General features: G+C 31.4%; 1 long non-coding RNA gene across 1 annotated transcript; it reads right to left on the bottom strand.

Moving 5' to 3' along the window:
- Positions 1 to 20033: 20033 nt before the first annotated feature.
- Positions 20034 to 44113, bottom strand: LOC139485449 (uncharacterized). The gene is made up of 3 exons (XR_011655324.1): positions 43752 to 44113; positions 24168 to 24354; positions 20034 to 21205 (listed from the first exon to the last, which is right to left on the bottom strand). It is a non-coding gene; the product is annotated as an uncharacterized lncRNA (long non-coding RNA).
- Positions 44114 to 72089: the final 27976 nt, after the last annotated feature.

Below are 72089 nucleotides of genomic sequence, written 5' to 3'. Positions count from 1 at the left end.
GTATGTATAACATAAGTATTTTATATCAAACATTATCAATTGTTAATAGCTTTTAATCACTGATCATACGGCATACAACAGTAAACTTTACAATACAAGTATGTATCATTTCTCGAAGATAGAATCGGTTTAATGTATGCATATCATAATACACAAATTATTAACATCTTTAAAATGCATGTCATTTAATTTCTAAGACCAAGCTAATTTATCACAGTTCACTCATGTCACTTATCTTAAATTTTCTTTTTTAAATTGTTAAAATATTGAAGCTAGACTATATCCTACTATAATCTATTAAGAAACGTCTTTTTCAGAGGAATTTTACCAACCCTCATTTCTCTATCTAAATAGAATCTAAATAGAAAAGAATATTTCTTAGAATAGAAAATCCTTATCAAGTATATAAGTTTCCATAGTCTGTTTGAAGAATATTGAATTCTTCCTCTTTCTGATACATTTTTATTTCGATTTATTTTTGGTTTTAGGTGGGGTGCGTGGAATAAAGTCTTTTATTTTTTTTTTGTGGTGGTATGAGGACTGTTATGTGATTTTTTCATTTAAGGAATGACTGTAATATTTTTTCTGTCTATGAAGAAATAACATAAAAAATTTGGTGCATTCTAAATAACGCGGGTTATTTAACAGTGTGCACCACATTTTTAATGTTATTTCGAATAGACAGAAAAAATATTACAGTCATTTCTTATAGTTTAATTCTAAATTCCATTTTAAACCGAAAAAAACACATGAAAAAATGTTGATGACGTCACGGTCACATGACTAAATTATGTCTATGGGCTGATAACAAAATAACGTCAGCCAATCAGAAGACGCGTTACATCCAAAATTTAATTATTGTTCTGTGGGTTTATCTTCTACTTGTCATTTTTTATTATCCCTGTGTGTTCTCTGCCTCTGTTTTAAACAGCAAGCAATAAGTGTATCCTCTTTTCTAAGTATTAAAGGCTATTCAGTTGTCTCCATGGCTTTTGCATAGACATCCTAAAATTAAATTCAGAAAAAAAAACCAGATCATTTTCGAACATGTTCATTTTTAATAACCTTTCAAAATTATCATATTTGGTAATGCCCCTAAACCACGACATTTAGAAATTCTCGCTTTTTTATTTGGTTTTTTTTCTTCAGTGACATTGCAGAACGAAAAATAATCCCAAATAATACATTTTTGAAGAAGTATTGTAAGTTGTTGAAAGTTATTCTTTTGTTTTCTCTTTTTAACTTCAAAATCTTGCAATTACCTCTTACTCAGTTTATTTCCAATCTATGAGTCCCTCTGGTATCTTTTATCTCTCTTTCATTTCCTCTTGCGACTTTGACATTTCAAACATTCTTCCTGAAATAACAAAAGTTTACTTTGATATGAATGATAACTTCTTTTATATGGAATCAAAATGCATTAATAAATAGCATGTCAAGTTCAAATGATAAAACTTAAAGTTATATTTGCACAACTGTTGAATAGAATATTAAGATTAAATCAAATGTATGAACAATGCGACTTGGTGATTATTGCAATACTACGAACTCGCACCTGATATATCTGAAACATATACATTGTGTACCTATATTCAAACTCTCTCCTTTGTGGCCATTATGTAGAAATGTCGTAATCAATGAACGAATAATTTCTGAATTTGCAGTAGTTTAACAGGTGTATTATAGCCAGCATTGTTGAAGGCCGTACGGTGACCTATAGTGGACAATTGTCTCATTGACAATCATACCTCTTTTTTATATTTTGTATCGACAACGTATTGATACAGATACAGAGTTTCAAAGATGATCGGAAGACAACTATGCCACAAGGTATGGAACTCAATTTCTTAATTCATCAACGGAATATTAACAAAATGTATGCAATATTTATGTCTATACCGAAGCACTGTAACAATGTAGTCAATAAAACAATGTAATTCTACGAAAAGAAACACCTACTAGCCATTAAGACTAGACGACAAAGACGTGAAAAAATTACAGATCAACGTATGGTATTCAACAATTACCAAAAAAAATGTATAATAAGCTTTTAACTGTCCCGGGGGTGTCAAACTTTTATATAACTAACCGAAAAATTTATAACACACAACAACAGTATACGAAAAATGACTAATTATAGACAGCATCAAAAGACAGCCACCTGATTACACATTGCTGCCTTAGGATATGCGCATAAAGAATGAAACCCAACCTTTGACAGTTGTGTAAGAACACAAAAAACAAAAACAAAGTGTAAATTTAGTTAGAAATGTTTTGACTAATCAGATCAGTTCTAATTAAAAAAAAATCTAGGAGTACTCACAGTAACTGGAAGCAATTTATATATACGTAGTTCAAAGCGTAATATCTTAACGGTAAAACATCATAATTTGTTTTTTGTAAATTGTTTAGTTATAATTCAATCAGTTTCAGTTGAGTTGTTACATATTTGTCTTGGCAGTGTCTTTTATAGTCGACAATACGGCTTTTTTCATTGTTGAAGGCCATACGCTTGTCCATAATTCTTGGATAAAGGTTACACAAGAAAAACGCTTTGAAAGCATTCATTTCATGGAGTTATTCGTGTATTGAAATATGAGATATTACCTTGGAGGTCGTACATGCCTGCTTAGACCGTACATTTTTTTTTTAGCATAAAACGTGCACGATAAAGGCAACAGTAGTATACCGCGGTTCGAAAGGCATAAATCGATTGAGACAAAAACAAATCCGGGTTACAAACTAAAACCGAGGGAACACATAAACTATAGAGGAAAACAACAAAACAGCAGAAACACTGAAGGGAATAAAAAACAAACGACAATACAACACACACAGAAACGAATTATAAAACCATCATTTTCTTTCTTTTTTTATATATATAAGATAACAACTGTCATGATATAGTTGACATGCAAATCCGTACATAACCACAATTAAATGTCTTGAGTAAAAACACATACATATTCCTTGTTTTAGATGTATTGCGGCATATTTTGCCACAATACTCTTTTTCGTCGTTTAGATGAAATGTATTAGTAAAATATAATATGGGTATCCATGTTGAAGGCCGTAGCTTGACTTATAATGGTTTACTTTTATAAATTGTTACTTGGAAGGAGGATTGTCTCATTGGCACTCATACCACATCTTCCAATATTTATATACATATAAATGACGGAGCACCTTATGTTTTGTGAAATTGAAATTTCCTTCCGTGAAATAAATCAACAATAAAACTGAGAATGGAAATGGAGAAATGTGTCAAATAGACAAAACCCTATCATAGAGCAGACAACAGCCGAAGGCCACCAATGGGTCTTCAACGCAGCGAGAAACTCCCGCTCCCGAAGGAGTCCTTTAGGTGGCCCCAAACAAATAAGAACACTGGTTCAGTAACAATGGACATTATACCAAAATCCTGTTTTAATTTTTTAAAAGTTTTCTATCTGTCAATTGCAAGGATCTATATATAAGGTAGAGAGTTAAAGAATTGCTATCGTCTTCATATCAAATGTTTATGGCGCCATCTTACTCATCGTATTTGTCTTAATCAATATACACAGAACGTGCTTATAATAAAGCTTCCAAAGTATCATATACTAGTATATATTCTTGAATAACCATATTTTTTCAATAGTGTATATTGATCTCATTTAGTTTCGTCTGATAAAAAAAAAAATAATAAACTACTTTCAAGATGTTTGTTCCATGTAATGCGCAACTTCCAAACAAGAAACAAATCGTACGAACCGATAAACACAGAAGAACTGTTAATTTTGCATCGAGATGTATACATTTTCTTTTTAAAAAATCGAAAGAATGAATTTACAATAATTATACATAAAACGCAAAGCATATCTGTAGGTGAACTCATGTTTGACTTTAATCAAAAATCAAAACAGCAAGCTTTTAAAATACATTAAAAGTAATTTGACAGAAGATAGAGTATTAATTTTGATCTGGTAGATCACATAAGGAAATTTGCATACCAAGTCAGGAATATGACAATTGTTTTCCATTAGTTTGATGTGTTTGAGCTTTTCATCATGCCATAAAGGACTTTTCTATTTGAATTTTCCTTGAAGTTTGGCATTTTTGTTATCTTACTTTTTGATAGCTTTTGACAAAGCAGCATATAAGACGTATGACCTGTACTACTTGATGAAGGTCACCATAAGTTAATCATTCTTATGTATACGAATAGAAGTTTAAATTAATATTCAACTTCATGTGGTACTCAGTATAAACTTGAGATTTAATTGAACTAAATTTCCGGAATAGTGTTTACTCACCTTTTTATACGTTTCTGTAAGTTTCTGTAAGTAATGGAAATATCAAATAAATGTTTGATGGATTGATTGGTAATTTGCAGTACCGAAGGACATTTTATATCCCTTGTTTCATTTTGTGCCAAGTCATTGTCTGAAGTCCGACAAGTAATTCTGGAATATAGTTCTTGTCAAGTACAAGTATGCTTTGATGAAGAAAAAAAGGTTTTGAACACCAGGTCAGCTGGTGGAATGAACGTGGAAGAGTCTAGTATAAGTCTATAAGTCACTTATCCTAAAACACATAATGTAGCTTTCGAGTTAAGTTGTCTTCACAATAAGCGCAAATTAGCCCAGTAGTCAGCACTTCTGTGCTGACATGAATTATCATTGATATGGTCATATTTATATTTATAAATTAAACATTTACAAAACTTTTGACATTGAAATACTAAGGCTTTTCTACCTCAGTGATAGATTAGTACCTTAGCTGTATTCGATAAAACTCGTAGGAATTTTGGTCCTCAATGCTCTTTTTTATTCGAGCGTCACTGATGAGTCTTTTGTAGACGACACGCGCGTCTGGTGTAAATACAAAATTTAATCATGGTATCTATGATGAGTTTATTAAGCTAAAAATATCACGTAAACCATATTGAAATACTGATTTACATGACACATTTACATGACACATTTCATGCATAAACAAATGAGGTTGTGCTGAAACTATCTGTGTTTGTTCATATAATGATAACAAGGACAAAACTAAAATAACATGTAAAGTCAGATTGTCTAAAACCTAACTTTAGTATTCTAACATAATTCATAAATGATAATATATCAAAATTCTGAAGTACTTCATAGCATTGTCTATCACGAGTTTTATTTGTTTTACTTTGACACAGTGGCTTCGGGTTTCAAACTCGGGATTTTTTGGAGTTCACAATGCTCTTCAACTTTGTACTTTTTTGCCTTTAGAACTATTTTGATCTGATCGTCACTAATGAGTCGTATGTAGAAGAAACGCGCGTCTGGCGTATAAAATTATAAGGCTGGTACCTTTGATAACTATTTATAGCTTGACCGTAAGCATTGTATGCAATTTTAAGTACAGATCGCTTGTGTTGTGCACTGTCGTAAATCAATTTCAGATGTGCGTTGTTACTCTATGGTTTGCATGTTGACAGGTACTATGATATTATTCATATATGCATGTTTCTGTCATGAGTGTTCTTGAATTTATTTGGACAGTATTCCTGTCCCGTAATGTTGTAATTTTAATGGAATTTTTAACATTGCCATATCAGCCAGCTGTTTTGCTAGCCACACAACTAGTTTCAATCCATCATTTTTTTTAAATGTCTTGTACCAAGTCAGGTATATGGCAGCTGTTCTCAAAAGGTCCGTTTCTAGGTATTTTGGCGTTTGTTTTTGTGGCGTTAACTGTTTTTGTTGTTCCATGGTTTCCTCTTATAGCTGATCTTTTGCCCTCGGTTTTGGTTTGAGACCTTGATTTTCTGTTGTTAGATAGATTTATTACTATTGAACAGCGGTATACTATTAATGTCTCTATGCATGTGTTTCGTCTACAAGCGACTCGTCAGTGACGCTCTTATCGAAAAGTATTAAAAGGCTTTTCTGTTAAACCATGTGCGTATCGTTTTTTTTCAGCTCTATAAATGAAGAAACTGAATTTCATTTGAACGTCAATGGATTTCACAGCATCGAATACCGTTGTGCAACTTCCGCATTATTCTAATTTTGTCATAATTCGTCTCAAAATGAACGAATTTGATATGTCTTTTGTCTTTATTAAAAATATTTATGAAGACAATCCTTTCCAAAACCAGACGTTATATTGAATTTCAATAAATTTTAAAAGAGAATATACATATCTAAATGGAAATACGTAATACCTATTTAATTTTATCACTATTATCTTTTACATAGATAAAATGTACTGATGTTATGTCTCACTTCTCATAGCAAATAATTAGTTACAAAGTTAGGAAATGGAAATCATTAGTCTTTACCTGTCAAGAAAATTGCGAGATGGCCATTGGGGTGCTATCGTTATTTAAAAAGTCATTTATGTTCTAAGCTTAAAATCTAGTATGCCAGACTCGCGTTTCATCTACATAAGAGAAGCGGAAGAAAACAAAAGATATTCAAACTAAAAAGTTAAAGACAAGCTGACAACGCAATAGCAAATATACGAAAAGCGACTTATAATCTTTAAAAAAAGAGAAGAAAAAACTAATGACTGAGCAACACACACCCCATCAACGGTGGTGATCAAATCAAAACAGCTGAAAGAACAAATCGTTAACGAAGTTGAAGAGCGTGTATATCAAATCTTAAACGTAATATGTGTTCATACTTTCGAAATAAATAAACTGCTTAATATTCACGCAATATGAAACAACTTAAAAACTTTATCAACAAAGAATTGTAAATTCATAAGCAGATTAAATTGCATTTTTGTAAAATAATTAAATACATCAAACATGCATTAACTTAAAGGGTTAAAAGCAGTATTCAAATATGTTTATTTTGTATCCTCTCATTTGCTAGTAAAACCATACTAAAGATTGGAACACATTTGGCTGTGAGGGATTCATAAATACTTAGCCATTAACGACTCTATAGTTGGTATGCCGAAATACATTATTTGTGTTCCTTTTCTATTTACTCTATTATCAATGGCAGCTTAAAAATTATTCCCCTCCAATTTTCAATCTGGAAGATCCTACCTATCATTTTATTGTTGAATAGTGCCCCTCATAAATATGTATGATACAGTATATGTGTAGCTGGACGTTTAAAAACAACCATTAATCAGTCAAATGGACATACATAAGCAAATAGGAACTAATTTGCTAGATTCTGTGAAAAAAAAGCATATCTCAAACTGAAAGAGATATAGTTTTACTAATACTTTATAATATATCAAGTTTTAAGTATCTAAAGATGTGTCATTTTTTCTCAGAGATGTTAACATATGCACTTTCAACTTGTTACTTTCTTTGAATAAGTCAAGAATAATTGGATGTATGATTATTCTGCTACATAATGTGCATATGATTGCGAGTAACAACATAGAACGTGTATCCGCCTAGTCACAGAAAAAAAACCCAGCTCGAAACTGTTCAATAGCATCGTTTACGTAAAAGCGTACAAGTCGGTTAACTGTTCCGTTCAGAGACAAAAGAGAGGGGAAAGGTACCAAAGGGTTGGTATGGGCTTTGCTAATTGTTGACGGCCGTACGGTGACCTATAGTTGTTAATTTCTGTCATTTGGGCTGTGGTTGAGAGATGTCTCATTGGCAATTATACCACATCTTTTTTCTTATATATAAGATAACAACTGCCTTTTTCCTGACTTGGTACAGGACATTTTAAGACAACATGATGGGTTGGGCCTGGATTTGTGGCTAGCCAAACCTGACGCTTTTATGGCAATATTAAATATAGCACTAAACTAACAACATTATATGACAGGAATACAGTAAATAAAAATGCAAGAACATTCAGGACAGAGACACAAATAAAAATAACAATAGTTCATTTCGACATGCTGATCAAAGAATAAATACGAACACGTAAAACAACAGAACAGAACCACGAACTCTCCGTCACACGATTGTATCAACGCCACAGAAGTGACTTCACAGGTACATTTCTATAAATCAAGGTTCTTAATTATGTAATTTGATGTATTTCTTAACAATTACAAGAATATTAATACAGAATTGTGTTAGTAATAAGTTAATTAATTGTATTAAATAGCTATGTTGGTATTTGTTCTAAATCAAATTGTAAAACCGTGTACATACAGTTGATTTAAATTAAAACTATATAAATGAACTGGGTGATCACACCATAGAAACACGAGGGTGGTTTAAACGACATTAAACATGCTTGAAGAATATACATATGTGGTAGGCTCTGTAGTATTACTACTTTTCAATAGTAGGCGCCAATGATGCTTTGTATCATTTGTTTGGTAGACATGTTTATCCGTTTCATAAGACGGTTAAATAAATATACTACTGCAACTTATCTAACACGAGACATGTTTTATTTCTGTCTACATTATAAATGTATTGCATCCATAAAAGGTAGTATTGCCACGATCTTATTTATGTATTGCAGACAAGTAGGACAGCAGACCGGAATATTTGCAGGTCATACAAGTCCACCCATTATATATTGATTTCATGTAAAAACTCATCAAACATACCAGGCTTTTTTCTTAAAGTATTTTAAACGCTAGTTTCATCTTCTTAATTAAGAATCGTCACTGGCACTCGAATACAAAAAAATTAACACAAAAAAGGGGGTTTTAAAGAAATAAAACACAAACATTCCAGAAGGTTCACGTTGTGTCAAAGTTGGTGGTTGCAGTCTTTGTTTGCCATTTTGTTACTCTAACGATATTTCACTTGCGTCACATTATATATTTAAAAAGTAACAAAAATTATTGCTTTAGAATAAGGAATTATTGGGCAAGGGAGTTTTTCAATTAACTCAAGATACGCCCAAAGGATCCAAGGAATTCTGAAAACGATACAAACGAATCACTTGCGCAATTGCATTAGCGGACAAGAATTTAAAGCATTTTATGTGAATAACCTCCAATCTGGTTCAGGATATCTTTGCATCGGATTAGAGACACTTTGGCGTGTTGAATGATTTTATGAAAAAAAAATCTAAAGAAAGTGTAAAGGGGAAGAATTACAGGACCGGAATATTTTTCACCATTACCCATGCAATTTCCTGTCTGAAGCAGGTTAAGCAGCTGCACTATACTGTATACAAGGTATGCTACAAGACGCTGATACTTTCCATCTGAGGTCGGTTAAACAGTCGATATATATTTTCCTTCACAGGCAGATAAAATAACCCTGATATCTTCTTTTGGTGGCAAGTAAAAGAGCCCTGATATATTCTAAACAAAATAGGTTAAAATAATTGTTTAATATTCTAGACGAATGTTAAGCAAAATAAACAGCCGTGATAAATCTTAAACAAAGAAGAGGCGCGAAAGATACCAGAGGGACATTCAAACTCATAGATAAAAAATAAAATGACAACGCCATGGTTTAAAACGAAAAAGACTAACAGACATTACACAAAACACAACATAGAAAACTAAAGACTACGCAACACGAACCCCACCAAAAACTGAGGATGATTACACAGTCGTAATTAATATTTTCATCTAAATCAAGTTAAACAGCTTTGATTTATATCATCCAATGAGGGCTGTACATTCGTGATATATCATATTCAATGCAGGTTATGCAATCGTAAACATTTATATCTTAGACAGTATAAACAACCATGAAATATCCTTTGGAGGCATGTTTTACAGCCATGGTACTTTCCATCTGAGTACGGTTCCACATTCCATTTACATTCCACGAGCGGCAGGTAATGCAGTCATGGTATTTTCAAACTCCAAAATGTCGATATATATTGCATCCAATACTGGAACTACAGCCAGGACACTATTTATTTGAAGGAGGTTACTCAGCAGTGATATATCCTATCTAAGGCAGGTTTCGACGACAACGAACAACCTTAATAAGTTAATGTTCATAAATCGCGAAACCCGTCAAAATAGTACTGTATCTTCTTCAATCCATGAGACTAGAAACGTTCTTCTTCCTTTCAATAGCAAAGTCCTATGTTAGTCATTGAAGAAATCAACTGCGTCTTCTATATGTTGGAAAGCAACATAAGCGATAATCCTTTGCAATGAGATTTTTCAAAAATATGTAGGAACTTTGTGTTGTTCTCTATGGTACACAAGGCCCATTTATTAACCATGTACTTTTTTGTTGCTTTTTTGTATAAATTTTCTCTTTTTTCTTTTTTGTTCACTTTCCTGTAAGGATAGATAATAATACTCTTATTCAATGCGTTAATAAAGGGATACACTTTTTGCAATTGACAATCACCTAATAAATATTTCAAAATTTGAAGCCAATTTAAATCGATGTCTAATCATTCAAGAATACAGTGACACTTAATCTGCCATGCTGAAAAACACTGACAACTTTTCAAATTAAAGACACAATAAAAAAAAAAAGAAAGCAACGAATCAACAAATCTCCAATGTTTAATGGATTATTCTAATTCAATAGCAAGTTTTGTAGAAAAACGGATATCTGATAACAGAAATCCGGCACAATAGTTAAGGTAATTACAAGCCATAAACGTATGGTACATATTAAGTTCGATGTTCTAGATGGTCGATTTTTAACATTTGTGTTCTAGAAACATTTTCACAATCTGGTGCTACGTTTAATATCACGGAATATAGACTACACGCAATCAGATTTATTTCATCTATTATTCTGTCCACGAGTAAAACAGTTGATGTGCCAAAGCACGTATTTCCGATTCATTCAACGTGTTTAATTTGTTGTGGAGTTTAAATGTTTTATCATCGATTTCAATTCAAAATTCAAAGGCGAATCGATAGACAGTAATGTCCCTTTTGTAGTATATTAATAACTTCCAAATATTAATTATCGTTATAATGTAATCGATATATTTCCACTGGTAAATCAGTTTGATATTTAAGACGGTAAATTAACATCAAAAGCATCGATTCGATATTGACATCGTTAAGTTAAAGACCGTTTTCAAGGAAGCCTGAATTGGATATTAAATTTTCCACTTAATTGGGTATAGAATGTTATCAATAAGCTTATAACGTTTGACATTTTGTGTTTCAAAAATAGTATTGCAGAATTATGCTATAAACGATTTTAAATGGCTTTATCGGCATTCAACCATTTATAGAGTGAAAATATTCAAAAGAACATTTTATGTCTAGAGCTGATTCGTCTTAATTTTTAATTGGAAATATGAGACAAATTCATACATTTCATTGATCTTTTATGGAGCAGTCTTTCAAACAAAATTTGCCTTATATCAGTTAGCTTCCTTCTTCGTTGATGAAAGAAAACAGATCTGTTAAACATGTGAAGAAATAAAATAAACTAACAATGCAATAAGACGAAAATAGGTATTGAACAAAGAAGACTTTTGACCTCCGATAATTGAGGTGTTTTCTCTTGATGGCCACTCAAATGGTTAAATTGAAATATTACATAACTATGCCAAATCATATATATAAAGCAGATCAAGTTTAAAGATAAAATTGAGAATTGAAATGGGGAATGAATCAAAGAGACAACAGCCCGACCAAAAAGAAGAAAACATCCCAAGTCCACAAATGGGTTTTCAACACAACACAAAATATCAAGTTTATAGAAACCATAAGGTCGAGTACAAACATACAGTTATGCGTCAAAGCAGTGTAAGACATCATGAACTCGATACAGGGGAAGAAAATGTGCTCAAAGTTTAGTATAACAAAGTTATCAGTGTTGATATGACGTTTGAGTTTCCACACTTCCCACTGTTCAAGTTCCCACATATTCTTATGTATCTGAACATAAACGCAAGCGAAATTTAGTGACTTTGACATATTTCTAATATATCAATTGCTTTAATTGAAACACTTACAGAACCTCCCAATGTATTTCTTTCTGAAATCCTGAATGATGTATACAAAATTATTCTTTGTCTTTACGTGGTATGTCAAAGTAAATATATTCAAAGAGTTCTTTGCAACCGAAAATTGTTTGTACGTCGACATCATCAGAGATTCTCATTATCGGTAAATGTGTCCGCCTCTCAACTGAAAATAAAAGCAGACTATGAGGTTAGAGCCCAAAATAATGTCCAACCTCAGCATTTGAAGAGTAAACAAGAATGTGTCCATAGTACACGGATGCCCCACTCGCACTATCATTTTCTATGTTCAGTGGACCGTGAAAATTGGGGTTAAACCTTTAATTTGGAATAAAAATTAGAAAAATCATATCATAGGGAACATGTGTACTAAATTTCAAGTTGATGTAACTTTAACTTCATCAAAAACTACCTTGACCAAAAACTTTAACCTGAACTTCGCACTATCATTTTCTATGTTCAGTGGTCCACGAAATTGGGGTGAAAAACTATAATTTGGCATTTAAATTAGAAAGATCATATCATGGGGAACATGTGTACTAAGTTTCAAGTTGATTGGACTTCAACTTCTTCAAAAACTACCTTGACCAAAAACTTTAACCTGAAACGAACGGACGCACAGACGGACGCACAGACGGACGGACGAACGAACGGAGGCACAGACCAGAAAACATAATGCCCCTCTACTATCGTAGGTGGGGCATAAAAACCAGCCGTTATTAACTTTTAAGAGGACATTCCTACTTGATATATTTATGTTTCTAATAATTTTATGCTACGATTAGCAAGTAGCACTTTGTACGGATGTGTAGTTTCACTTTGTTAAGGTATAGTTACTAAACAAGAATGACTTGTGTGTTTACAAAGGGCACCAACAAATATGGCATGTTTAGAGTATGTGTGTAATTTTCTTCCAGCTTTAATGCAAAGTTTTGAAAACGTGTCTTGACGCACAATAAATGAAAAGACTGACGCGGTTTTCTTATGACATGGTCTCAAAACGAATTCAATTATAGCCATTTAGGTTTCGTTTGAACCAATTTTTATATAAATTATTTAGCAACTACAATAACGACTAAATTGGATTTGTTAAAATTCACTAAATCTGATACTAAAACATGAATATGTAAAAACAGTATAATGCGTTTTACATGAACAATTATTTTAGGATTGTATAAGTATCAATATTCCAACATTGTCTCACAATTTCTAGCATGCCAGAAGAGTATAGAAAGGATTTTGACGATCGAAATGATTTTAACGAAATGAAGCATTGTTTGCAGGCCGTTACACAAGAACCAAAAATAGAAAATAAAGCACAGCAAGAAGTTTTTTTTAGACCTCACGGTAACAAGTGTTTTTATTTTCAGCAAATCATTTCTATTTAATTGACTTTGAAATCATTATTTATATCATATACTTAACAGTAATGGAGTGGTTTAAACACTAAATATGTGCGCTCTGTGTTGACTATTTTACGACAAGTCTTGAACGTTGTGCACTAATACATAATTGAAACAAACACTCTTTCATTATTGATTTGCCTTACTTGTGTTCTATAAAAGAGAATGAAAAGATATAAATTTATATATTCTCATTTTTATACTACAGTGCTAAGGTGGTTAGGGTGATTTGTATGTTGTTAATTATAGTATGATCCTTCGGCAGCATCTAATGACGTAACATATATGAGGTTGCAATGCGTAATTATAATATAAAAAGAAAAGTTGGTATGATTGCCAATGAGACAACTCTCTACAAAAGACCAAAAAGACCAAATTACATAAACATTTAAAATAACTAATTGTCACCGCAAGGTCTTCAATAATATTTTTGGGATTCACCTTCTATACATCTGTCTTTTTGTCAGTCCCTTTAGGTGTCAGACTACCAATTCACTCACTCTTATTTAGAACATCTGCACGGCCGACACTCGGCTAACCGAGAGTTTGGTCGGTTAATCTATATTGAGTATGCGGCTATATCGGCGGTTGGTCTGTTAATCGGGTTGGCTAAAGTCTGTTAATCAGGTGTTATCGAGAAAATCATTGAAAGTTCAGCATGTTTCACTGTATAACTTTTTAAATATATGTTTATCATAAAAGATATTCATGTCTAACAAAACAATTCAATAAACTGAATCCAGTGGCGTAATTATTATTTTTCTAGCTTCAATGTACGATCTATAACATGAAAAGGCGGGTTACTCATCAATAAATTTATACACATTTTACACACACAAACTGTACACAAAATGACACGTTGGTTGAATTTACGTGCATGCAGTATTTTAAACATCGAAAAAAGACAGGTATTATGTTTGTTAACCATACTGAAATCATTGTGTGAAAAATCTTCACGAAAATCTGTAATTTGGTGACATAAATCAATCTTTAATTAAAACCTGGTCTGTTAATGGGTCGGATGTATAAAACCCGGTCTGTTAATTGGTCTGTTAAGAGTTATGAATGGCAATAAAAGTATAATTTTATTGCTATATGGGGTGTTATCGGATCAAATGGGTAGGCTCAAAAGGAGCAGGTAAAATATACGGAAACAACACATGAGAAATGAAACATAAAATATACGGAAACAACACATGAACCAGTGGCGGATCCAGGGGGGGGGGGGGTTCCGGGGGTTGGAACCCCACCTTTTTTTGCCGATCAATGCATTTGAATGGGAGCATATAGTTGGAACCCCCCTTTTACTCTGGGTTGGGAACCCCCCTTTTAAAATGGCTGGATCCGCCACTGTGAACAATGAACAATTTAAACAATGGAAATAGAAAATTGATAAAAACGGTTTCAAAAAGTGTAATATTAAAGTAATGTTAATTTAATCCAAGAATGGTCGCATATGTCATGTGGATTCTGTTTAATTGTCATGCATGACACCAACTTGTCATCTATATTGGTAACCAGTATATAAATCAGAGATAAACGTCGTAATGTAACTAAACATCAGTAAGTAAAATATATTGGGATGCTAAAATATAAAGAATAGAGAAAGAATAATGAGTAAGATAAGTAAAAGGTAAAGGGAAAAAACGTCACGGAAGAAACGTGACACAACAATTTAAAGAATACAGAAATAAACAACACCCCCAATCCGAACCCTCATGGTATACACGATAATCTGGATGGAGTAGCAGAATATAGAATAATAGATAAGGACAGTAGAGAGTGATGCATTGCTAAAAAAGAGAGAAAAAATAATAATTGTTTAAGAATACACACATGAAACACCCCTGGGTGTTGAAACAGTAACGGATTGCGATGTACTCATATTGGTGAAAAATGCTAGAAGTTTACATGCGGACAACTGCCGTTCTCACTTATGAAGAAAGGAACTAAACGGAATAAAATGTATTAAAACTTAAGATGACCAAACGTAGCTGCATTCGCTCCTTTCCATATACTTCTTGAGAATGACTAACATTGCCTATGTAAAATCTTAAAATCGTTTGTATGCACATTGAACGACAAATTAATGTGATGTATAAAATTTTCTGATGTCAGACACTCAAATCAATGAATGTGTTCGTAGATAGTAGATGTTTTTTGTGTTCTGTTAAATTGTTCTTTTTAAAATTGTCATACGATGATCATGATGATGACTGATGTACCCATATTTTGACTATTTTATTTATTGTGTCTGTTTATTTAACGCCATCAATGTAAATATAACGGAATTTTATGAGACTGTCATTAAAGTGAGAGGGTTAGCGCTATAGAACCAGGTTTAATCCACCATTTTCTACATTTGAAAATGCCTGTACCAAGTCAGGAATATGACAGTTCTTGTCCATTCGTTTTTGATACGTTTTGTTATTTGATTTTGCCATGTGGTTATGGACTTTCCGAATTGTTTTTCCTCTAAGTTCAGTATTTTTGTGATTTTACTTTTTTTTGTAAACAACATATGATTAAGTAATAGAAATAAAGAACCAATTGGAGGATGCTTACGAATTAGGGTTTTTCGTCCAGTGACAAATATCATGTGCATATGAGAATGAAAACACATTATATGCACTGGACAGATGTACAGTTTATATTTATTTTACCGGTACCCTGTGTTGTATTAGAAAGACACTTTCAGTCAGATTTGAGAACGTGCTACTTTGAACAGACACAAAAATTGAGGCTGATAATAAATTCATGCATATTCCAGCGGCCAATTTATATCACGCTATATTGAAGTGACACCCTTCAATAAAATGCAAAGAAAGTCAAAATAAAAATGCTCTTACTAGTAAATCACAACCGAAATGAATGACAGACGGACATTTTTTTACAAAACTCAATGAACAATTGCAATCAAGATATTTGAGGTTTTCGTTATAACGCAAATATAGGAAGAAAAATTAAAAAAAAAATGTGTGGCGCTAATTCGCTTCCGTAGGATACTGTTGCACCGTATTATCATTTTTTTTTATTACTTAGGAACATCTCATTCTTAACTTTTTCTATGGGAAAATATAAAGGTAGCAAAAATAACTGTGGCTAAATAACTCTTAACTGACACAATTTCAATTGTCCAACCCATTAACAGACTTTATTCCCATAATTTTCACTAAAACGTGGTAATATTCACGTTATATTACAATTATGAAATATTCACCAATGCAAATTTATTTTTTAGACCCAAAGTACTATTTTGTGACCTTTAAATGATATCTAAAATTGTTTGTTTCGACTTTTATTAAAAAATTCCTATGCGTATAAGCATAAATACTACATAAAGTTTGCGAGACGCCTTTTAATTTTACTGAAAACTGCGTAGACTATGAAATGTTTTTACAAGTGGAAAATGTTCTATGATAGATATCATTTTGTCAGACACTTTTCTTTTTTTTATTTGGTTCTTATAATATGCCAAAAATCTGTATAATTGATACAGTTTAACAATAAATTGTGCGTTTTACTCTTAACAGACGTATAACCAACCCGATTAACAGACCAATCTCCTATATAGCCGCATACTCAATATAGATTAACCGACCAATCTCTCGGTTAGCCGAGTGTCGGCCGTGATCTGTTAAAATGGCTCTTACTTGACAAGTAATTATAGTGGTTTTTTGTGCCATTGTTACTACAACTAACCAACAAATTTGCAGAAATGAAACTTTGAGTGAAAGAGAAATATATTTAGATAATTTTGAGCCAAGATTTACTTGTTCGTGTGCTGGCATTAAAAAATTAGGATTCATACGCTTCATAGTATACTTTTTTAAGATTTCCAGAAACCAAGAGGTTTTGTTTAGTAGTAGTTAGCTATTGAACGATCGTGATTTACTACTATAGACTTTAGACATTGGTTAAAATTTGAATGCGGAAAGGTGTATGTACTTGATTTCTGTGAAATTAAATTTCAGACAGAAAAAAAGAGGGACTATTTTGGAAGCTGTGACCATTAGGATAAATTTAAATCAAATCATATGATAGGAATAACATGTTGTTTTGACGCTTATTCAAACTTATGTCATTAACTTTGATTTTTTTGAATTTTTAATATTTCAGTATTTTAACAAGTTGCGTAATCCAATAATCAGACGTTAAAACATGAAACCAAATGATTGCGCAAAAAGTTCAAAAGAAGAAATAATACCAACAGGGAATATCGGTCTAATCAGCTGAAAGAAAAGTACGAAATTAGAAATTCGATTGAACTAAAGTACTCTTAAATTGAATATGATGTAAATACTGCCACAACTGTAAAATCGTCAGACTACTTCGCATGATGAATACATGTATCAAAGACAATCAAATCACTGAAGTACATGTCGAATTATTTTATGTAAATACTCAATTTATTGATATGCAGTAGAGTCCTATAGAAAGATTTTAATTTCCTTATTTGAACTGTTGCTTCTGATAAGATTCATAACTATGGATTCCTTCTGTATATTAAAGCCCTTTGTTACAACTTTTCGCAATCACTATTATCAGTTGATAAATCATTGTATGAACAGTCTGCTTTACATATAAATAGGCTAACATATTTAAAATTTTGAATTGTTGATTTGTTTTACCACTTTTGTAATAGCATTCCTTTCTTCTATTACAAAGCGTGTTCGTCCATGATAACGGTCTTTGATTTCAACTAAGTGTATTTATATCACCATCATTCAAGAAAAACTCACATTGGAATTAAAAAAATGTAGGACATTGATTAATTTGTCCATACTGTTTTATTTCATCATACATATACATGTACATTACCAATCAAATCAGCATGTGAAAACATATTTACTTTAGGCTTTTACGTTTTGGAATCAATTTTCTGTATTATGAATATTATGTGCATGTCAAAATGCTGCACGTTTATTTGAGTAGCATTTCCACTCTTACAAATGTACACATTTTTAGAATATTCTTGTTAAAGCATTAATTTTTCTGAATTTAAAAAAAAAATATGCCATAAATAGAAATTTATAGTACTTAACTGTTTAAAGTGTTTTTTCCCTTCTTCACCTTTTAACACTGAAAGGCCATGATTTTAAAAACTTACTCTTTTGAACTTGTACCCAAAGATAATTTCCTGAACTGTTAATCAAAAATAATTATTATAAAATCTGGCATTCTTTTCTGTAAAAATAAAATAAAAAGTTAAGAGTTACATTTTTTACCTAGTTTTGTCAGGAACTGAATTCCTCATCAGCATGCGAAGAACATAATAACTATTACACAAATGGCAACTGGTAATAGAAAATTGTCACATATGGGAAGTCATTTCCCATTTACAGATGAAACACCCGCTGATTTACAACATCTAGTTATGAAAATAGTCGTTTCAAGAACATCCCTGATGTCGTGCGTCATCAAAGATAAAAAAAAAATTGAGTCAGCAAGATCATACCGTCTTCCTGATATTGAATTTATTGGAAAACATATTGATATGAATTTTAAAGTATTAAAAGTACTTAAGAATTCTTTGTTCCTTGATAGATTACTTTATTTTTAATGCAACAAGTATTTAAGTTCTGTTTTAGTTAAACCGTACGAGGTATTGAAATCAAGCATGCATTCCACCTACGGAATAACTTTATTTAGTACAAAAATAAGAAGATGTCATATGATTGGGTATACAGTATCTATCTACCAGAGACCAAATGATGTGGATGTAAGCCACTAAAGGTCATATTACGTTAAACAGTGTTTGATTTTGAATAAGTAATAAATGATGTCATTTTTCTTGTAATTTCAGTGATTAAGACTGTCGAAGATAGAGGTGAAGTTGTTATTTTTGAAGATGCTTTCCATCAAAGACAATCTCTGTGTGTTTGTGTATGTTTGTATGTATTCATTACAAGCTAACAACAATTGTATGACTAATTTACACTCTTTTATAATTTTGAATCATTCATATTTCTATTTTACACTTAAAAAAATTAAAAAGCGCCAAATTTTTATTTGCTACTTCTGAATCATGAATGTATCAACGCAATAAAAACGAGTGCATCCCCTCGGATGAATATTCAATGTGAATATTGGTATCCTGTATCATTAAAAAGAATTTATGACGAGTAATGTTGTCGTTTTGATTAGAAAATAACCGAGTTAGTTAGATTGCATGAATTTATAGCATTTGTTTTATAGTTACAGCATCGATTTCCCCATTTATCTTTGTGCAGTTCTATACAAGATTAGTAGGGATAATTAAGACTCGCAACAGTTGTCAAAACTTTATCGTTAAATTGCAGGCTGATTTTCTGAATTCAGTATAATATAAGAGGAATTAAATTTCAAAAACGACAGCAAAGTTAATTGTTACTATTTCCGTTTAATTGTTTTCAGTATACATGTCGCGTTGCGGTACAATTATTCGATTGTATTGGATTAAAAATAAATGATATAACTATGACTAGGCTTGTAATCAAATATACCGAATGGATTTTTATATGAATAGCAGCAATAAAACTGTATCTTCCTTATTCTTTTTTTCCTATAATTTATTCGACGTTATTTCATATGTTTTTAATTGTTTGTTTAGATAAAAAAAAGATCGGATAACTCGACGGGTGCCACATGTCAAGCAAGATCTACTCACCCTTTCGCCTGTGATCACCCTTAGTTTTGATGGGGTTCGTGTTACTCAGTCTTTGGGTTTCTTTGTGTTCTATGTACCGTCTGTCAGTTGGTTTGGCTCTTTTGTGCCCTGGCTTTGTCAGTTTTTTTTTTCGACTTATGAGTTTGAACGTCCCACATCTCATTTACCGCAATAAATTTAAATGTCTATATTCATAATTTGACATTCAGCTTGTCTTCAAGAGGAAGAACTACAATACAACTTTAATGATGAATTTCAGAGTTTTTCTCATATCTGGACGTAATATATTTCTTGTAAAAGAGAAGCGAAGATACCAATCACCAATTTGACAACGCCATGGAAAAAAAAAGAAAACAAGAAAAAAGAAAGAGGTCATAAGCGGATATATCAATCTAGAGGAACATTATCTTCCAAAGTTTAATTTTACAAATATACATTACTCCACTCCTCTTACGGTCCACATTGTTGTTCAGATCATCACTGTCACAAACTCCGAAGCCGAACCGATTGTAAATACATATCTGTCTTCTAGTTCAATAATAGCTCGTAGAAAACAGAATGTACGTAAATTCATATCAGCCATCTTCTATACTTGGTCGTACATTGAACCTTAAACTAAATGAAATAATGTTTTTTTTCTTAATTGTCCTGTGAAAACTTTATGACTTCATACATGTTTCGTGACTATGGAAACCATTCGTAATATTCCTTATTTGAAACTGTCGGATAAATATAAAAAAATGAATTTTAAACATAACCGTTTTAGGAGTGTTAATGTTCTAAAATCAGAATTTCCAATAAAAGTCGTGGGGTCTGACATTTTGGATCGGATGCAACATCTGCATGTCGGAAACATATTCCGTACTAAATGTCACAATGCATCTTGATTGGTTAATATCAGGACACCTTCGGTAAGTTGACACAAGAATAAACAAGCTTAACTGTCGAACGTTAATTAGCCTTTATGTAAATTTAACATTGTTTGCTTTAGACGTTGATAAAATGTTCAATTACTGATTTTTCATCTACTCAAAGGCAAATATAGTCCTGGAACTGAATTAGTCATAATGAAACACGGGTTTTAAATTAGGATCTTATCTGCTTATCTAAGGCAACTGGATACATGTTCATGTAAAACAAATAAAGATTCATAACGATTATAACATGCGCATTAAAACAAATACTGAAGATCACATGCAATACAGGAATACAATAAAAATGTGCCCCACTATACATAAATTTGCATTGAAAGAAATATTTACGCTTGAGATCATTTATCAGCATGATCTTCGTGTGAATAGGTCAAGTGATTTCAATATGGCATAAATCTGTATTTAAAGAAAAATAAATCTAGTTAGACTGTGTGCTTTAATGACGTTTTCATACACGTGCATATCAATCCCCGATTTATTTTTAATGCGACAGAGGTCACTGTGCTTAAACGGCTGTGGGTAACTTAAGTTACCCACAGCCAAAGATGGCGGACTCTAAACTCGTTGATATTTAATTTATACAAAATGTACCTTTTGCGACGTATTTCATGCAGAATGTAAATATTTATAGGATTATTGAATAAAGAAATGACTAACAATTACCATAAATTTGTTAATATAGAGTTCACTAAAACGCAAGGTCAACTTTAAAAAATGCATAAGATGTCCGTAACTTTTTGATCGAAACTAAGCAGACTGTCCGTAACTTTATTTTTAGATGTGGGTAACTTTTGATTTAAAATTTTAAGAATTATAATTTCAACAATTAGAAGACAATTAACATCATATTTGTAACCTTCGCGGCCGTTTATACTACTCATTCACCAAATGTGATTTTATTAACGCATCATACTTACACCACAGAAGTTTTATGTGGGGTTTGTGGTACTCCATCCTGGTTATGGTTTGAACTTTTATTTACTGATGTGCGTCTTATCGACGTTTTTCGCTTGTCAGACCAAGGCTTTTCCATACTCTTTAATGTTTTAAGTTTAATTATATGTTTGCGGTTTACCTTCACCTCTGTTTCTTTCTATGTGTATTTTGATAAATACTCTTTGACGCGGCTCGGTATTTATACATCCCACCAGTTAGTTATAGTGTTATGATTTTTTGAATATGTTTCCTAGTATGTTTTTTTTTCTCTCTTTGTATGTTATCAAGGGTTGTTAGACTATTAAATTACCCTGTTGTCCTACGTAGTTATTTATATACTATGTCGAATTGTTACACTATGTTGACTGCTCTTTTCCTTTTATTGTCACTGACTATTACCTATTGTGTCTTTTAGTTTTATTCAGTTTAATGAGATTTAATGCAACTTGCATACAAATGAAATATGCAGCTGCTGTAAAACTAGGTTTATTCATTTATACAAAATGTCCTTTTTTTAAGTTTTCCCTTTTACTGTAAATCTTGGTTTTTGTGAGGATGAGAGAAAAGTGTTTTTGGCTTTTTCAAAAAGACGGAAAAAGTTTGTGCACTTAAGTCTCGTATAGTCTATCCACTGCATGCCTGGGCAATTAGGGTTCCCTTCCAAAATCCAAAATCCCGGATTCACGCTACCCTTGTCGTTGCTGGCAGAAAATCTGTAAGTGTATACATGCTACATGTATGTGTAAAACATACTTGTGTAGTCTACTTGTTCAAAATTAAAAACGAATAATGATATGTTTCAACAGTTTATCATACTGCTATGATCGGAAACAACCCTCCGAACTTGGCGATTCGGATACCCTGACGTTATACAAAATGAGACCCGAGTTTTGAGGATTTATCGTGATTTTTTTCATATTTTTCCCAATTTTGTCTTCCATCGATACAATGAATTATATCATACTAGACATCTACTTCGTTTTGTGAATACGTATTCGATGCAATCTCTATCATCAGTTTAAACATTACATCAGCGTATGTCGATTCTTTGAAAGTTACGGACATCTCTATTGGTATGATGAAAAAAGTTACGGACAAGTTGTTTTGAAGTTACGGACAGCCTAAGTGTTTTTTAAAATCGTGCTGTGATCGTTTATTTTGTAGAATTTAATCACCTTTCCAGTTTAGGGGTTTCCCTAAATGATTTATACAACTTTTAAATTCAGTTGTTTAATTGATGCATTCGTGGTATTGTTATTCTATAGAAGAAAAGTATCTAACCGACGCAAGGCGGCTCCATCTTGGGCTGTGGGTAACTTAAGTTACCCACAGCCGTTTAAGCACAGTGAGAGGTTAATACTACAATATACTTAGAATGTGATATGCATATAAGAAAAAAAACTCGGAGTTTTTAGTTGGATACTATTTTAATTCACTAAATCAATTTCTTAATATACAAATGCAATTAACAAAAAATATAATAGATACATTGCAAGTGGTATTAGTTTTTGAAACATGCTTGTCTCACTGATAATTATTTTTAGATTAAAAAGAAAGTAAAGTGACTTTTTTACAAAGATTTGAAAAAAAACCAGCAAATTTTCATGGGAATTTTGAAAAAGCCCAGACAAAAAAACAAACCCAAAAAAACAGACAAACCTTTTATGACCAATTTCGGTTACAAACACTTACATATACATATAACTGGGCATAATTCTTTACATGTATCGATGCAAAGTGCATCAGACACTCGGCACCGTAATCTTGTATTGTATCCATGTGATTATTTATAAAAACTGATTACTTGAAGAAATTGATCGATTGAATTTGTATAAAATGTGATTATGACAGAGTAACGTACTGTCGAATTACAAGATGGATTATTCTTAAACAACATCATTCTTCTATTTCTCAAACCCAACATCTAACATTACTGATGCACAGAAGAAATAAATAAAAAAATATCTTTTGTTATCGTTTCCATGAACTAGATTCTACTATAAATCAAATTTAATCAAAACTTCTGTTTCTCAAATCTAACATTTAAAATAACTGGTGCACTGTGAAAAATTACTTAAATACAAAAATTGGAACTCTCCATGAAATAGATTCTACTATAAAAAATCAAAATTATATAATCAAAGCTAAAGATGTGTTTAGATTTGCTACTGAAATTTTCTGTAAACCTAACAATTGCCAAGGAAAATCAAACATCACGATAAAGGTAATATAATTTTAAGAACTAAGTCTTCTGAATTTCTACATTCATTGGCGAAACTACAGATTTTAACTACAGATTTAAAAAATCTGTTTTAATTAGAAAGATTTAAATAGATTTCACTTGGGTATGAATGATATTATCAACTAAAACAGAGCTCACATCAATTATCGACAAGATATTAAAATGAAAAATAAAACGTACCTTTAGAAATAGAATATCCAAGGCACGTGTCTCTATTAGTTACGTATTGGAAGAGTCTTTGTCCCACACACAAGTTTTAACAATGTCATTTCATAGTCCTTCTAGGCTTGATTAGTAGACAAGACTTCCATCATCAGCAACGACCGACAAATGAATTGACAATCAACATATGGTTCAATCTGAAAAACTGAAAAATTGATTCTGAAATTAACATCTCAGGTGCGACATTGTCACGAGGTTATGACGTCACAATAATCATTTAAAGATGCTTCCATTTATGAGAAACTTAATGAAGAGACGTCCTGCACTTTACACGGTAGAACTATACGCTGGTAAAATGTTGATAAATATTGAATAAACGGTATTGATTTTTGTTTTATGAGATTTTATTGTTGTTTTGATGTATATAATGGAATCACTTTCTATTGCCTGCGGTGTAGCAATCTGTAGACGAAACTAACATAAAAACGTCAAATGAATAAAATCAAATAGTACTGAATTGCAAATGAAACGGATACTCACTGACTTACATAAGCCTGAAATTGAACGTTTCTCCTTTCTATAGATTCCTTTTAAATATAGTTTCCAGTAATATGTTTAAGGAGACAAAAGTTATAATTTGGTTTCAATTTCCATCTTGATAAGTTTCAGGCTTTCATTATAAAGTAAACGGAATACTCTCATCTGGAATTAAAATGAAAAAAAGCAACTAAAGATTAGTGGGCCCGAGGCGCTTTATTGGATTTAGTTTCATCATGAACGATTTAGTTGAATTTTTTTTATAGCCATGGATGAACAAAAATTACTTAAAGAGCCATATGACAAACAGAAATTGATAGAACAGATTTAATGGATTGATTTCAAACCTGTCTTTAAAAGCTTAGTGATTTGTGAAAAAAACCCATATATTGATATAAAATTTATTACCGGTAATCATTTATATAAAGCCATACTATTCAAATCATACAAGTCAGCCCGAAATAGCTGTCTATGTAAAGCTAAAAATAAAATCCGAAACAGCTCTTCAATATTCAGTTAATGATAATGCGTTATAGCCTAACGTACTGGAGACGTACATCAAATAAATTACAGCAACCAGGTTTTCTCTGTAAATACCATCGTATTGACTGTCAGACCAATGTCCTATCAATAGAATTCAATTGTATTGACAAGTAAATTGTGAAGCTGGAAATGACTTTTCCAGTGGAGGATGGCACATAAATAAAATGCTCAAGAACGTTAAATTCAAAGGGTCGCTCAACTCTTCTGTTACAATCAAATCTTGTTTGTTAATTGGACTTCCAGTTTGAGGAAATATATATATGTTTTAATTATAAGTTAGTTGTCAAATTCTAAAATATGTAATGGAAATTTAAGCTTTCTTCTTCAAAAGATGATACATTTTCCTGATTTTTTTGTGTTCTGTTTTGTATTTATTCGAAAACAGTTTTATTACTTGATAAATTCGAAGTATTTGAAATGCAGTTTTTATGAGGCAATGATGAAATTATTAATCTAATAACACTGAGTTTGTATAAAAATTGAGATCGGGTTTAAGTTACTTAATTTAAATGTTTCTCTAGTTCTGTTGCTATTTTACTGTTTGTTTTTGTTCTTTTATTTAAGGTCTTTGTGGTGTGATGTCTGTCATCTCTGACTTACAGTTTTTGGTCAAATATTGTTTTTGTTGCTTAATATATCTCATATGGACTCGAATTATCTGCTCAAAAATATTTTGTAGCTCACTTACTACAATCAAGGATTTTACAGTCTTACTATAAAAATCCTTGTTTCAAGACGGTGTACACACATTGAGTCTTGTTCGTCGCGTAATTTAGTTATTGAAATGAAGACTTAAAAAGTGTGAATAACTCTCTTATGCAAATGATGTACCTAAGCAGACATTAAAAAAACTGAAAGAAGTCATTACATACGATTGGAAAATAACGAAACTCTTTAAGTAACTATTAAGCCTAATGTATTTTATGTATCCAAGACTGTCAAAGGGAGATATTAATCGATTTCTCATTTCTTAAAATTCCTTTAGGAATTTGAGATAAATTAATGATAACGATGAACCGTGCGTGTTTTGTATTTAACATTGTAATTGATCATATAACTAGTTTTCTTAAAAAAAGACGAATGAAAAGAAAATATATATGTCAAATAATTCATAAGATAGTTTGTCTGAACAAGCAATTGATTTTTTTTTAAATAAGAAGAAACCATAAGTAAACTGCTCGCGGAATCAATACCCTATTTAGATTTACAAAAAATGTAATCGCAATGAGATTAAAGATTTGTACCACTAAGTAGATTTGATACATTTATGTGAACAAGCTTAAGAATCAGGAAGAACAAATGTTTTATCATTATACATTGTAATTGTATAATCTTGCTAAATCTAATAATTCCCGTCCGTTGTTCTATTTTTTTTTAAAAGGAAAACAACATCATTAGGGCGCAGATGACTGTGTCAAAGACATTAAAAACTGATTTCTTACTTCTTTCAATTTTTAATGTCACAGTCAGATCCTTATGAATGTTTCATTTATATAATGCGCATAAGTTTCACTCGATTCAAAACTGTTGAAAATTGTCTAACCAATGACAAATTAAAGAGCAGTGAAAAAACAAATCCATAAACATTACACTGGGTTGCTAAACGCAGCAAGATTACAACACTACCTTCAGGTTACAATACACCATTAGATTTTATGGGCGCAGCCATTTTATGAGCATAACATGGTATTCAGAATTAAGAGTATGGCTAATCCTGATTGGTCGACATGTGCGCCCGTTATTTTGAATTTTTAGAGACTTCGTGCATTCTGCTTTATACAAAAGGCAAAATAAAAATTATTCCCTAAAGGCACTGAGATGACTTTTTAACGCTAGGACAAGACACGTATTTTTAAGGGCAAAATTGATAGACATGGGAGATAAGTACAAAATACGCTAAGAAAAGCAACGCGAACCTATATTTTTGGGACCAAAAAATACTGTCCTAATAACTTTTCCTTGATTCTAGCAAGGTTTCGTTAAAAAAATCAACTTTCTAAAGTCTGTATCTCGAAAAAGGCTACCATTGTCGCCTATGGGGAAATTAATTGTTTATTTCATTCTTCATGACGCTGTACTTTCTTTTGAAGTTTTGATCTTATGTCCTATGTGTTAGTTCATTTAAAATGTTTTTATTATTTTCACTTGATTCACCACTGAACAAATTGAGGAACCTCGTAGTAAACTCTGTCACATTCATGCCAATAACATTGTGTTTATCGCTGTTTAGTTCTGGTTTTCCATTACGAGACACAATGTAATAAATAAGTAATCCGGTCTCTTGTTAAAAGTGTGTTCAAACGACAGTTACTGTTTTTTCTTACGCTGATTATATTGGCTGATTATAGCTTTAATGATGGAAGATCTAGTTGTTGGTCTACCGTGTCACTATCCTTTTTACTGTCACTGAAGAAAGTTGATAAGTTAAATTAAAATAATGATTGCTTTTAAAGTACACACATGTTATACATTTAGTTGAATACATCCTACAAATTGCAAATAGTTCGACTAAAACGGTAATAAACAAAGTTGATGAAGATAGTTAAGTAAAAATGATATGAAAGAAACGGGTAAAAATCATAAAATGTATTTTATAATTCAATATACTTGTATTCACTGTTTTTAGTTATTTAGATTCAAACTGCAAAGAGATAAAAAAAAAAAAAATGCTAGCATTTTTAAAGAATGGTGTTGTATAAGAAAATCTCAAAATTCATAATTTCAAATTCACATAGTGTCTTTAAACAGCTAGTAGAGAATGGTTTTCTTGGTTGCATAACTTACCGGAGGATTTCACTTTATGTTTATGATGTCTATTACGAATTCAAATTTCTTCTTATGTCATAAAAACAGGAAAATTAAAAAAATATATAGGAAAGCTTGATCTTTTGTATAATATTATAATCATAGTTTAGTTAAGGCAATCGCTCCATTTTGTGGTCTTTGTGTTAAATTAACTGGTTCCCCGATCTAATATTGCTGAATTAGGTTGGTTTTGTAATCCCTAATAAATCCATATTCAGGATAATAAAATCGGAATCGGATACGTTTCCCAATCCACAAAAGTCTCATTAGTATTAATTGATGAACAAAGTGACAAATTTAGAATTTTCCATTCTGTTACAATGATAAACGGAAACGTCAATAAACTGACCACCGACGGACACTAATTGACTGAGGCTCATAAAGGATTCTGGTCCTCAGAGAAATGTCACATTTCAAATTTATTGAAATTTTAGGAATACAAAATAAAACTGCCATAACAATTTTTTTTAATGTCAGACTAGAAATTAAATTGATGCTGCCATTACAACTTTTGCAATTATTAATATTAAAAACGAAAAGTTATTTTTTTCTGTTGCCTGACATGCATAATACTATAGTTTGTTACTTCTTAATGAGATCATGGAAGTATTATATATACCCAAACTTGTTCATTTCCTTCTCCTTTGGTCTATGGTTGATAATAGTTTCATTGGCAATGCTACCACATTTTTTTTAGTTTTGTCTCATGAAGATTACGTCAATGAAAAAGCAACACAACAGAAGTCAACCGAATATCTATCTCTATAAGTCCCCGTACTGTTTTAAAAGATGACTTATAGACTACACCATATTGTAAATGCTAGATCGGCACGAGTCTAGACTTCTGTGAATAATTCAGCATGATAGACGATTGACACCAACACCGAATTCTCAGTAGACAAAAAGGAGTCACCGACGATTACTGGCGATATTCATAAATTCTGATTATTATTCTAAACTATGATATATTATATGAAACGTGAAACCTAGAATTACATATAGCACTACAAAAAGGAATACCAATGGCTACAGGTCGAATCCAAAGGGTGTTACAAATCCAGGTTCTTATATCATTTTGTTTTCATGATTTCTAGAAAGCCGAACAAGTCGAACTCTATCTTATTTTCCCCTTGCGCATATATTTACTATCTTACTATTTTCAATAGTATTTCAAAAATTAGATAGGTATATTTGCAAATCACTAAATACTTGTGATAGCGAAATTTTGTGATCACTCCACAACTTGTGTTTCAAATTGGCTTATCAGTAAGACTGTTTTAAATAATTAAAACATATAACAACTTGTTTCTGAAAACTACAAGTTCAAAATGTTTGTTAAACTATTTTAATTATGTTAAAGAAACTTTGCCTGAACATTTTGTTTAGTAAATCAATATCTAATAATTACATTAGATATATGTTTCATTACAATACGTTATTCTGATTGGCTAACTGCACATCATGTGTTATTCCTTAAGCAGTTGTATCACTCAATAAAACTTCTCATTCATGATGACACGAGGTCCCACAATAAAGTGCATAGGTAAATAAAATAAAAACTTGATAAAAGGCGTGTTTTCATGATCCTATAGTTAAAAATGTAATTATAAGTATTGAATGCTTTTTTTAGTAACTTTATAGGGTTGTAAAAGCGTTGACCGTGCGCACATTTTAAGTATGAAGCGCTTCCGCGCTTCATACAAAATGTACTTCGGTCAACGCTTTTACACCCCAATAAATTTACAAAAAAGAGCATTCAATTCTTAAATAAACGCCTCACTGATATCGTGGTATAGCGTGCTCATCTCTATAGTGCCAGAGCTAACCGTCGATTTCAAACCAAAGACTTCTTAGCTGCCCTCCGCTACGTCGGTTTCAAACCAAAGACTTCTTAGCTGCCCTCCGCTACGTCGGTTTCAAACCAAAGACTTCTTAGCTGCCCTCCGCTACGTCGGTTTCAAACTAAAGACTTCTTAGCTGCCCTCCGCTACGTCGGTTTCAAACCAAAGACTTCTTAGCTGCCCTCCACTACGTCGGTTTCAAACCAAAGACTTCTTAGCTGCCCTCCGCTACGTCGGTTTCAAACCAAAGACTTCTTAGCTGCCCTCCGCTACGTCGGTTTCAAACCAAAGACTTCTTAGCTGCCCTCCGCTACGTCGGTTTCAAACCAAAGACTTTTTAGCTGCCCTCCGCTAATCAAGTGGCATTCAGGGGTAAGAACAAAGACTGATTGGTGCAGAGTCAAAATAAGTTCGGTAATGTGATAGGATTTTCTTTAAACTTGTGTACTAGTACCTTAGAAAAAATGACTAAGTGTTGACTAGTATCGTTTGTGTTGAGGGGCCAGCTGACGCCCGCCTCGAGGAGCGATATTTTCTCGCAGTGTTGAAGACTGATTTCTGCTTGATATTTGGTCGGGGTATTGACTCTTTGACACATTTCAAATGTTTTCATCCAAAATATTGCATATAACTTGCCACTGGACGTTCAACAGTTCTATTATGATCATCTATATCTAAGTCGTATATGAATACATCAGAAGACGGTTCCGTGATACTTTTATTGGCAGCTGATGCATTTATTATTATCAGTGAATAGTAATTGAAAGATGTTAAATCATGGAATGAAGTATCGATTCTAAATCAATTATTGAAAGGCCATTAGTTTTAACAAATTCAGTTAAAGAGTACTTAAATTTCAAATGAAATCACAATTCATCTGACCGTATCATACGAAAAACGATTCAAAATGTGTTTGTAAATGCTCAATGAATAAACCATGTCTTTGATTCTGAGTCTTTGATAAATAATTCAATATATTCCACTATTGTATTATCTTATACCCTACGTGTATTTCAACATGGTAAAGCATGCACGTGTTTACATTTTAAAACCTATATACTATTTTAGGAGCGTTTTATTATTGCAAAGTTCCAAACATCGATAACTGTGAATGTGATTTTTCTGTTTTATTACTGTTTATATGCCTATTTTATTACATCCGAGTGGTCGATTCCATAGCTTGAGTACTATTATATAATCCCTCAGTTTTTGCAGATATTGTACTACTGTAATCAACATAAACAATCATATAATTTACCAGAAGCAAGGCATAGTTGTCTGTACTTCCAAGTTCTATACCATGTTTTTATACATTAAGTGATATTGATATAATATATTTTCAAACTTGTCATTAGTGCTTAGAATTGTCCAGTTAACTCCACACAGAAATAACAACAAGACAGAAGTTGTATTTAGAATTAAGAAGCTGTACGTTTATATTCCCGTTACACAAAAGAGGATATGTTTGAAGTCACACAGTCATAATCTTTTTGTTGAAATAATTACCTAGATCGCTTGAACGGAAACTATCATTTTTGTGCAGCCGGTGTTCTCGACTATAACTTTTCATATATGTATTCACCAACAGACACTTATGACTTATATGAAAACAAAGAGATGTTGTATGATTGCCAATGTGACAGCTACCCACCAGAGACCAAAAACGAGGATGTAAACAGCTATAAGACACTGTGCAGCTTTCACAAATGAGTAATTATTGTTCTGCAGTTCTTCTGATCCATGTTAATATTGAAGGAAGACAGATAAGTTACGACTGGAAATGTCAAAAAAAAAATTATGGATTTTTTTTAGCTATATACTTTATAGCAGTTCATGCAAGTGTTAGTTTATAAGATATGAATCGTATGCCCACAATTTGCTATATAGCATCATCGGTATATCAAACAAATAATGACTTCATAAATCTCATCTTAGTTTGACAGAGGAAAGTTTGAGGAACTCATTCAGACATTTTCTCATTGCCTCATCCCTTTTACTATAATCTCAGGAAAATGGTATAATTCTATGGACAATTTTCAGATGAAATACGTAAACATCTTATTTTTTCTAGTGAGAGACAGAATGTTCTCTTGAAAGAAAAGTGGAACAGTCAATATATTGTTTTTCTTTTAGAAACCATTTTGTGTGCAATTCTTTTTTTAAACATAGAAAATGTATGTATACTGACAGATAACATGCTCCTCTTGTTTGATTTGCTAATCGATAAAGCACATTATTAGTCCGCTGACTTTCGCTTCTACAATAAACTTCGAAACTGTGGTCACTTCGACAATGTTTATCCTAGAAAAGCGATGTGCACCGTTTCGGATTTTGAAAACAGTGATACCAAAGTAACGTTAGGATTGACGACGACGGTACGATCATCAAGGTTTACGTGACTGTTTTGTGCTGTCAATTTATGAACGTCTATTGATTTTAGTACTAGTACTGGCATACTTGTTGTTTTAATTCATAAATAAAATTAAAAATATCAGATCACTTCATTTGATATTCTATTTTGAGAAAATTTAAAAGGGAAGAAGTATGAAGCGTAATGTGATGTGACCTTATAAGTAATTTACATTGAATAAGCATTATATATATATATATATATATGCTTGAGGAAATAAGATTTATCAGATCATAAAAAAAAATTCCTTTTATTGGATCAGAAGTCTTTGTAGAAATGTACTAGAATGAAACAAGTACAAAATAATGGTAGCCTTCATGTTAGCGCATTTGCTTGGTCTCTTAACTTAATTAAAGGTTGATACAGACGAAATCTTAAATAGGTTATTTTTACAGTATCTGAAAGAGAGTTTAATCTATATAATTTAAAATTCAATTGATGAATATTATACCACTGTACCTTTCTAAGAAATAGCAAGATATTCACGTTTATCATATTTGGAAATCCTTATTATTTGGTGAATAAAACAGAAATTTGACAATGATCTGATACTTTTTTTGGTAACAAGTGAGTCCTTAGATCGAATACGTTTGGGTAGTAGAAAAATGTGATTATTTGTTTTTGTTTTCTTGAAATGTTTTTAACATTAATGTTGAATACGTGACAAAGCCAACGATGAATAATCTGACTTTAAGTTAAATAATGACAATGGTATAAGTCTGTCAAGCTGGATGTTTTAAGAACTGGGTTAATCTCCATTAAGACGTTTCAGAAGAAGATATGTACAATAATACTATCTCTTCACAATGGTCCTTAAAATCAAGAAGGTCAGAAGAAAGCTAAAAAAAAAAACCCAACGACATGTTTAAAAATGTACATTTCAGCTTTCGTTTTCATCAGGTCGAAAGGAACAACAATTCTTAATTTTCAACTGAAGTCAATAAAATTATGCTAATATCCATTAACTGTAGGACGGGAATCGTACAACACATGCTTGGGATTTTTTTTATAATAATTATGTTGTTCATTTCAAATTACTTGTTTGATTTGTATATTTAATTTGATGAACAGAAGATTTTACCAAAACCTCTCTTTTTTATTTTTTTTCCAGATGTAAGGGTTGTCTCTGTATGAGAAATGGTTAACAAAAATAGTTCTTTGTGGTTTGTCAAAATATAATGTTCATGCATGCATCAACTTGAAACATCTTGAAATAAAGGTCTTAATATTGTGACCTCAAATAGTGTTCTTTTTATCACACGTATTGCTTTTAAGAATATCATTTTTTAAATCATAGGTTTGTTAAATAAAACCCAGCGATATATTAAACGAATATCGCTGTATAAACAAGTAACTTATCCTGATATATAACACACTGTTTTCAACCAATCAATCAAAAGCAAACATTTAGCTTTCTCTGTCAATTTTATTTGTCAACACCCGCATCTATTTTTAAAACTCACGGAAGAAAGATGAAAGAACAGTTTGAATTTTTTCTTCAAAAGATTTATAACGTATTATCATGATAACCCTATTTAATCAGACAAAAACGAACCAATATTCAGAACTGGACAGATTAAAACGGAAATAACAGCCAATATGACTGTACCAAGGGAACGATACAAACATTTCAGATTACTATTAAAAACTTCATCTTGAATCATATTCGTTTTATAACAGTAAATAATCATTATTATGTAACACATCAAAGCCAATGATTCTACCAATAAATAATACGAAGCATTATAAAATGATATTTGAATTGACTATTTTTCTCAATTTTTCATCAAATGAAGTAGCATTGTTAAACTATGGTCCGCGGCTTGAATAAAATCTAGCTAATTTTCTTTTAAGACTTTTCAATTTACTTTTGATCTTTGAGTACCCTTTAAATATCAAGTTTTCTATATATCAGTCTGGTCTATGGCAGAAATGAATTGTCTGTGAAAAATTTCTGGAATTTGAAGCAAAATGTATATGCACAAACGTAATATTATTCAAAAACATGTAAATTTATTCTTGTTGAGTCGATTTATAGAAGTGTAAACAAATGATCTACATCATTAATCAGACTGTAAAAAGTATCGCGTAGTAATGGTTTATGTAAACATAGAAATTAGAATATATGAGAATTCTGCAAAGGACTCACTTTAAATAGAATATAGAAATGTCCGGATTAGGCCAGTTTGACGTCCTTTTTGGTTTACTCATCTCTTCAATGTCTGTAGGATCAGGTTTTGAATTAAAAATATTATGACCTCTCTCGAGCATCACGGAAGCCAAACATTCCATTTGATACCTTTATTGTTATTAAAGAAAACACATTGTTTGAGACGCTTGCATCGTAGACTGCTTAAAATGGTCTTGAAATCTGACAAGACATAAATAATTTCTTATTAAAAGACATTTATTGTCAGCTTCGATTTGATTTCTTTTGGTTTTGCTTACAGTTCATATTTTCCAAATTCAATATTGTTAAAGCCAACCAGAAATGTCTTTGATACTAGTTTAAACATTACTAAAGCCTTACACACATGCTATTCTCCATGATACTAGTTTAAACATTACTAAAGCCTTACACACATGCTATTCTCCATGATACTAGTTTAAACATTACTAAAGCCTTACACACATGCTATTCTCCTTGATACTAGTTAAAACATCAGCCAAACACAAAGGTTACCCTCTTTGATACTAGGTTTAACATCGTTAAAGCCAAGCTTAAATGATACCAGGCTAAACATTTTAAAAGCCAAACACAAATGCAGCCCTCTTTGATATTAGGTTAAATATTCTATTTGGAACTACAATATCAATCACAACTGACAACTTAAAATCTTCACAACAACAGAGTTAACAGAACGTTTTCACCGAACGCAATCCCTTAACTTACATAATGTTTAGCCTACGGTTACAATTACATAATATGACACTGCAAAAAGATTGATCACAATCGGATTTGAAACTTCTCCTGATTTGTACCAGAATTTATTTTTATGAAAATCTTGCGTTCAATTTTATCTAGAATTTCTCAGTTGTTCTGGTGTTTTGATGAAGTTATAGAATTCAATTACAAATAGACATAATGATTGTTATAATGATTAGTCATAACATATGCGTCAATTTAAACCTAATAGAAAGGTTAAATAAAGCTAATCTGGACGTTTTATAATAAGACAATGGCCATAAGGTTTCTCAAGTGCTGAATTACCTGGTAAAGCATTATCCTTTGATTTCAAATGTCGGAAATCAATTGGCAACCTTTTACTACATCAATGAATATATTGGATCCATAGAAACTAGTGATATTACTTCTTTATATCTCTGAAAAGGTCGGTCTATGGATTCGAATGCAAAGATAAGAAATTTCAGCAGGATTTGTTCCGGCACGTATGACTCTAGACATCTTCAAACTTGTCGTTTATACTGCTATTATGAACAGAGAAACACGAACATCAAATAGTTTATTGAAAAAACAATTAAATCTGATAAAATTATTGATTCGTCAGGTAGGATAGAAAATTTTCAATTACTGCTTAAAAAGTATTTACACACAATTGTAAATAAAGGTATGCTTGCATGCAAGGCAACGCTCCACCACAATTAAAGCTCTATAACAGATCCGTTCCCAAAAGATTACTATTCCAATCAATCAAGCATGTTTCTACATAAATGTTATTTGGTTTTATTGTCAAAAGATATTTGGTCCTACTCTGGTGAATACAGTTATCAACTGTAATGATTTTTTTGGAGAAAATTGCAAGATAATTTCCGATCCGGGTTGATGTATAACCTTTTAAAACTTAATTAGTGTTTCGGAAACCTCACATGTTCATTCCTGTGTTTATTCTAATGTTGAAATCCTAGTTTGCAAACCAGGACGTTGCACGCGAGATCGAGTTACGTGGACATTATTTTCTTATTTAACGTTTAAAGTGGCGTTTCCAATCAAGTAAATGCTAATGAAAGGCATAAATGACGAAGGGGAGATATATTTCACAGATTGATTGCAAATCAATACAAAACACTGGGGGAATATCCTGCAATGAAATAAAGCCACGGTACTAATGCTTTTAACGTTTTAAAAACTCATTAAAATTAGTTTAGTTAAAAATATGTCAAAATACATGCTCAAACAAGAAAATTCAATAATAGGATTGAAAATGATATATTACCCTGTTATTTGAGATAGTAATTTTTCATTGCTAATGAAAAGTACAAAGTTCTGCAGATTGAATGCCACGTTTTTCATATGGTCATCATTTGCATAATTAAAATATTTATTAGAAGAAAATGTCATATTTCATGTTGTCAAACAGCTGTCAGAAAGGCATGGTTTCTATATATAAACGATTAAGTTAATTACCATAAACATTTCACTCAACAGTAAGCTTTACAAACTAACAAATACCAATTATTCAAAGTTAGAAAACACACAAATAAAAATAGAAAACACACAAATAAAAATAATACACTATTTTTTGTGGCATTGTTAAGATTCCTAAATTGTGTTATTATAGTAAAAAAATTAACGGTACCAATTTTCTTGCACCAGATGCGCATTTCGACAATACATGTCTCTTCAGTGATGCTCGTGGCCAAAATATTTGAAATCCAAAGCTTATATAAAAGATGAAGATAAATTGTGCAAAGGTATTTAAAATATAAGACAATGGGGTAATATCCAGAATACGACAATGAGGTAATATTCAGAATAAAACAATGGGGTAATATTTAGAGTAAATCAGTGAGGTAATATTCAAAGGAAATTCAGCAGACAGCTCTTCATTAAAGGAATCACAGGATAACACAGAATTTTCATGATTACAAATGAATATCTGGACAAAATCGTCTTGACGAACTGAAAGAATAGAAGAATTTAAATGTCATTGTCCTGAATATCATATCAATTGCTCTGCTTGAAGTCAAGCACAAAAATATCATGCAAAACATAAGAATAGATATGTGCTAAACAATTCACAATGCAATTGAATAACACTCAATCTATTTGAAATACAAAAAGTGAACAAAAGGTCGATCTTCCTACGTTCTAAGCGATTGATCGGATTGCCTTCAGAAAATAACGGTCGGGTCTAAAGATTTAGAAAAACTGAAGATGTAGGTATATACAAGAGAAACTTACATAAGCTGTAGCCAAGAGCAAATCGTGTATCAACCGGAAGATTTAAAGAAGGTGTCGTGTCTAAGCGTTATAAACTTATATGACTATGAGTATTAGAAATAAGAAATGAATTTTAAAAGTAAAATAAAACCAGATCTACAACTGATTTGGGAGTTATAAATAATTTATCACCCCGACCCTATATAAAGACTTAACTTTTTATAGTTCGTTCTTATGTTGTACTGTTATACCACTGTCCCAGGTTAGGGGAGGGTTGGGATCCCGCTAACATGTTTAACCCCGCCACATTGTTTATGTATGTGCCTGTTCCAAGTCAGGAGCCTGTAATTCAGTGGTTGTCGTTTGTTTATGTGTTACATATTTGTTTTCCGTTCATTTTTTTTTACATAAAAAAGGCCGTTAGTTTTTTCGTTTGAATTGTTTTATATTGTCTTATCGGGGCATTTTATAGCTGACTATGCGGTATGGGCTTTGCTCATTGTTGAAGGCCTATAGTTGTTAATGTCTGTGTCATTTTGGTCTTTTGTGGATAGTTGTCTCATTGGCAATCATACCACATCTTCTTTTTTATATTAAGGTTCACTTACATCTATACTGAGTAGGCTTGTTTATTCTTGGATTACAAACCAATTGATATGCAAAATTTGGAAGCACATGTACCGTATAATCAACTATCAATATAGTGAAATTATAGTGATTTAAAAATATTCTCTCGTGAGCATTATCTCAAATTTCAATTATAATTGTCATCAATATTTAACGGAAATTGAAATCGAATTTGTTGTCACAACAAAACTAACCATGGGTGTAATTTATAAATTTTCCGGTATTTTATTGACTTAAACATTTAATTATTTTTGCAGCTGGTCCCTGTATTCGTGCTTTACTTTTACAAAACATATTACTCAATGCAATAGACGCTATTTTGAACCATTACAATATGAAAAAATAACCAAACAACCTTGCCACAATAGATGACAGATCATATTTTGAAACATATACACATGGGGTGTCTTGTTAGGTAGTGTTAATGTGGAAATAAAAAAGTAAAAAGTATACAATCCAATTCTTCATCAAAGCCCTTTCATTTTATATATTTTTTTCATGCCCTTAGCGAATTTGAAATTAGTGAGCGATCTTATGCAATTCATGCTATATAAATTTTTGCATTTTGAATAGATTCGGGGAATATAGAATTTTACAGGTGTAATAGTGCAAGCAATTAATTGAATGTCTTATACATGACGGGTTCCTCATGTGCAACAGAATCTGCTTACTCCTCCGGAATATGTAAGATATCCCCCGTTTTTTTGGTATAGTTCGTTTTTGACAGACTAGATTTCTTAGTTGAACTTTGTATACCGTATTTGCGTTTAAATCATCAGGATATTGTCAGTTTGTTTTCGACTAAAAGTTTCAAATTCCCCTTTGGTTTCTTTCGCTTCTTTTTTCGTAATATTCATAGTGTCATTTTTTTTTGCTTTGTTTTGTTTTCTACTGTCATGAATTAGACCGTTGGTTTTTACAATTCTTTAATGTCTAGGCTTTTATATCCAACTATACGGTTAGGGTTTGCTTGGTTTAAAAAAAAATATGGTGATATAGTTATAACATGTGGTATGTTTGTCAATGAGACAAGTGAACGCTCTACATGAAACTAAATGATACAGACATTATGGTTGTTTCCATTCACTAATATATAACTTCTTGGTTTTGTTTTTATTAATTGCTTGAAATAAGCGTGTGGTAAAGTAAATAAATTGACAGAGTTGTATCAGCAGAAATGACAAGAATTTTTTTCTGACGTTTTCGTACTAAACATATTGTGACATTAACATCCAGACAAAACTGAGAAACGGAAATTGAAAATAAATATCATTTTGTAATTTTAATTCAGAGCATGTGCAAAAGTTGCTTTTAAAATATTCGATCTTTTCATACTGAAAATGACACTGAAGCCAACTGGGAAATCATAGTTATTCAGCGTAATCTATAATAAATCTTTTTACAACATTTTCCGTAATATTTTTTTTTATCTAATAATATCATTCTGACATTCGATAATTTTGGAGTAAAGTTTAATACAAAAATCAATCTAAGCTGCTTATTAGGACAAAGTTGAAATTATTGTGTGTTGGCATATTATAGTGTGCATGTAACTATTAAAATATAAAAGCATTACTATTCCAGTACTCCCCCTTTAAAATCCGAGTTCCATACGACAAGCGGGTCAGTCAATTTGTATTTAACTATGTTGCATATAAGACTTGTTTTAGTATGATACGTATCGAGAAGTTTGGCCAAAGAGATAGCTTATTTTGATTGTTGTTCAATATGTTAATATATATACGAAGATGTGGTACGAGTGCAAATAAGACAACTCTCCATCCGAGTCACAATTTGTAAAAGTAAAGCATTGCAGGTAAAATTATCAAGCTAATGCTCTGACATGCATTACGGAATAAATCCTGATTTTGTTTTCAAAACGACATGAAGTATTTTGTTTGATCTATACGATGATAGAAACCACACCGAGGCGGTCACGCTACCACGATTTCATTGATGTGGTATAAATAATAGGGAAAGAGCGTATACTATTCGATTATCACGAACTTTTTATCAATACTTGAAGTGTTCTATCTTAATCATAAGTACTGCCAACAAATACTATTTGAGTACTTTATGTATACGATGTACTTCATTTATAAGTCATACTTATAAGAATAGTTCGGCAAATAATCTTACGAGCATGGTGAACGTACTTTTAAATATGTCCCATTAAACACTTTCAAATGTATTTATGATTCATAACTGATATTAATTCTGTCATAGCAACAACATTTCTACCCTTAATGGTATTGTCCAGAAGTCTCTTGATAGTTTTCTGACCCATTATATATTTGGATTGTTTAACGATTTTCCTCGATAATTACAAGACTAACAGGTTTGCGAAGTTCATATGGTGATAGATATTGTAATCTGATAAGCTTGAATGTCTGGGATCAGCAACATATGCTTGTGTTTAAAGATGTCGATGAACCTGTCATATTACCAGTTTAAAACAACATATTTGAAATAAATAAGAGATGTGTCAGCGAATATCAATAATGTAAATATTTGCCATACGTTTCCAGGTAGTTCCATTTAAAGATAAGAATCAAGAGATACAATACTGATAACTTAGAAAATCTAATCAACCTGCTTCAGGTACAAATGTCACCATTGTCATACTATTCCAATATTTAAAAGATAAATCTAGGCATAGAATTATTTATTATGTCAAAATCTGTAACTTTTAGTCTAGACAAAGTCGCTTTTAAGAAATTTGATATCCCCTTTAAAGGTTAAGTCGACATAACAAATAGACATTGAAACAATCAACCGCATTTTTGCGCCTGTCCCAAGTCAGGAGCCTCTGGCCTTTGTTAGTCTTGTATTATTTTAATTTTAGTTTCTTGTGTACAATTTGGAAATAAGTATGGCGTTCATTATCACTGGACTAGTATATATTTGTTTAGGGGCCAGCTGAAGGACGCCTCCGGGTGCGAGAATTTCTCGCTACATTGAAGACCTGTTGGTGACCCTCTGCTGTTGTTTTTTATTTGGTCGGGTTGTTGTCTCTTTGACACATTCCCCATTTCCATTCTCAATTTTATATGCCTTTACAAAGCGTGTTCATGGCTGAGTTGGTTTTCGTAGTTGCTATTCGAAGTTGTTACTGGCAAAAAAAAAAAGAGAAAGCAAACAATCAATAACAGAGGATTCATAAGAAGTCAAACATTTGTTTCATATACACGGTACCACTCCCTAAACTTTTTATATGATGTTTTATTTCCCAATATAAAGCAACACCAATGACTGTATATACTTTAAATAACAATGATACAACAATGCATATAATTTTTTTATTAAAAGAAAAACAAAAATCGTCAAGGAAATTTAAAACAATTGAATATTCTTATTTTCATGATTTACAGGGTTGTAAAAGTGTTTACCATGATCGCATACTTATTTAGTATGACGGAGACAAATTTGACAAAACGATCTTAAGTTTGTGTGATAAATTGCTTTTTTCATGTTATTTTATACACTTATAGGTACACTTACATTGCTGAACATGTACACGAAGTTGTACGTGTAAACTTCTGACATTCGACAATATTTAACACCGAAACGTCCAGCGCATCTTGAAATTGTTCGAAATGATCACAGCGAATCTCAAATATTATTGTGCCATAAGCGATCACTAGACATACATCATTGACACATTCCCCATTTCCATTCTCAATTTTATCATCGTTAACATTATGGTACCTACACAATGACACATCTACGTTCTTATCACAATAAAGGCAAGGATAGCAATAGAAAAAATATCGAATGAACAAAAAAGTATAATTAATTGTGTGTCAAACCAAATAAGCGTTTTCCTAGTTTTGATACTGCACACTACATTTAACTTAGTTTCATAAAATATTCATACATTATCACCTGCGTGCAGTAAGAACGAAACAAGTGTCTGTCATTTCGTTCAGCTTTTGGTTCGTTTATTCTTTTTTATGCCCCACCTACGATAGTAGAGGGGCATTATGTTTTCTGGTCTGTGCGTCCGTTCGTCCGTCCGTCTGTTCGTTCGTTCGTTCGTTCGTCCGTCTGTCCCGCTTCAGGTTAAAGTTTTTGGTCAAGGTAGTTTTTGATGAAGTTGAAGTCCAATCAACTTGAAACTTAGTATACATGTGCCCTATGATATGATCTTTCTAATTTAAATGCCAAATTATAGTTTTGACCCCAATTTTACGGTTCACTGAACATAGAAAATGATAGTGCAAATTTCAGGTTAAAGTTTTTGGTTAAGGTAGTTTTTGATGAAGTTGAAGTCCAATCAACTTGAAACTTAGTATACATGTGCCCTATGATATGATCTTTCTAATTTAAATGCCAAATTATAGTTTTGACCCCAATTTTACGGTTCACTGAACATAGAAAATGATAGTGCAAATTTCAGGTTAAAGTTTTTGGTCAAGGTAGTTTTTGATAAAGTAGAGGTCCAATCAACTTGAAACTTAGTATACATGTTCCCTTTGATAAGATCATTCTAATTTTAATGCCAAATTAGAGAATTTATTCCAATTTCACGTTCCACTAAACATAGAAAATGATAGTGCGAGTGGGGCATCCGTGTACTGTGGACACATTCTTGTTTGATCTATATTTAGCACAGCGTTTGTGTAATTGACAAAGGGGAAACCAAAAGCAGCCTCATTGTCGCCCTTGACACTCCTAACACATTTGAATTATACGAATGTGTCTGCCCTCATGCCGAACTTCTGTGCAACTGATAGTCGTGCAAGTTGTGTTTCAATAGCATAACTACATTTGAATATTTCTTTTTTTTTAAAACTTTTTATACCATTTCAATGAGTATACCAGTCAAAGAAAACCATGAAGTCACTTGCAAACATTATGATACTAAGGCTATACGGTGAGATGGGGGCTTATGTCCACGTCATTTTAACTCTTAAGATAGTTGTCTCAATTGCAATCAAACTTTTTTTTATTATAATGTAGTTCAGTGATTCGAATACTTACTTCTTCATACTGCTGTTAAAACCGTCATAATATACTAACATACACCAGCAGTAAATTGTATTGGGAAACATATAATAGAGTAATGAGTAAATAAAAGCAACATTCACTTGAATAAAAAAAGAAGATGTGGTATGCTTGCCAATGAGACAACTCTCAACACGAGAACAAATAACAAATAAATGCACTGAAATATTAACAAGTGCAGTAAAGGAATGTATGTGTACAATGGCTATATTTGACTATAAAAGTGTTTTCTAGAATGACGCCAAATTTATTTCAGGCACCGTCAGAAAAATAATAAGACAATTGGTCAAGGTAGTTTTCTTTCAACTGTAATGATTTTCTTTTCAGATATTCATTTTTTTCTTTGTAACTAGCCATTTCAGTTTTATCTTTCCATTAGCAGATGGTTAATAAATTGTTTTGATCGTGATTAAATTAAACGTTAGTAGATTATACTGAAATTGAAGGACATACAATTTATAAACTGATTTCAGCAGCGCAATGTTTCTAAGGAATTAAAACATCTAACAGAAGCCATGCGCGGTGAAAACATCAATAAAAACATGCCGATTACAGTGCTTTTGACAGCATTAAAGACATTGAATAATTAAAGATAATCTCCTTTTCATTAAACTCCTATAACATATCGTCAAACACTTAGACACATTGTAATTAAAACATGAAATTAAAATCAATACTTCATCAATTAGATATACACTTAATGGACTTACCATTCAAAGCTGTCGTAGAATTAATTTCAATAAAATCTACAGCAAATATAGGAGACATTCAAATCCCGTTAATTGCATCGCAATATATTTGTCACAGTAAATGTAACTTTGTCTTCATAGCATTTAATGAAAAATTGTCAATATAAACAGTGTTGCTTCATTAAATATTTATTCCATCTAAATAGACTTAGAATGCATACCAATCTCATTGATTCTAGTTTTTATAGGAAAGTTTTAATACAGAAAGACAATTGTCCCATGGCGAGATACTACTACTAATGCCTGCTTATTCCATTTTGAATATTGACGACGCAATAGAAATGAGATACCATAATCCTTAGGGATGAGTTGATGACTACGGGACAGAATCACAGTTGAGACAAATCAGATAGCGTGGTATATATTAAGTTATCTACGCTTTCTGATCGGCAGTAAAAATCGGCATTTTGTCGTTCATATTAATTTCCGTTAATTGCCTTGAAGATGTCGTGACTTTGTAAAAGCGAAAATAAAACGAAGCTATATAGTTGTGTAAATAGTAATTACCTTTGAAATAAAAATTAATTCATTTCTAATGCAAATAACCTCTAGGTTTAGAAAATGTGCATTTATAGGGCAGGAACAATGGTAAATCTTGCCTAAATGATTTTGATGCCTAGCGGAATTGCTCAATCTCCCTGTTCGATAACCTGTTATATGAAATTGATAACTGGATTCTAGGTCTAATCATGTAATTGACTTTACCATTCCCCAACTAATACTTTAGAAATTGCATTAGATGATCTTGATAAACGATTTATAATTTTCCTTGTCCAAATGACAAAGACATTTCTCATCAAAATGGACGTCACAAATGCATTTCGTTCCAGGAAACATGATTTGATAGACATAGGGTGTCATCCAAAAATTGATTTTCTATATTTCTATTGTCATTTCAGAAGTGATTATTATTCATCTAACAATTTAAGTTAATCGTTACTATAACGCAACTTAATGTATATTTATATAAAACCACTTAATTCCGAAAATGTCATAAAAGCAATTTTGTTTTGGAGTTAATCATCCATTTTATATTTACTGTCTGACTTTTTTAAACTCTTGAAACATATCCAAATGGAAATAATGTCGAATAACCTATTTGTATAAAATAAAATTGTAAAATTTACTTGTATAAATAAAAGACAAGATATTCTTCAAAATTTTTAGAATTGCTTTTTTTTGTATGTAGAGAATGCAATTTTAATGAACATAAAATTCTAAAAGGAGCGAGCTGATAACTGGAATCTAGGTCTAGAAACCTTGTTAGCGTCTAGAAAATGGTAAAACTATTATGCAATCACATATATTAAGTATCTAAAATTACCATATTTCTGGATTAAGATCCTTGTTGAAAACCTATTGTATGCATAAAACCAACCTTTAATTGCATCTTACATATAGAACATGCGACAACACGGCATTTCAAAACCCCAATTCATTTTAAATCAACTGCAGCTGTTATGTACAATACGAACGTTAAATCAAAAGAAAGTCTACTGCAGATTGCTTCACAGTAAAAAGTAAAACAAGCAAAAAACCACGAGTTTGTTTCAGAAATCAATTCTAAAGCCTCAATGTCATTGAAAAGTCTCATAAATCATTGTGTTACTAGCAGAATTAAATGTTGATCATTTAGTTCTCTGAAATGAAACAAGTTCTCGCATTTAATCATTATTAAAAGTTTTCGTTGTGACCCTTTGAAGTAGTTTGTCACAATTTTCGTTCATGAATCCATTTGCTGATAAACCTGAGCTCTACTGGATTAACCAGTATTAAGATAAATTGGCATGTGTGCTAAGGAAGTCTCACTATTCTTGTTTCTTTGTACTGCTTTATGTGAGCCCCTAATTCAAAATTACTATTTATAATATTTTAATGGACTTATGAAGAATTATGCTCTTAAACCAATCAGTTACTTTCATCAAACTACCTTTTTGCAATGGAATTAGTTTTTAAGCTTTTTTATTCACATTTATCATTACTTGCATTCAGATTAGAAATATGATTTATAATACAAACTGTCACATTAAAATACGGTTTTAAGCCAATAACTAGGGTTATAAAGATATTTACACATTGCAATTTAAACTTTATTAAGTGAATACGGATAAAAGGACATGTAGAGTAACGTCAATTGCATATATATTAACCTAAAGAAAAAAGGAAAAAAAAACCAATCCCAAAAACATGAGACACAATGAGGTCACATAATTTAAAATAATTTTGTATGTTTAAGAGTATGTAAATAAAGGCAAAAGTAGTATACCGCTGTTCATAAGTAGTATACCGCTTATTTATATACCACTATAAATAAGTAACAGGCATAAGAAACTGCGTTTCCCTCAGTTTTAGTTTGTAACCCGGATTTGTTTTTTTTCTATCGATTTATGAGTTTCGAACAGCGGTATACTACTGTTGCCTTTATTTATAGTAAAACAAACCATTTATTTTATTTATACGTTTTGCCCTTATTATGTAAAATATACACCATGCGTCCTATTTGCGCTATTCCTTGTTTCAAGTCGCTTTAGAAGTACCCCTACGCCCACCCTGTAGTATATTTTACGTAGTTACACTCTGAATGACATATGCTGGAAGTATATCTCTTAAAGACAGTTTATTTTTTTGCCCCATTTTTGTACAAACGATGTGCTTTTAAAGATATCGAAACGGTTAAAAATGGTATTCTTATATTGCATTAGAAGTTAAAAACTCCAAACGCTTTGTCAGTTTATTTGCAACACGTTCGTCTTTTGTTTTTGTAGATATATTACCGGTAGACTATATGTTTTCATGCATAAGATATTACTTAAATATAAAAGACTCATCCAAAAATATTCAAAAACTTATATTGAATAGAAAATATTGATTTATGAACAACACAAAAATATAATTGTTATATAATAAACAGTAGGAGTTAGTTATATTATGTAACACTATAATTGACATAAAACTTTGAAATTGTATTAAAATACTGTTGTTTTACAAAACAAATTTGTAGAAAATTGATGACTTATACAACATTGAATGATTGTAAATGGAAAATTTGATTTCGTACTGACAGTTATAGCTGTGAGCTTGAATGTGCATTTTAATTTCTTTGTTAGTGGGCTAACATTACTTTAAATTTTTTCCCACATTTGCACCTCAATATTTGAAACGCTAATTAGAAACCTCACGTGACGTCATATGCATGTAAATAAGGATGTTAATAGTATAATCGGATATTATAAGTCAAATGTAGCTATTTCTGATCCGAAAATGAATTTTATTAGATGCGCAAATCCTTGCTGCGGTTAAAATGAATCTATTGGTGTCATATGACGTATTATTATCTTTAGAGTTAAATTAAAATCGTAAGTACTGTAGATTAAAACATAAAAATACCAGAAGTCTGATGCTAAAAAATAAATCGCAAAAAAATCAATACATCTTTAAACATCGACATTGTCATAGTAATATCATTTACAGAACAAATAAGATTAGGAAGTGTACTTCGAACTTTTTTTTATTTTGTAAGAATTTTTTTAAAATTATTTTGATATTTTCTGAATAAACAACATTCTGTACATATCATCTTCGGCATTGCGTACGATCAAATCTATTGCACTGTTTAAGACGCACAAGTTTCACATCTACTATAAAAGTATCGCCGTGGTATATGAATGTAGTGTGGCATGATTTTTTATAACAATAGTGGAGTAGTTTACAACTACTTTTGGTACTGTATTAATTCATATTGTATTGTTGTCAGTATTTTATGCCAGGAGTTCAGTGCTTTTAGTTTTAAGGTCAGTGTTTTAATGAACTGATTTGTATTGTACGTTCTATGCAATCTAATGCACTATTATTAATAATCGAGATTAAAAAGATGGTTGTGTGTTTGAAAATTAGTTTGATTTTGGTAATTGATTTATCTTAATCCTAGTCATTTTTATTTCAGTTTATATCCCTGTCATCTATGACACAAAACCATGGTAGCAGTATATCAGGAAAAAATATGATAAAGTAAAAGAACAAAAAATACCGAACTCTAATGAAAATCGGAACGGAAAGTCCTTTATTGAATTGCAAAATCAAAAGCTGAAACACCTCAAACAAATGGAAAACAACTGTATAGTACTTGACTTGGTATAAAAATTTATTTTCATCATGCTGAGTTGTGTCCCAATTTACACGTGATACATATATTGGCCTAAGATGGGTATATTTTGATGTCATGTTTTTTAACAGTGATCTCTATAACAAATGAAATTGTGTTTCAGATTCATAGCGAGCATTTCAACCAGAACATAAGTAGGTAGGCTTTTTTAGGTTTGAGAATATTAAATTCGACTTTGTAATATTCGTATACAGAGAGATGACATGATTTGAAGCCTGTAAATTCCATAATTGATATGTGGTGTCTTTGGTATGACACGGAAAGTGTTCAACATGTTGAAAAACGCAAAAATAATTGAATTCAGAAATCTCTCCAGTCAGTTCACTGTAATAAGTCTCTTCTTATGATATTTACCATACGAATTTTTGGGATAAAATAGAAATTACTCCAAATGTTTTTGATTTTATTGTATTAAATATTGAAGAAGTTTTTATTGATGAAGCTTTTACTTCTCATGTCTACCAAAATTGTAGTTGCTCCTCTTTTGAATTTCGAGGTGTGACACCAGTTTTTCGTAGTATATTTAATGGATATAAGCAGATTATTATGATAGCAATTGCACTGCCTTTAAATGAAGATTTGATGTTGATGTAATTTTTGCCTCTTAAGTCTGTCACTGCAGTGGGTTTTCAATGGGAAGGATTTTTAATAACATTAAATGTCTTTAAATTGAACACAAACATTACTGGAATTATGCTCAATGGAAGGATTGGGAAATAAATGTAACAGTAGCATACCGCTGTTCAAAAGTTATAAATCAATTGAGAAAAAAACAAATCCGGGTTAAAAACTAAAACCGAGGGAAACACCTCATATATAAGAGGAAAACAACGGAACATCAAAATCAATGACGTGCTACAAGCAATATTTGGATAAAAAAACCCCGTAAAGTTCATCATCCAGATGGTGTTAAGATGAAGAAATAGCTGTTGTTAACCTAGATGTATTTGTCAGTCAATATTGTTGTAAATACATTGTAGTATGTATGTAGAAGTACACACACGTGCGTTGTACACACACATAGTTTTAATCAGAACTATCATATAATAAAATGGAATAAAAGACTTTTTAAAAGATCGACAATTGCAATAGCTATTTCATAGTATACATTAAAAAGAAGATGTGGTATGATTGCAAATGAGATACCTCTCAACAAGATACCAAAATGACACACAAATTAACAACTATAGGTCACCGTATGGCCTTCAACAATGAGCAAAACCCATACCGCATAGTCAGCTATAAAAGGCCCCGAAATGACAATGTAAAACAATTCAAACGAGAAAACAAGCGGCCTTATTTATGTACAAAAAAGAACGAAAAACAAAAAGGTAAGGCATAAACAAACGACAACCACTGAATTACAGGCACCTGACTTAGGACATGTACATTCATACATAATGTGGCGGGGTTAAACATGTTAGCAAGATCCCAAACCGCCCCTAACCTGGGACAGTTGTATAACAGTACAACATAAGAACGAACTATAAAAATCAGTTGAAAAAGGCGTAACTCATCAGATGGACAAAAATACAAGTGAACATGGCCGGGTACTTGTACATGACACTAGGTACAGATCCGAGAGTACTCGCAGATAAGTGACAGCTAGTTCAAAGCCACTAACAATTAATAAAGATAAACCTGCATCTAAGACTAAATTATCAATCCGTACACATCCAACATCCAATAGATTTAGTGTAAAGTCGCCATAAACAGTCAGAGAAAAAACATGACCATGTGCAATGCCAAAATACAGGTATCGACAGAAAAATTTAGTAAAGGTTTTAAGCAAATAAACTCATCATAGTTATCAAAGGTAGCAGGATTATAATTTAGTACGTCAGACGCGCGTTTCATCTACACAAGACTCATATAGATACCAGGATAGAATTTAATACAATTTATCCGTAATACATATATAGATTACGTTCGTTAAAATCAAAAACGTCAGAACAGACACTGGCAAAGCTGCTGTGAAATATAAACACCGTAAGATGGTTTCAAAGGAACATCACCATCTAAAAATAGAAAATTAACAATAGGGAACGAAAAATCGTCCCTTTTGTCGTAAATTTTATAGTGAAGTTGTTTCCCGTTTAAAACCGAAATATCTTAATTCGGGAAATGACACTTATCATTGTTTAAATTTGTACGTCAGTATCGTTATAGACATCTTAAGTTAAATATCTTGTTTGCGTATCCATGCTTTTCCAAAACCAAAAAAAGCAATACACATATTCACTTCAACAAACGTGATATAAAGTGTTGTAAAAGGAGAAGGAAATCCAGGGATGCATAAACACGACGAAACGTTAGGAGCTACAAATATAGAAAAAAAAGACTTATACGAAAAGCCAAATTAATCGATCTACGGTCATCTTTGCTTCAGAGAGTGGTCATCTTTGTTTCTTGGCATTTTATTAATCTAGGAAGAAGGTAGAGTTAGATTTAGATAAATATGGTATAAATGATTTCAGTACCTAGGCAAAATCACTGACAACAGAGCTGATGCTTCCCTCGGGGACTAACAGTTCACTTACAGTGATATCGAAACAGTGCCAGTAAATGAAAATTCAATAAATTGGTGCTACCGCAACATTTGAAACCATCGATACGTATGAATTTTAATTGATATGAGACCATGACAGTTCTAAATGAATTGATAAATTTATCAAAGTCCAACCGTCTGAGGGAGTATATAATTATAATATTATTAATGTGTGCCATCTTTGATGCTTGGGATGCTCATTTTGACAAAATATTTCCGTTTTTTCGCATGTGCAATATCCTTTACAGATAATTAAAACCATCAGAAAAACAACGCCCCTCAAAGTACCTTTTTTACCTAAATACAATTGTCATCGATTATTCAAATTGAATATATGACGAACGCAATAACGTCACTGAACTTGACGAAAATAGTTAGAAAATGCCAAATTTGGGAATCAACATATTTATCCCACTCATTCTGGTAATTTTGAGTTTCTTTGAATGAAAGGAGATTTCGGTTACATTTCAGTAAATTACAGTCTACCGCAAATGTACCATAAAAACACAACGTAAACCTTTATAAATATTAGCAAAGGAAAATTTAATCAATTTTCTCCCTGTTTTTACATTTTCAAATGAATAAATTTCAAAAGATTAATATTGAATTTTTTATCATTATTTTTTTTAAATGTCTACCAAGAGTATCATAATGTTGTGATCTTAAATCTGATAGATGGTAGACAATTGCAGTTAAAATTATTGATTTTTTTACTTTAAACTGCTGGTTTTTTTTAAATGTTCATCAAGCATTTCAATCATCAGAATCAGACAAAATTTAAACATCAGACAAATTAAACCGAGCATATGATCTACCATAAAAACGATTTTCACTGAAAGTTAGAAAGTAATACACACAAACCACAATAGAAGTAAAGTAACAAGAGATTTGCTACATTTTAATAATAAACCACGTCTTATAATAAATAAAAATGACTTCCTCAATATTGTATGGTATATGAAGATTATTCATTTTTCAATCATTTTTCTTTGCCTGTCTCTTAATGGATTACATATTCTAATTTTTCATCATTTAATGGAAGCCGTAAAGTGATTCATATCGAACAAATCTCTCTTGGTAGCAATTTTACATGATCAAATTCATTTATTTTTCTTACATCGAGTTTTTGTATTCAATTTTGAAATGACTAAATAAAAGACGAACTCTTTTTGTTCCACCTGATTTATAGATATAGCATGTCTCTATCCAATTATTCTTCTAATTGCGTATTGTCGCTTTCAAAATCCTATTATGTACAGAATAAATCAAAGACAATATGCTGTCACAATTTTTTTGAAGAGTTGTCATCGAACTTAGACAATATAATGAAGACAGATTAGGCTTGGAGATTAATTACTTCTATGGGCCAGTCCCAAACATGCTGACAATGTTTGTACAGTATCCAGTCAAATTTTGTTTGCTGGAAACCAACATATGGTTTTGTTGAAACAAGTTATCTTATCTATTTTTTTCTGGAAATTTTTACGACTTTGTCAAGTATTTGTCTGCTGTATAAAGTAGTAATTTTCATATCAGCTTCCTTTTTTTAATTTAGCACATGCTATGATCCAGTAAATCATACATTTAAAATAACTTTCGTCTGCTTTAAATCATGATATTTATCAGTATAAGTATTTGTTTTCATCTGCTATAGTAGAAGTCAAACACGTTCAATTGCTTCAGAATTCTAACTGTATAAACATATGATAAGACGCCATGCAATATAGTATTGACAACTTTTCATACAAGGCTTAACCAAAAGTAAAATCAAGATAATTAAATATCCATTCGGTAGTTGAATGTAACAGGTCATCTGAGAACACAGTCAAGCTTTTTAAACAAAACAATAATTTTCTTTTTTTCAAAAAAAGTTCGATATGGATTTTGGTTAAAACCTGTAATAACGTGTCTCGACTAAATGATTTGCTTGTCATTTATATATCACTGACATCCTTACGCAGATTTCAAGGGAAACTACATCCGACGTATACATGATTTCTCTGTTGAACAAAATATTCCGTTTAAATTATCCCATGATTCCCTAGAGAGAACTCTTTTATGAAGAAGATCAGAAAGCTTGAAGATCAATCGGAGAAACATATCAGTTGTGCATTACGCTTCCCAAGAGAAATAAGATCAAGTAGAAAAAGTTAATGCACGGAGTGAAATGTCTATCTCTTCGACAGGTATCATTAATTTACATCATGTGTTGCAAGAAGAATGTGCCTATGTCATATATTTTGCTTAAAGATTCGCATGATAAAGTTAACACGTTTATTTAAAAGGAACCAAAAATAGACCACAGCTAAACACGAATTGATGATGTTTTTGCAAATTTAAAAAAAAATTATCAACCAAGAAAGGATAATGTAAACTTTTACTGGTGTATCAATTTTTTTAACCAAATATGAGGCAATTACATTGTAAATAACTAAAGCATAAACTTATATATAAATTACGAAAAACAACATTATACACAAACTGCTAATGCATTACTCCTCTACAACAAATGAACATTGAATATAAAAATGTACTATCAAGAAATATTAAATAAATTAAATGTTGATAAGAAGAAAGACAACTCTGGTTTTTATCTGTACGTTATTATTTCTGAATCATAATGTCACGTAAACATCTTACACAACAGTCATATATCGATTTTAGCGTATGATTTAAATTCTGATTTAGATTGTATTAAATGATTATGTAATCATAAGTGAGTGTAATAGTTAATATAAAAAGATCTCTAATTGACCACCCTCGTTAAAAATTGAATGTACCAAGGCCAGACAAGTGTTTTTTCTCAGATTAAATTTAAGATAAAATTATGTCACTTATAAAATATTATCTGCAAGACAAAATGGTACAGAAATACTGTCTAGGACAATACTCCTGAATATTCCTATGAAATAGTGTCCTTCTAACAATATTCTGTCAGGTTCTTCGTGGCAATATTTTACTGAGAAATACTAATGATACTGTTCACAACAATATTTATAAATCAAAGTATTGGTGTTAATCTCAAATTGAAAGTTTCTGGTTCCTGGAACCTAATTAACTTTACGGGACTGTTGACTTTGATTTCGTTTAAATTGAGGACGTCTGCCTGAGATATGCATTTTTCAATGACACTTATAACCGAGTTGCTATCTATCAAACTTGTCTCCAATCTATAAGTCTACTAGATATAAGCAGGATTAAAGTAACCGAAAAGGTGGAGGACCTGGGTCTTCCCTGATGATTCAAATACCATGGAATTGTCAACGTGTTTTTGAAATGTATATTATAGTGTACCCGAAAACAATAAAATGTTGAATCAAATAGTTGTCACCTACAGTAAACAAGGATGAAGCATGCATATACATGTAGTTATATTTATTACTAAAAATGTATTGTAAGGCAGCTACATGTATATTATTTTATGTAACTGTAAATTTTGATAACCTCCGTTTAACAAGATAAATTTGCATTACTATCAATCTATAAAATATTGCCTAATAAGACATAAATTCATTTGATATTTTTTCACCGATGGAGATAAACTATCCTGGTAAATAATAATGAAATTTTGTCCGAATTTCATAGGTCAATATTTCTTTTACATAAACTTTTTTCTGGAAAGAAACGTTAGACGTCACAAAGAATAGGATTATTTTTAGAAAGAACCTAGTACGTGTTTACACTCAATTCTCAATATTGTATAAAATCCGATGTATCATTAATTTCGTTGACCTAAAATTAGATTACATTCTCATTTATCTTTGTAATGTCTTTATTCTTTTAGAAGCACAATATCTACAGTAATAAATCGTTATATACGACACAGAACCAGCACTGTCCACGACGATGGCGAGAATTTATTGAGTTGTATTGTGCAATTGTATATCCAAGGAACATTAAATGGGCATTTCGGTAATATATAGTAATTGACGGACGTCCAGAATACTTATCGACAGATTACCGCATTGAAGTGAGTATAGAAATGTAATTTACAGTCTTGGTAATAAATGGACACTGTGTCCGGAGATTACTGCAGACACAAGTCATTTCTGTTTAAGCGAACTTGGTTAGTGACAGAAAATAAATATTCTTATAATTGTCGACAGTACTTGATAAACCGACTCTTAAATGAATTCTTAATTCAGTTCTAAACAGTAACTATATAACTCTATATATTCTTTTTTAAATATTAAAATTGAGAATGGAAATGGGGAATGCGCCAAAGAGACAACAACCTAACCATAGAAAAAAAAAAAAAAAAAAAAAAAAAAACACAACAGCAGAAGGTCACCAACAGGTCTTCAATGTAGCGAGAAATTCCCGCACCCGGAGGCGTCCTTCAGCTGGCCCCTAAACAAATATATACTAGTTCAGTGATAATGAACGCCATACTAATTTTCAAATTGTACACAAGAAACTAAAATAAAAATAATACAAGACTAACAAAGGCCAGAGGCTCCAGACTTTGGACAGGCGCAAAAATGCGGCGGGGTTAAACATGTTTGTGAGATCTCAACCCTACCCTATACCTCTAGCCAATGTAGAAAAGTAAACGCATAACAATACGCACATTAAAATTCAGTCCAAGAGAAGTCCGAGTCTGGTGTCAGAAGATGTAACCAAAGAAAATATTGTTCATCAACATTTCTAAAAGGTTATTATAAGAATCAGAATGTGATTTGGTTTTTTTAAGAGTAAAAGAAAAGGAAGAAATTAAAGCAAAAAACGAAATAACATGTAGTTAACTTATGTTGTAATCAGGTGTTTCTCCCGCCATATCATTTAGTTCCTGTAATTTACAATGTTTTCAGACTAACGTTTGCTTAATAAAGATATATTTTGATAGAAGATAATGAAGTGCAACCGAGACAAGGTCGTGCTTTTTTTCAGACTGTTTATGACGTATTTAGCTTACTTGTACTGATTGACGTTTTAGTCTGAAGAAACATGATTTATTGCTTAGTTGTAATTGGCTTTGACCTTTAATAAGTGTGACTACTGTTTGCTTGGTTCTTTTTGTCTATTGTATTCATGTTGATTATTTTTTGCTTTGTATAAATCTGATGAGACAAGCAACTTCTAGCATTTTTTTTGTCATCCTGGTAGACTATTACATAAGATAAGTGGAGGGTTTAACTTTAAATATAACTATCCTTTAATTTTTGAACTGATTTTCATAGTTCGTACTTATGTTGTACTGTTATACCACTGTCCCAGGTTAGGGGGAGGGTTGGGATCCCGCTAACATGTTTAACTCCGCCACATTATTTATGTGTGTGCGTTTCCCAAGTCAGGAGCCTGTAATTCAGTGGTTGTCGTTTGTTTATGTGTTACATATTTGTTTTTCGTTCATTTGTTTTACATAAATAAGGCGGTTAGTTTTCTCATTTGAATTGTTTTACATTATCTTATCGGGACCTTTTATAGCTGACTATGCGGTATGGGCTTTGCTCATTGTTGAAGGCCGTACGGTGACCTATAGTTGTTAATGTCTGTGTCATTTTGTTTTTTTGTGGATAGTTGTCTCATTTGCAATCATACCACATCTTCTTTTTTTTATAAAACTGCTTCATTCGGACTGCATATGTCGTCACGAATCAGGAATTTTTAAATCAAAAGTTGTCGTTAGTTGCTGTCTGACATTTTTTTCATTTATTCTATCGTCATAATTCTGGCTGTTGGTTTCTCGTTTGAAAATGTTAAATTTTTTCACATTTGTACTTTCGGAACGTTTTAGAATAAGAGAAGCTTTAAGATGTATTCAAAAAGATTGTAATGAAATGATAGCAAATAACAATGTTGTTATATACATGGACGACAATATTTAAAAGATCGATAACATCATATAAAAAACTCTTACAGCAGATTTCAGTGAGTATGTAGCTAAAGGTATTATCTTTGGCTAGCTTGCTGAACGTTAACCAGGAAGTCATTGTTAGGTAAGGTATACCACCCTCCTTTCGAAGTAGCCCAGTCCTACAGACATAGATTGGTTATCTGTCGGACTAGTCTACTATTTAAGGAGGGTAGTATACCTTACCTAACAATGACCTCAAGGTTCAGCTAGCAAGCAAGTTAACCAAAGATATTACCTTTAGCTACATACTCACTGAAATCTGATGTAAAGAGATCATGCAACAACATCTTATGAATATCCCGGCTAGGATTTGGATCGTTAAATAAAATATTTCATCTATTGTCTTGTTTGATAGAAGTTAATTATTTCATCACTCCCTTCCCTTAGGTTATTGTGTAATACTTCCTTGTAAAGTAATAGCCCAATTATATCGATTTTGCGTTCTGTTGAAATGATTGAATGCATGAGACAAAATATTTTGCTTTTCCTTAACACACTGCATTGTTTTATCAAAAAAATCTTTTCAAAATCCATATCTGCCATTGACAATCTAAAGGTTAACTGAGCTTTAATGTTTCCTGTTCTAGATTGTAACTTCTAATGCATACCTTCTTTGATGTTTTGCCACATGGTACGACATGTCGACATAAGGACCATAAGAATAAAAAAACTTATATAACTTTAAAAAGTTGTCGCGTATAACGGAACCTTACTATAATTACTAGACGTTTAAGGATCGTTATATAAATTACTAAAGATATCAGGCAATTTAGGTATCAATAGACTAAATGGCTATTTAAGGTTGAAACTTCAATGAAATGTCAGAAACAAGGAGCAATGTATAATGGAAATGCTCGAATGTTTCCGTAACTATATATCAAATCAATATGATTCTCTTTGGACATTAGTAAAATGTCACTCATTAAAAACAGTAAAATTATACTTTGTATGTAAAAAGGGATTGCACCAGCATTACTGGAGTATTATGACTGCAATATAGAGAAATTATACGATCAATTAAAAGAATTACGACAGTTGTACATGTGCTATCTTTTATTTGGATTTTGTAAGAGTTCATTTCGTTTGCTTCAGTTCTCGAATATGTTGTTATATTTATAAACAAGTTAATGTTGTATAAGAATGAAATTTGTTTGATCTCATATTTTACACAAAAAAATATATTTGTATGAGTTTGTTTCTCGGTATAGGTCAGCATTTGAATAAAAGTGTATTGACAAAAAAAACCCACTAATTTTTAATGTTTTTATTTGAAACTGCCATTGTGATTTAGTTAAGTTATTGAAAAAGACTGATCAATAAGCTATTTAGGCCGTGTTCACATATACCTAAACTCGGTGTCAGTGTAACTCACACGTAAACTAAACATTGATTAAACTCAAAGTTTAACTGTAGTTTAAATCATGTTTTGTCTACATGCAGTCGATAGTCAATGAAGGCCTTGTATTGGTTAAGTGTACACCAAACTAGGCATTTAGAACATTAATTTCACCATGTATATTTAAGGAAGAAACGTTCTCTGATTTAAATTGATATTCATAACAATAATTATTAAAGTTCTTTACAGAAATGTTTGTCTAAACTTGATATATTTATGTTCTAATTTTTTTAAGGTAGCTTTGCTAACCCCTTATCGATCAAGACATATGATTGCCGAACACATAATTCATTTGAAAGTGACTTCACGAGTCGACTGGACGTACACAGAAATATTTGCTACAAACAACGATTCACTCATAAATGTATTACAAAAAAATTGAAGTGTTTGTTAAGCATCTCAGATACTTAGAAATAAAGAACACATAACACCCCTTTTCCCTTTGCCAAATACTCATTGGAGAAGAAATACCATTTGAAACAAACAGAAAAGATAGAAATGTAGCGATCCTTAACATCTAAATCCTTTTTCTTCGTCTGTAAGCAACTTATCTTCAAGGGTTTTTTTCTGAGTCGGACTTTTTTTTATTCATTTTGTTTTACGCTAGCAATCACATATATTTTTTTCAATATTTAACACTATAATGTATGGGGTAACTCTGGATTCGAATTTTTTTTTATCATCTGTTTGACCAGAATATTTTTTTTTATCATATTGGAATCAGAACCATTTCACCCCACCCTTTTTTGAAGCCAAATGATCGTTCCTTAACTGCTAGAAAAGTTGTCCAAAAATTTGCGTTCGGTTCTATTTAATGAACATTTAAATGACATATAGTTTACAAGTGTGAACAAATGTTATGTACAGATTATTAAACAAGGTGTAAAGATGAGAAAAACTTTAACGGTGAAACCAGTGTCCATTACATTAGACTAATTAGGTCTTTCCACTTTTCTGTGGAAAGACCTATTGTTTTTCTTCTGATTATTTTTTTTTCTTCCGCCAAATTTTGTTCTTGCGATAAACATTTGTTTCGCAATATGTCGCTTAGATATTCGGTATATGATATCGAACAGTTTATGCGCTTTTGAAATTTACCCTGCGTAACCGAATACTTTTCTTTGTAGGAGTTATCTCCCCAAACACTGTTTTCCTTGTGATCACAACTCCTTCGCAACCGTGAAAGATTACGACAAATTTATTTTATAAAATTGCTCGTTATATCCTTCGCATGATTTGTTCAATTTTGACCGAAGCAATATGAACGCTCCATATGAGAGTTATTTCCCTTTTTGTATTTGAAATTTTGAAATTTATTTTAAACTGGAACACCATAAGTGATAGAGACCTAGGATCTTTTGATTTGAGGTCCTTGGTCCAAAAATATGAAAATTAGGTCAAAGTCAAAGGTCAAGGTCATATTCTTATTTTTGAATTTGTTTTATTTTCACTCATTTTCATTAACCTTATAAGATATCGACAAATTATTTTGTATAAATTGTTAGTTGCGACATGTGGTAACTAAATAATTTTAGTTGAAAGGGTGCGTAAACAATGAATGGGAGTTTTAGCCCCTATCATATCTTAAATTATGTTTAAAGTGATATAATTTATTAACCATACATATTAGAGACTAGGGTCTTTTGATTTGAAATCCTCAGTTTGTGACCTTGAAATTGAGCTCAAGTTCATAGGTTAATTTGACGTTCTAGATTTTGACCTTTGCTTTAAATTCATATCTATACATCATAAAGCCATATGAACTGACATTTTAGACTGATTTTTTATATTTTACTAACAAAATAGATATTAACTGGTGGAAAGACCTTCAATTGTTCTCTGAACAATTGGTTTTTAATTGTAAACATGTTTTTGTACATGGCGTTTGGTGTGAACACGACCTTAGTCATTTTCAACCTTTCTGTAATGCTTAAGACTTATCCACTGCGTTAAAATCAAGATTGGTCAGACAATTCGGTTGCAGTCAATTAAGGCCTGTTAAGTCTATGTTCACACTGTTAAGTAGTTGTTATTAACATGTATACATCAGTAACATATTAAATTGTTAAAAAAAATCTGATAAATTAATTGACTGTATACTAATTGTCAAAACAAAAATAGCCTAATTAGATATGTTTGAAAATAGATCAAAACACTGAAAATGAAATCACAATTTATTGTTCAAACTTTGCAGATGATGTGAAGATCCAAAGTGACCGTTTAAAGTTAAGATTCATTTATAATTACTATATAATTCATTGTTCAAACTTTTCAGATGCTGTGAAGGTCAAATGACTATTATAGACTCAAATTCATTACTAGTGGGCGCTCATTACTAAGACTGACCCCACTAACTGGCAAGCGTTTTTAGTTTGGTCAAGGGATGATATAAAATAACAATTTCATGAACTGTTTTTCTATATTTAAATTATATTACTTTATCGAGTGTGAGACGTAATTTATCCACGTCAACAAGAATGGACGTCTTTTTTTCATAACGTCGTAACAGAAAATTCAGAGCAAAGCCAGAAGATTTGACGCTTTTTTTGAATGATGACCAACATAAAATTGATCAACAGGTCAGCATGGTGAGTGAAATGATATCTTTTTTAGAAATATATTGTTTTGCTTATAACTTACTTGTTATTTGTACATGGTTCAAATGTGATAGTTGACACCTGTGTGAGACACCATCTTCTCTGGACAAAGCAAACATAATTTATTATACCGGTATGCAGCCTAAAAGAAAATAAATAGATAAAGCAGTTATTGTTTATATTCTGCTATGAAATTATGTTAAATACACCAATATCTCTATTTAAGACCACATTTAAATTGTATTATTTATATGATTACACTTATATCTTGTTTTAGATTTTATTTTGTAAGTACAATGAAAATAATATCTTTATTTTAGCTAGTAATCCTTAATTCGTTTTCAAAATAAGATTTCATGTTGGCTTCCAACCATAACAGCTTTAACTAGTTATTATATCTAGCAACTTTAAAGACTTACACACCTTGGAACACACGTAAGCATATAATACACGAAGATTGAATGTTTTCAATACATTACGGATTGACAGACAAAGAATGAAAAACTTCGGATCCGTCGAAACGCTTTTGAAATCAATGGCCTCAGAATTGAATAAGATTGTTTTATTTGACACAGCAAAACACACATTAACAAAGGAACAGCAATTATATTGCCATTCTTCATCTCTATGTCACCGAATAAAACAAAATAATATAAATACCCAAACACCCTACAAAAAATCACCGCTTACTTCATTGCAGGTTTAACGCGACCATTAGCACCTAATACATCATAAACTGGTACATTGAGGTTATTAGTAGATGTGTTGGCTGAAAACACCGAAACACTGTGATCAATAATCAGATCGTGATGGCAAGGGAAAATATCTAAATACTATGTGTCATATAGGGACATTGTGAAAGGCATTATTCCCTTCATAAAATCAAGGAATATATTTAAACAAAGGGTATATTTATTTAGGTGTGGATTGTTAAATCACTTATTTATTGCATTGTAAAAAGCAAACCCGAAAAAAATATGAAAAAGCTTTAACCTGAAACAAATTTAATTATTTTTGGTGAAAGATCTAACGATACCACGAAAATAATAACGAGAGGATGAAAATAATGATACATATATATAAGTGAACCAATGAGACGAATTATTACCAGAAGAGTAATATTTAATGTGGTGAAGCATACTTTACGTTTTTATTTTATCTGAGCATCGATACACTTGGCTTGCTAAGAAATGACATATTTTGATGTCTATCAGGTTGAAGGCCATCAACTTGCTTTCAAATTGCTTTCTTAATGTTTCCATTCGATCACAGGTGATACACTTTACGTCAATACTATACTGATTTCATTCACAAGGGTGTTGTCCTCACCAAAAAGGCTTCCCTAACAATGTTATGAGGGAGAACGACTGAAATCGACATCACATAGGGTTTACAGTCTTAATGAAGTTTTGGAATATGCCTGTGCGGGGTAAGGAATATGACGGTTGTTTTTAGATTTTCGTATTGCCATTTGATTTGGGAATTTCCGTTTTAAATTTTCCTCGGAGTTTTGTATTTTTGTGATTTAACTTTTTTCACGACTTTTCGATATCTAAACTGACTAGAGACATACTTTCGCTGTTTTTGGTCTTAAGATAACAGTGTATTCGTATGATATGTAATTCAACGATTGTGTTCCATTTCGGATCGCTTGAATTTTGATGAAGGATGATGCATTCATAGCAACTCACCCGCCTAGTCTCGTTTCTTTTGGAATGCATTCACTTTCCGAAATTTTTTAGTATTGACTAGTTTGCCTCTACTAATCGATATGCACGATTTTCTTAATTTGGACCACATCAACACATATCAGGATATACGTTAACAAAAATGTACAGATTTCTTTGGTAATTTATATTCATATTTTTAATTAAAAATTAACCAAAATTGTGTGTAAGTAATATTTTAAAGATATGTTATTATGAATCATGCAATTGACCTATATTTTGAATATATTAATACTTTATTTTGTTTTACAATTGGCAACGCATGCACGCAATTTCATCTACACTGTCATTTATCAATAACGGAAATACAAAATCGTCAAATAGGTTTTAGCATGCAAAAATTGACTTTATGTGTAGTTTGGAGTTAGTTAATGAAGCCATCAATCTTAAAGCGTCAGGTTTTGTTTATTTGTTGAATTTGCATTTCTAGGGTTCGCCCGACAGATTCATTTCCATGTAAATGAGAATTCGTATTGCATCTTTGAGAACTGATTTGTCAATGACATTCGTATGATTGGTGCAGACGCCATTATTCTGGAAACGTTTACCGGAAACAGGAAGTTGACAAAGCTCGTACTAAATGACGGTTCATTATTTGTTTAGGTTCTAATACATATCTGAGTTAAAATTATTACAAAACGATTGATTTTAGATGCAGTAATGCGATGCATAGCAACAAATCTATTTGCTGGCTTTTTTTCTTTGAACAAAATGTTCGTGTTGATACGGAGCCAGAAAATCTGTTCAAGATAAAAAGTTGTCAATCAACTTTTAGTTTACCAACTTGAGTAAACGAACATTTTTATCATCTCTACTGATAAGGGTTCGATATGCTCTACAACAATCTATTGATTTGTCCAAATGTCTAAAATATAGAATGGTATAGATAATTGATGAACTTAGATTAGCAGCCTTTGACGAATGCACACCGTTATTGATCATTGAACGTTTGTTCATTTCTGATGCGATGCATGAAATTTACATTGAGCGTAGCAATAAGATAACGCATTGAAATCGTTGAATTAAGCAAGACAATTTATCACCATTTTTGATTCGTTAATGCATTAAAGAGTTTTATCATTCGGATTCCAATGCTGAATGCCATTTACGATAAATGTAATTGGCTACCGAAGCGTGTCCATATTTAACGTGCGATGGCGTTCTAAGATCTTCTGTGATGACGGTTAAAGCAATATTATATAAAATTAAAATAAGTGGAATTGAGTGTAAAAGATGAATGTGACATTCGATGTAGGTTTATGTCTTTACAATATAGAGCAAAAACTTTAATTAAACTATTGTAATCTTGGTTTTTTTTATAGTATGACTCTTGCGGCAGTCATTTTTTATTCAATTATGTCTGGTAGTGAAATTCTCAGTTTGCTTTAATTTTATTTTCAATTTCAAATCGTCATCGTTCATTTTATAGACAATGGATATGATACATCAAGCTCTTTTCACTCAGATATCACGAATTGCCATTGAGATTATTATACATTAAATCTTCATATCACCAAAATTATGTAGCTATACTATTGTGGTTTGACCTTGATACCATTGCAGGTAAACTCGTCATAGATACCAGGATTATCTATAAAGATTCCACGTTGTAGAATGTCACCGCTTTCATTTTAATTTTTATATATGAACATTTTTGCCCAATTTAAAGTTTATTTCTGAGACATATAAGTGTAATTGAAATATTTATTACTACTTATGTAGCCGTTATCATCAATATTATTGCCAAACTTGGTTTTGATGCTCTAAAAAGAATTCTACTACGCCCAAATAATCTTCCCATACGTCACTTTGTTTTTTCAATCATAAAAATGGAAGCCTTTGAAAGGATGAATCAATGTCAATGAACATCTTGAAAACCGATAGAAATATCCACATGGCATCATTACGATCCTTGTAATAAGCGTATTTACTAGTATGCAGCATCATTTAGTGTGATTTTATGCCCATTTCTACCTAAAACATATTGCCTTCTAGTTAGGTAGGGTGAATATCCCAAAGTAAAAATAAATACAAAACATCTATAAATATTTCAAGAACACACTTAATTTTTTTTAGAGGTTATGTCTTGTGTTCTATTTTTTGACTGTTTGTCTTTTTCCTTGTAAGTCATTGCGTTTTCAGTTTATTTTCCATCTATGAGTGTGACTGTCCCTCCGGTATCCTAACTAACACCAACAATAGTATTCATAAAAACATTTCAGTTCAGCCATATACTTCAGTTTTTTTTTGGACTGTGAGTTTTTTTTATGTTATTGTCTCAGTACGAAGCTGTATCTTTTAAATCTATGAGAATAATAGAATCTAAAGCCAGTTAATTCGTTTTAACGCTTTGACGTAAAAAGGTGAACCCAACTCACTCTTTTTCGATAAAATGATATTGATTATTTATATGATATGAATAATTGACATGTAGTGTAGGATACTAACATAAATACAAAAAAAAAAAAAAAAAAAAGAAAAGAAAAGAAAGTAAAACATATTTTGTAATATTTGCTTTTGATTTTCTCAACTGGAATATCAATAATGTTAACTGGTATAATCAAATTGTGAAAAAGCTTGTGTTATTTCTGAAATCACCACTGTACTCACGTTGTACAATTATTTTCTTGTTGACCACGGCACCGTGGAATTGTAAGAAAAGTGCTTCACCACGTCTTTGTGCATGGGTATTTAAATATTTGTTGCATTCAACAACTTTAAAAACTATGTGAGAGTCAGAAGTAATAATAAAATTGCTTCTTGCATGCATGAGTATTAATGAGCATCTTGTTTGATCATGTGACTTACGTTTGATTCGTACAATTTGCTTTTAGTTATCTTTTGTGAAGGGAGTCATTGGTACTTTAACGAACTGTAATCCATTGCTCTAGATTACACGAATCGACGGCTAGTTGTAAGCCTTGCTAATATGAATCCAATTGCATTGTGAACCGAAAGACCCTACATACTTAATAAAAATACAAGTTTTGTTCTTCTGTCTTTCATTATCTTAAAAATAGGTCATCCTTGTTATACAAAAAAGCAAATATACGACATCAATACTTAAGAGTCATTAATACCTTAGATGTTAAAATGAGCAGGTGCTTGTACCATGTATAGTAAACATTAAATTGTCTCTTACATGGAAATAACAAATTATAGGAAATATGATTTCTATATAAGGTTTGTAATCATACATCGGTTTAATATTATGTCTGTCTTTTGAATTCCGACCGATAAATATTTTGTGTAGATAAAAAGTAAAATCACAAAAATACTGAACATAGAGGAAAATCAATTCGGAAAGTCCATAATCACATGGCAAAATCAAATAACAAAACGCATCAAAAACGAATAGACAAGAACTGTCATATTCCTGACTTGGTACATGCATTTTCAAATGTAGAAAATGGTGGAGTAAAAGCTTAGTATTTCTGTTTCAAAACAAACCCTCTTATCTGCGGAATCAGCAATGACAAATCATCTATATCGTAAGCATAACTGTTTGGTGGTCGTAAGTTGTATTGTCATCTTACATGGTACACTAGGAAGAATAAGGAGACCTAAGAATAAATGGCAATTGGTCAAAAATCTAGAAAAAGTTATGAGCCTGCTGTCAGGCAATGTTGCTATTTTAAAACATAAGACTGACTTGGTTTTAGTAAAATAACATGCATTAAGGTAACTTAAGTTTTTGGTGTGGTTAAAACATTAATATTGATGGGGATATGTACTTCCGAAGAGAAATTATGTGTTAGCGAAATCTTGATTTAAAAGCATATTTAATAATAAATTATATGTATACAGGACTATAAGTTTTCCCTGTATAATATTTTCTTTATTCATTGTCTAGGTAATAAATCAAATTTATTTGTAATTATTATTCAAACTGTATATACAGTATTATTTCTTATGCAGCAAAAATACTGCAATCTGATTGGTTGACTACCCCGGTGTAGATAACACCCCACCCTTGTTCACCCGGGAATCAATAAAATTTTGGCAAAATTAAAAAAAAAAAATGAAATTTTACCCAAATTTTTAGAAAAATAAAATTAAATTAAAAAAAGAAAATTTAAAAATAAAAAAAAGAAAAGTTAAAAAAATTTGATTTTTTTTTTTGTTTTTTTGTGAAAACTCAAAAGAACACAACAATTTACTGAATTTTTCCAAAAATAAATTAATAAAGTATTTGACAATGTGCAGCAACATGGACATTGAAAAAATATTACGCTGGAAATTTTTCATTACCATTTTTACAATTATACATCCTGGTTTCAAAATGAGTAAAGGAATTGTTCATAAGAAATAAATTCGTGATCTTGGTGTAATCAGGAGTGTACGGAATTTTACACCGTTGCTGAAAATTCATACACCCAGTCGGCTGCGCCTCAGGGTGTATGAATTTTCAACAACGGTGTAAAATTCTGTACACCCCTGATTACACAAAGATAACTAATATTATACCGCAGTTCAAAAGTCATAAATCGATTGAGAGAAAAAGAAAACTGAGGGAATACATCAACTATAAAAGGAAAATAACCGAAGAACAGAAACACTAGTAACATTTAAACACAACACAGTAAACTAGTTGACACAGAAAAAAACCTTAAAACACTGCAGCGAAAACTAGTTACCTTAAAACGCTGCACAGAATAAAGGCACCATAAGTATACTGCTGTTCTAAAGTCATTACTGGATTGACAGAAAAATCTAGGTTAGAAACTCAAACTGAAGAAAACACATCAACTATAAGAGGAAAACAACGGGAGAACAGAAACAATAGTAACATTACAACGCTGCATGGTAAACTAATAACATTTCAGCACTCCACAGAAAAAAAATAAATCTTTAAACTCTTTACAAAATACTAGAAACGTTGAAAACAAACAAACAAAGAGCACAGAACTCGCCATAATCGTCTGCTCGATTTTTAACATCCACTTCTGTAATGAAAACTTAAATTTTCTACTTTCAAACAACATAGGAACTATAAAAGAAAGATGACAAAGATCTAGAAAAAAAACCAAAAAAAAAAACCATCTGTTACAAGTAAGTGCATTATCCATATTTCTTTTTAATTTGTGTTTCAAATTTCATAGTTTATGTTGTTAAACTTATCATATTTAACGCGATTAACAGCACGAATTTAATTTCTTTGAAGTCTTTGCAGAAGCATGCTTTGAAGTTAATTTCAAAACTTACTTTCAATATACATGTACGACTATAACATTTTTTTTTATTGTTTTGTGGACAATATTTATTCTACATTTTATAACACATTTGTCTTCCGATTTATCAATATATGCACTCTCTGTCAGCAATATGAAATTAGCTGCCATGGAAACGACTGTCAGTAAGTAGAAAGCTACTAAAGCGAGTATTAATTGGGAAAGACATATATAAACCTCAATGCAACCCATAAGAAACTCTTTTTTTGTGATTGTGAAGGAATTTACTGGAGCAAGATTGATGACGTAGATTTATTCTACAAAAAATAAAGTTATGACAAAGTCTTCGAATTTTTATAGCATCATTTGATGAATTTAATGCAATCTAAGTTCTTTTTAAAATGATCAAAACCATACCTGTAATTTTTGTTTAAAATTAAATTAAACAAATATCTTTATGTAGGTTGCATTTTTTACACCCCCGCGAGGACTTGTATGTTATACGATGAATTATATATTCATTTCATTACTACGGTTTTGGAGAAAAATCCCAAAGAATCCCAAACAAAATGCAAAATCCTAATGTACACTGTCCGTGTTAAATCTGTCTTTCCTTTGATCCATCGGGATCAAAATATGTTCAGCGAAAAATTATGTGATAAAATCTGATTTTACTTAAAATTTTATTTCTAATCTCCTGATGATCATGGTATTTAAAAAACATTGATGCTATAAGTTTAATTCAAACACAATTTAATATCTAATTTGACATTTAGCAGATGATTATACTTGGTTTAGTGTTCTGAAATCTTTAAATTATAATCTATTTGCACTTAATTCGTGCAAAAAATAAAACCGGCTTTCCATTTTATGACCTATTAATGAACAAAAAAGTTTTTTTTAAAATTTAATAAAGGGCAAAATACATCAACACGGAAACCTCTTAAAGAAATTCTTGGTGGATAATCGGCTGTAAAAAATTGACGCTGACCTACCCTTAATTGATCTATCTTAAGCAGGAAGTCAGTAACTAAGTAAAAGAGAAATCCGTCCATAAATAGTACAATACTGCTTATTATGGTCATCGGACATCTATCTTGTTATACGATTAATCAATAGTACAGATATGAAAATGAGATATGAAGTCATTCAAAATAACTAGATTTACAAGTTTTCTTTAGATTTGACATATGGAGATCTTCAACAAAGTTCAATATTGAATACATATAAGTATGTCAGATAATTATAACAAAAAGTAGGTTGATTAAATTCAATTAGTATCTAACTTTTTAATTTAAAAATGTTATTGAAAAATTCAATATCAATACATGTATTATGAATTATCTATAAATTTATGTTTCACAATATTTGGTGTTTTTTTTCCGATGAAATACAAATAAATTACAAAAAAAAGTTTATGATACCAACGAACATTAAAGTGTCGTTTATCTTCACCTTGGAAGCAGTTAGAAATAAAAAATGATAATTCGAAGTATATTTTATCCGCATAGTTTAGAGTGAATAAGAAGCAAAAAGTAACACTGGTGTTCACCCAAGGTTTGCAGTTTATGGTTGTAATATTGTGTTTTGTCTGTTATAGTTATCAATGAGTAGTTTTTGTTTTCTTTTAGATTTTTACAATGTCCCTGTTTTTGTCCTTAAATAATAATAACTATTTGACCAAAATTCCCTATGTTTTCAAGCAAAGGCCGGAACTATTACAATTCTGATCTTTTTGCATCGCAGCTAGGACAGCATTCTTAACTGTTTGCATGGAATGTGTTCATACACATATCTCTTTTCTTACGTGAATTGTTTCCTTGATTAATAATATTATAATTATTTAGCTTCCATTCAAAAAAATAACGACCTAGTATATTATATGTATGTATTGTGAAGAGCTGTTTGTCAAGAAACTTGTAAATAAATGTATCTGAACTTAAAATGTATTAGTAAAACTGTTATTTATTTTACATATCATTGCTAGTATTAATACAGAACAGATTTATACATGTATAATATGCATCTTTTACTTTTATGAATTGCAAATATTTTGCCATACTCCAGCTCAATTAACGGGTTATAGTTTTAAGTTGCATATTATCATATCGGTTCATCCGTCAGTCCAAGGATGACTTCATCATGTTCATATTACCCAAGTTTGCTGATCATTAAAATAGTGTGCAAACTGTTATGTTATTTATGGATCATTTCCCTTTCAATATGTACCTTGTTCAAGAATCGTCCTTGCGGATGCATATTTGACAAATGACAAGATATTATAAGAATTCTACACTGTCAAGATGTTGAATTCATAAAAGGTCTTCAATCAATTTATCAGCAACCAATTAGTAAACGTAGAAGACATGCGCGTCCTTGTGCAGCTGTTTATTTCTTTCATTTTTAAGCCTGTTAAAGGTTTTCATCTTTATTATAAACTTTGTTTGTTGAAGGGTGATGGTATCACCAGCCCAATAGTCAACACTTCTCAATGCTCTTCAACTTCGTACTATAATTGGCCTTTTTAACATTATTTTTTATTCCAGCGTCTTTTGTAAACGAAAAGCGCACCTGGCGCATATATAAAATTTCCATATTGGTATATATGATTAATTTATTTGAAGAACAGATTTTTATGGTCTTTTATCAAATCTATTGTCGTCTTAGGTGAACAAAATAAACCTACTAAAAAACTACAGCACTTCTGCCCTCTCCATTTGCCTGTTTTTAAGCTCCTTTCACCAAATTTGAGCGTTTCATTTGATATCGGTTGAAACTCAAGTTTTCAATCTAGCTTTTGATGGAGTTCTTAGTTCTTAGTTTTCTATGTTGGACTGATGATTTAGAAGTTTGAATGTCCCATGGGTACCTGTTGCACCTCATGTTTGGTTACTTCTCCTTAAATATAGCTGCAAAAATATGATGATAAATGAGAGACTGCACTATTGAACAGTTGTGTGATGATGAAAAAGTTTATATGGTATTGAAAGTCTGACTGTTTCCATTAATTCAATCAGTCATAAACTTTGTAAGAAAATAATATTATTTGCCAACGTACCTTATCGACTTTTCTTTAGCTAGCTACCGGCAACACATGAATTGTCATTTTTACGACCTACGTGATTTCTCAAAGTTTATATATGCGTTGTTTAGTGAGTATTTTTTAGTAGATAATCACATTATACGTACATTATTGTACTAAATACTTGTACATAATGCATTATGTGTGTCGCGAATCTATTCCGTTGGCAACATTATGCATGTTTATTCAAGTATACTCATTATAGATACCAGTCTCCAATTTTTTACGTGAGATTCGCGTTTCGTCTTCAACAACTCATTGGTGACACTCGAATCATACAAGTTGAAAGATCAAATAAAAAAACACGGTTGATAAGTTTTATGTATGATTACTACCATAGCTGTTGAAAAGATAATTCATGCCAACGCAGAAGTGCCGACCACTGATATTGTGATATCCTCGGCGAGGAGACCTCCACCAACAGAGACATCGACAAAGACCAGTAGTTGCATCAAATACACTCTTGACTTTTGGTCGGGTTATGAAGCATTGAGTTAGTTAGAACAAGTTTTCAAATGAGTTGAATCCGATATAATATTGAGAATATGTGTGCTCTCAAACTGATAATATAGATTATAGTTTTTATTTAATCATAATTGTATTTTTTTCATCTCGCACTTGAAATTGTTTTAAATTCGATCAGATTTACATTTTTATTTCTTATATCATGATTAAAATGTATTTGGCATTTGATTTATGTTATACATCAATCCTTCTTTGAATATGGCTTTTACTTTTTGTTTTATATGCATACTTTTTGAATTCTTTTTCATAGACTATGTTTTATAAGTTTAAAGACAAAATACACAATCACAGATGATGCAGAAAAAAAAGTTGCTTCAGATTAATTTACGACAACCATTTATATTTAACCGTTTGATTTTTCTCCGCAGCACAGACATACTCAAATTAAATGATAATGTTTAATCTTAACGCGAGACAAATAAAAGAGAAAAAAACCTTTCAGCTTGAACTTCTTTGCTGACAAATTAAACTAAATATTTGTGCGATTAAACTAGGTTTACAAATAATAGTCATCCGCACAAAAGAATAAAATGAAAATCATGATTCACAGTTTCCCGATGTCGTCACAAAGTATGATAAATGTTGAAGTCCTTATCAAGCTAGCTTTAACCTCCCAATAGACCCGTCATTAGAAACTAATGATGTTTTATCTTAAACTAAGATCATAATGACATGTTAAATTAGCACACGGTTGTTATTTATTTGCGACGTTCCAGGCAATAAACAATTTGAAATGTGCACAATATCAGTTAGAAATCGAAGAACGTATCAACTAAAATGTAACGATTCTCGACCTTTAACCGATCATGACAACATCACCGGTAAATATATTTTTGTTTTTGAATGCGATTCAATCAGTTTTGTTTTCACCATGATTTGTATCCTCTTACTTGATATACATGTATAAACCTTTAACAATGGTTGACTACTGTCGTCTGCTTACCCATCCGGAGCACCTGAGATCACCCCTAGTTTTTGGTGGGGTTCGTGTTGTTTATTCCTTAGTTTTCTATGTTGTGTCATGTTTACTATTGTTTTTCTGTTTTTCTGTTTGTCTTTTACATTTTTTAAGCCATGGCGTTGTCAGTTTGTTTTAGATTTATGAGTTTGACTGTTCCTTTGGTATCTTTCGTCCCTCTTTTAGTACAACCACAAAAATGATGAATGAGAAAAACTTGGTAGGTTTAGCTTCACATTAAGCGTACAGTATGATCCAAGTTTAAAATGTTACATT

Source organism: Mytilus edulis, chromosome 8 (assembly GCF_963676685.1).
Source record: "Mytilus edulis chromosome 8, xbMytEdul2.2, whole genome shotgun sequence".
In the NCBI taxonomy this organism is placed as follows: Eukaryota; Metazoa; Mollusca; class Bivalvia; order Mytilida; family Mytilidae; genus Mytilus; species Mytilus edulis.
This window is presented reverse-complemented; position numbering and strand designations above follow the sequence as displayed.